The 72,089-nt window shown below is 47.1% G+C and overlaps 2 protein-coding genes and 3 pseudogenes across 2 annotated transcripts in view; 2 read left to right on the top strand and 3 right to left on the bottom strand.

Annotated features, from left to right (window-relative positions):
- The window catches only part of LOC142917078 (gap junction gamma-1 protein-like), a 7,054-nt gene extending 6,798 nt beyond the window's left edge, over window positions 1-256 (top strand). Inside the window, exon 3 of the mRNA XM_076061778.1 lies at window positions 1-256. This exon is cut by the window's left edge and continues 650 nt beyond it. The gene's annotated coding sequence lies outside the window, so the exon portion shown is untranslated.
- Window positions 257-18,031: 17,775 nt separating this feature from the next.
- LOC142917084 (uncharacterized) lies at window positions 18,032-26,806 on the bottom strand (annotated as a pseudogene).
- A 4,802-nt stretch (window positions 26,807-31,608) lies between these two features.
- On the bottom strand, window positions 31,609-34,992 carry LOC142917077 (uncharacterized). The gene is made up of 2 exons (XM_076061777.1): window positions 34,897-34,992; window positions 31,609-34,765 (listed from the first exon to the last, which is right to left on the bottom strand). The coding sequence occupies exon 2, from the start codon at window positions 34,749-34,751 to the stop codon at window positions 33,822-33,824; it is 930 nt and encodes a 309-aa protein (XP_075917892.1). The 5' UTR covers window positions 34,752-34,765; window positions 34,897-34,992; the 3' UTR covers window positions 31,609-33,821.
- Window positions 34,993-37,791: 2,799 nt separating this feature from the next.
- On the top strand, window positions 37,792-47,116 carry LOC142917083 (uncharacterized; annotated as a pseudogene).
- Window positions 47,117-66,706: 19,590 nt separating this feature from the next.
- LOC142917097 (uncharacterized) lies at window positions 66,707-69,292 on the bottom strand (annotated as a pseudogene).
- Between the last annotated feature and the right edge of the window lie 2,797 nt (window positions 69,293-72,089).

Genomic DNA, 72,089 nt, shown 5'->3' with positions numbered 1-72,089 from the left:
TGTGTGAGTTTCTGTTTTCGTTGTTTTGTTAAACTTCCTCGTTCATCGGTGGATAAGAGGGCCTGAGTTTAGCGGGCACGTCGTTATTATACCGTAACAGCCTGCTCCGATTTATATTTTGTCAAACCAAAAGGCGTTTAAGATGCTGGCTATGCGGTTTGTGAACAGCTGTGGCCAAATCTGAACGGCAGGTGACACAGTGTTGTATGTATTGTTTTTCAGAAAAATATTCAATAAAATTGGGAAATGTAAATTATTATTGTGTATTTCATGTTAATTGATGCTAATTGAGTACGTTTAATATGATAAATCGCACACACCCACTAAACACACGCACACCCCCACTAAACACAGACACGTAGGTAAAATAAAATAAATGAAAACGAAATTAAATCACGACATTTTGGAGGCAACACAAGCTTCCGTCTTCAGATGGAAACCGTCAGCAAAATTGCTTTGATAGCAGGCTACAGTCTACATTAGTGGTTTATTATTTTATGATAGACAACAACAACCGCCATTGGTCACTAAGTGGTGGTGACGTCACCACGACGCTTGTGCCAGGCTATGTGCACCTTGAGGCCAAGTGAAGTGTCGAACGCCTGCTGGCATGTCACGGGGCAGACCCAGGTGCCACTGGTCGACTGAGATGACTGAAATGACTGGCTGATGCACCACCTGTGCCCCCTACTGTGCCAACTTGCTGTGCTTTAGACAGACACACAGACAGACAGGACAGGCGGACAGACACAGACAAGAGGAACACAGAGACAGAGAAAGATAGACAGACAGAGAGACACAGGCAGAGAGAGACATAGAGGCAAACAGAGATACAGACGTACAGAGAGATGTTGAATCGAACACCCTTAACTCGCTCCATTGAAAGAGATTCCTCGATCTTTGCCCATCCCCGAAAGTCGTTCAAGTTTCTATTTATTTCATTGTGTGTGGTGTGTACGTGTAAGCAATGTGGGATATCGATGTACACGGATATGAACAATATCAGCAGACAAGACGTCTTTCATACTCTTTGGTTCTTTCAGTAAAGTCACGTAGGTAGAAAAAATAAAATAATAATAAAAGAAATCACGATGTTTCGATCACAACACGAGCAGTCATCCTCAGGCGAAACATCCAGACATTGTTGCGGCAGAAGTCACGTGAGTTACAGAACGTGACAAAGGTGCTCCCCGCCCCCCCCCCCCCCCCCCCCCGTGGCTCGCCCCGCTCAGCTGAGCATTGTTTTAATGCGGTGGGCTCACGTGAAATGTATTTCTGTAAAAGGAAGGTACTTTGAAAACCCACTGGCTTTACTCTTTTACAGTGAGGGAAAAAAGTATTTCATCCCCTGCTCATTTTGTACGTTTGCCCACTGACAAAGAAATGATCAGTATATGATTTTAATGGTAGGTTTATTTGAACAGTGAGAGACAGAATAACAACAACAAAATCTGGAAAAAGGCATGTCAAAAATGTTATAATTTGATTTGCATTTTAATGAGGGAAATAAGTATTTGACCCCTCTGCAAAACATGACTTAGTACTTGGTGGCAAAACCGTTGTTAGCAATTACAGAGGTCAGACGTTTATTGTAGTTGGTCACCAGGTTTACACACATCTCAGGAGGGATTTTGTCCCACTCCTCTTTGCAGATCTCCAAGTCCTTAAGGTTTCGAGGCTGACGTATGGCAACTCAATCTTCAGCTCCCTCCACAGATTTTCTATGGGATGAAGGTCTGGAGACTGGCTAGGCCACTCCAGAACCTTAATGTGCTTCTTCTTGAGCCACTCCTTTGTTGCCTTGGCCGTGTGTTTTGGGTCATTGTCATGCTGGAATACCCATCCACGACCCATTTTAAATGCCCTGGCTGAGGGAAGGAGGCTCTCACCCAAGATTTGACGGTACATGGCCCCGTCCATCGTCCCTTTGATGTGGTGAAGTTGTCCTGTCCCCTTAGCAGAAAAACACCCCCAAAGCATAATGTTTCCACCTCCATGTTTGACGGTGGGGATGGTGTTCTTCCTGGGGTCATAGCATTCCTCCTGCTCCAGACACGGCGAGTTGAGTTGATGCCAAAGAGCTCCATTTTGGTCTCATCTGACCACAACACTTTCACCCAGTTGTCCTCTGAATCATTGAGATGTTCATTGGCAAACTTCAGACGGGCATGTATATGTGCTTTCTTGAGCAGGGGGACCTTGTGGGCGCTGCAGGATTTCAGTCCTTCACGGCACTATACACTATATACACTACACGATATACTACACTATCCACTACACTATACACTACACTATACACTACACTACTATACACTATACACTGCTATGCACTACACTATACACTACACTACTATACACTATACACTACACTACTATACACTACACTACTATACACTACACTACTATACACTACACTATACTATACACTACACTACTATACACTACACTACTATACACTACACTATCCACTGCACCATACACTATACTATACACTACACTATACATGCAATATAACCCAAAAAAACCCCTCTATCATGGACAGTGTATATATATTTTTTTGTTAATGAAAATACTCTTCTTGAAATTTGACTCGTTTCTAGGGTGGCAGATGCCGTCGAGCCGGAATCGACGGCGGGTCCCAGAGCGATGTCACCGTCAGAATTGTGGCAGCTCCTTGACGAGGTGCAGAAACTTCAGACGGAGCTGGGGGTGACGCCGAGACCCCACCAGGAGCCCCCCGAGCAAGACGCTGGCGAAGCGTCCGGCAAGTCTTGGGTTTAGCGTGCTAGTATTACTCTCGGGCATCGTTATCGCTCAATCGCTTTTCGCCATCCCACGTTCCATTTACTCGGCCCCCCCAACGCGCCGCCGCCGTTTGGATCGTCTCGACTTTGAAGGTCTTCGTGACATTCTTCCGTCGAGATTCAATCGGAGGCGACCGTCTGCGCTTTTAAGATTCGAGCGGCAGAGCGCGGGCACCCCGCTAACCCGCTCGCGACGGCACGGGGGGTACGCCAGCACCCAGCCTCGTGGCTCGGGGGATTCGGCGCTGGGTTTGTAACCCAGAGCGTTGAGAGTTCAAATCTCCTTAGAACGCGTTTTGTGTGGCATTGTGGCTTTCGCATTCGGCCAACGTATAAATGCACGAGTCGGGGGGGGGGGGGAATGTTTGCGTGAGTGTTTAATCAATATGGAGGTGTGTTTTGATTAAAGCAACCCAAATATTTTTGTTACTTTAGCTTACTTCTTAATTTGTGTGAGTTTCTGTTTTCGTTGTTTTGTTAAACTTCCTCGTTCATCGGTGGATAAGAGGGCCTGAGTTTAGCGGGCACGTCGTTATTATACCGTAACAGCCTGCTCCGATTTATATTTTGTCAAACCAAAAGGCGTTTAAGATGCTGGCTATGCGGTTTGTGAACAGCTGTGGCCAAATCTGAACGGCAGGTGACACAGTGTTGTATGTATTGTTTTTCAGAAAAATATTCAATAAAATTGGGAAATGTAAATTATTATTGTGTATTTCATGTTAATTGATGCTAATTGAGTACGTTTAATATGATCAATCGCACACACCCACTAAACACACGCACACCCCCACTAAACACAGACACGTAGGTAAAATAAAATAAATGAAAACGAAATTAAATCACGACGTTTTGGAGGCAACACAAGCTTCCGTCTTCAGATGGAAACCGTCAGCAAAATTGCTTTGATAGCAGGCTACAGTCTACATTAGTGGTTTATTATTTTATGATAGACAACAACAACCGCCATTGGTCACTAAGTGGTGGTGACGTCACCACGACGCTTGTGCCAGGCTATGTGCACCTTGAGGCCAAGTGAAGTGTCGAACGCCCGCTGGCATGTCACGGGGCAAACCCAGGTGCCACTGGTCGACTGAGATGACTGAAATGACTGGCTGATGCACCACCTGTGCCCCCTACTGTGCCAACTTGCTGTGCTTTAGACAGACACACAGACAGACAGGACAGGCGGACAGACACAGACAAGAGGAACACAGAGACAGAGAAAGATAGACAGACAGAGAGACACAGGCAGAGAGAGACATAGAGGCAAACAGAGATACAGACGTACAGAGAGATGTTGAATCGAACACCCTTAACTCGCTCCATTGAAAGAGATTCCTCGATCTTTGCCCATCCCCGAAAGTCGTTCTAGTTTCTATTTATTTCATTGTGTGTGGTGTGTACGTGTAAGCAATGTGGGATATCGATGTACACGGATATGAACAATATCAGCAGACAAGACGTCTTTCATACTCTTTGGTTCTTTCAGTAAAGTCACGTAGGTAGAAAAAATAAAATAATAATAAAAGAAATCACGATGTTTCGATCACAACACGAGCAGTCATCCTCAGGCGAAACATCCAGACATTGTTGCGGCAGAAGTCACGTGAGTTACAGAACGTGACAAAGGTGCTCCCCGCCCCCCCCCCCCCCCCCCCCGTGGCTCGCCCCGCTCAGCTGAGCATTGTTTTAATGCGGTGGGCTCACGTGAAATGTATTTCTGTAAAAGGAAGGTACTTTGAAAACCCACTGGCTTTACTCTTTTACAGTGAGGGAAAAAAGTATTTCATCCCCTGCTCATTTTGTACGTTTGCCCACTGACAAAGAAATGATCAGTATATGATTTTAATGGTAGGTTTATTTGAACAGTGAGAGACAGAATAACAACAACAAAATCTGGAAAAAGGCATGTCAAAAATGTTATAATTTGATTTGCATTTTAATGAGGGAAATAAGTATTTGACCCCTCTGCAAAACATGACTTAGTACTTGGTGGCAAAACCGTTGTTAGCAATTACAGAGGTCAGACGTTTATTGTAGTTGGTCACCAGGTTTACACACATCTCAGGAGGGATTTTGTCCCACTCCTCTTTGCAGATCTCCAAGTCCTTAAGGTTTCGAGGCTGACGTATGGCAACTCAATCTTCAGCTCCCTCCACAGATTTTCTATGGGATGAAGGTCTGGAGACTGGCTAGGCCACTCCAGAACCTTAATGTGCTTCTTCTTGAGCCACTCCTTTGTTGCCTTGGCCGTGTGTTTTGGGTCATTGTCATGCTGGAATACCCATCCACGACCCATTTTAAATGCCCTGGCTGAGGGAAGGAGGCTCTCACCCAAGATTTGACGGTACATGGCCCCGTCCATCGTCCCTTTGATGTGGTGAAGTTGTCCTGTCCCCTTAGCAGAAAAACACCCCCAAAGCATAATGTTTCCACCTCCATGTTTGACGGTGGGGATGGTGTTCTTCTTGGGGTCATAGCATTCCTCCTGCTCCAGACACGGCGAGTTGAGTTGATGCCAAAGAGCTCCATTTTGGTCTCATCTGACCACAACACTTTCACCCAGTTGTCCTCTGAATCATTGAGATGTTCATTGGCAAACTTCAGACGGGCATGTATATGTGCTTTCTTGAGCAGGGGGACCTTGCGGGCGCTGCAGGATTTCAGTCCTTCACGGCATAGTGTGTTACCAATTGTTTTCTTGGTGAATATGGTCCCAGCTGCTTTGAGATCATTGACAAGATCCTCCCGTGTAGTTCTGGGCTGATTCCTCAGCGTTCTAATGATCATTGCAACTCCACGAGGTGAGATCTTGCATGGAGCCCCAGGCCGAGGGAGATTGACAGTTCTTTTGTGTTTCTTCCATTTGCGAATAATCGCACCAACTGTCGTCACCTTCTCACCAAGCTGCTTGGCAATGGTCTTCTAGCCCATTCCAGCCTTGTGTAGGTCTACAATCTTGTCCCTGACATCCTTGGAGAGCTCTTTGGTCTTGGCTATGGTGGAGAGTTTGGAATCTGATTGATTGATTTCTTCTGTGGAAAGATGTCTTTTATGTCTACAGGTAACAAGCTGAGATTAGGAGCACCCCCTTTAAGAGTGTGCTCCTAATCTCAGCTCGTTACCTGTATAAAAGACACCTGGGAGCCAGAAATCTTTCTGATTGAGAGGGGGTCAAATACTTATTTCCCTCATTAAAATGCAAATCAATTTATAACATTTTTGACATGTGTTTTTCTGGATTTTGTTGTTGTTATTCTGTCTCTCACTGTTCAAATAAACCTACCATTAAAATTATAGACTGATCATTTATTTGTCAGTGGGCAAACGTACAAAATCAGCAGGGGATCAAATTCTTTTTTCCCTCACTGTATATAAGTGTTGTGTCCTTAACTAACCACACGGAGACATCTGGTTGAGGCAACGCAATTATTATAACTCTTTCGAACTCGGCTCTACACACTACTGAAACACGAAGGGGTACGTCCCCTTCCACCCGATCGCCTACGGGAGTGACAGCCTCCCTTCTATCGCAGCCTGCACAATCCGGGCTCTGCTACCCACGGGTCCCTTAGCCCGGCGTTAAGGGAAGACTGGACGACCCGTCCTAGCCAGGGTACGGGAGCTCACCTCTGGTCTGCTACAACCCGGCTCTGGCTAGAGCCTGGGGAGGGTCCCAGGGTGTCCGAGCCACCTCTGGTCCGCTACAACCCGGCTCTAACAAGAGCCTCGGTTGAGGGTCCCCGGGTGCCGGTCCAGTCTTCAGGTCTTCGGATGTCTTCAGGCTTGAGTTAGTGAACACTGCCTCGGCCCGTCCAGAGGGCCGGCCTTTTATCCTCAGGTCGGGGTCACCCCTCCCCTCCTGACCCCCCCCCCCCTCCCAGAACCTTCTGAAAGGTTTTAAGGGGCCTTAGGGACAGGTGGGGGGTCAGGGGTATCAGTCTCCGATCACGGGGGGGTGGGGCGGGGGTTTAACCTTTGGTCGACCCCTACGCACCGCGCTCTCTCTCGGCTGCCCCGTTGACCTGTGAATGTGGTGGCAGGTCAGCTTACAGTGCCTTGTTATGGCGCTTATGCACAACTTCGTGACGAACACTGCACGTTCCGTCATTTTCATGCATGGGGTGCTGCAAACCTACGCGCCCCCTGCATGAACGACAGAGGTGCAGGGACAGACGTTCGATCGTGTTGAAATCGATCTGCAGACGACAGTCTTCTCGCACGGCAAGCTTTGTGTCGCCTCATCTCGATCCGGCGATCCCAACCAGGTGAAAGTCCGCATCGAACGGAACCCCTGGCAAAGCCATCTACTTAACGACGAGAGAAAATTCACATGAAATATCGTTTTCAATGAATAAGCTGTTAATGAAGAAATACAATTATTTAATTCAAAACATAATACAATTCAAAGTTGTTTCATTTTCAAACTTCAAAACGGAGCATTGGGAGCTTGCGTGGATGCGTCGTTCTTGTGCAATTTTTTTCGTGACTTTCCTGGCCCAAGGCCGCAAATGGTTGTGAGGGGCGCCGCAGGCGGTCAGCCTTGCTTCAACCCTTGGTTGTGAACATCCAGACGTTAATCAGCAAGGAGCATTTCTAGTCCTAGTTCGACAAAATCTACGTCAACACGTAATACAAAACTACAATTTGTGTTGTAGAGAATGAATCTCCTCTACGTGTAACCTTTGAGAGGTATGCCATGTAACTGATTAATGATCCGAGTGTGCTCCCTATTTCAAAGACAATGAGTTGCTCCAGAGGGAGAAGCTTCCTGAAAACACAAAATACCCTTTGACCTGTATGACAAGAACAATGAGTCTCACCTGAGTTATCTGTACAGGTTACTTCCAAAACACACACTTTGTCCTAACATCACTTATTCAATGTTTAACCCTTATAGACAAAATGGTACATGTATGCACACAATCAGACAAGTATTATTGACAGGCATATTAACAAAATTCAATTACTGCACTGAAACATACTGCATCAGGTTACATCGCATTAACAAGAAGCTATTTTAGTATGTACAACATACTATTGCGCCATTCAAAACGAGTAGGCCATTGCATACTGGCGTCTGGGTCAAAATTTATCAAATTCTAAACATTACCTACAAACTCCACAACTAAGATGCCACATCAACCATCGCCTCCTACTGACAGGCTCTTGTGCACATGCAGGCCGGAGCAGGGCCACCACCTTGTGCCACACAGGGGCAGCTGCTACTTGGGGATGCTCTTCGAGTGTTTGAGACGAGATACGACACAAAACTCCGAATTGCCGAGGCGATTAAGCAAGCACCATATAAATGGAATTATTAGAACCTAGTGAATGCTTGGGAGCTTATTCGACTCTCGCTCCTGGTTAGAGATCTACCCAACCCACAGGTCCACAAAGACTGGCCGCTCTTACCCTGCAGGTTGAACCTAGGAATTGAGTGTTCAACTTCATTCTTGTCATTAAAGGCCTGTGATGAAGGTGCATCTATTGGAGCGACATCGTTTCAAGCTTACACATCTACCGGGTCTCCATTTGAGTTGTATTGTCTCGGAGGAAGTCCACCCACACCTCCACTTCCACAAACTGCTGGGAGTTGCCTCGCTCTGCCTCACAGTCAGAATTCACCTCCTGCTTCACGTTGCCTCCATCGATGTGAAGGTCCCATTTTGGAGCTGAATCTTCATCTTCACATTTTACCCTCACTTCTTCGCTCTTCACTTCTTCACATTTCACCTTGACCTCTTCAGATTTCACCTCGATACCTTTAAAAGTGTCCAAGCTGGGATTTTCTTCCGGTTGTTTCATGAGGGATGGGCTCATTGCGTCACTTTGACTTTCACAAGCTGATTTCAGACTCCACTCCTTGTGGATCTTCTGATGCTTTTGTGTTCTCTGGTGTACTTTAAGATTTGATGAACGTGCAAACGCCTTCCCACACACACTGCACTTGAAGGGTTTCTCTCCCGTGTGTGTTCTCTGGTGTTCTACAAGAAGAGATGAACGTGCAAACGCCTTCCCACACACACTGCACTTGAAGGGTTTCTCTCCCGTGTGTGTTCTCTGGTGTGCTACAAGAGTAGATAACTGTGCAAACGCCTTCCCACACACACTGCACTTGAAGGGTTTCTCTCCCGTGTGTGTTCTCTGGTGTTCTACAAGAACAGATGAACGTGCATACGCCTTCCCACACACACTCCACTTGAAGGGTTTCTCTCCCGTGTGTGTTCTCTGGTGTATTACAAGAACAGATAACTGTGCAAACGCCTTCCCACACACACTGCACTTGAAGGGTTTCTCTCCCGTGTGTGTTCTCTGGTGTTCTACAAGAGTAGATGAACGTGCAAACGCCTTCCCACACACATTGCACTTGAAGGGTTTCTCTCCTGTGTGAGTTCTCTCGTGTCGTGTCAAATTTCCAGTACGATCCGTGCTGTATGCACACCAGTCACAATGTTGCCTTGTAGTAACGAGCTGCGCCGAGCGCCTTTGCTCCATCAGACCAATTCTGCAGAGGAAGCGTCAGCTGCAGACATAAAAATATAATATCTACACCATCTACACGTCAGTATCGATACACAGAGGAAAGCATATATACACAGTAAAACGTGACTTACACGTCTATACTTATTCATATATTCATGATATAGTGGAAAAGTGTCCCAAATTCAACACACGGGCTGTTATGGCACACAATGAGAGGGAAAATGGTTACAAACATGCCTGGAAGCCCTCGTATCTTCAAAATGAATGTTAACCAAAAACTCCGAGCACACAATTTCAGCTGTCTGGCTTCAAAAGGAATATTTATGAAAGCTAACTTCAGCTGACATAGCAAAGGGTGTTTAAAATAATACTATTTGTGTTATGCAGAAATGCATAAATTAATGTTCAATCGCAACTTAGAGGTGTGAAGCCAGGCTCAGATGTCCTTGAATGCTGGGATGAACAGATCCGACTTCAGCTGCACGTGTGTGCTGTGTTAACTTCCTGACTCCATTCTTACAAAGAGTTGCAGAGGAAAACAAAACTAAACTACTGTTTTGATATAACCTCCGTGCTCAATAGAGTTAATAGACTTTACTGAAAACACAAACTTGACACTGTCACACACTCAGAGGTGGAGCCAGGATTTTCAGGTAGGGGGGCAACCCCTCCAGCAATGAAATGACAGGAGTTGTTAGTAAGTAAGGAGTTGTTAGTAAGGAGTTGTTAGTAAGTGAGGAGTTGTTAGTAAGGAGTTGTTAGTAAGTGAGGAGTTGTTAGTAAGGAGTTGTTAGTAAGTAAAGAGTTGTTAGTAAGTAAGGAGTTGTTAGTATGTAATGACTTGTCCCTTACTTTTTATTCGACGCGTGTGATCGGCATTGCACTCGCTGAAGGTGTTTGCCTTCAGGGAAGTCGTGTACTCTGTATACGCAACTGCGCAAAATTCTGTGAGTCACTTACAACTGCTTTGCCGTTACTTATTGCCAATTATGGACTTGGACTGTTGTCCTCTCATAGAGTCCCTGGCACGTAATAATATGCCACACGGTGGCAGTGGGGGTCGCAAAATGCTGATTTATCTATATATATGAAAGGGAAATGTGTGGATACTTGTGTCTGTTCGAAATGTTTAGCATACTTCCCAACGTGCCACACACTTGAAATTTGGCATGTGGGTATGTTCCATACTGTACACAATGTAAAAAATATAAAAAAAAGTCTTTAGTATTTTTTTTGGGGGGGGGGGGGAATGACCATGAAGTGTCTGGCGTCAACCCGCAACACCTCTGAGTTAAGCGCTCTGCAATGCTTAGAGCTGTTAACAGACGTGCCGGGAGATTTTAGGTGGCGCTTCGCTCCTGGCCGATGAAGCCATTGGCTTCTCGGAGTTCAATACATATCCTCCGTGCGAAGAACGGGTAGAACTGCTATCTTAAATATGAAGCAGAACATTCCATCTGTTTGTTTGTGCGAAGCAGCAAAAACCTCTCCAGCGCCGAGCTCTGGCGTCGTGAAAATTTGCACAGCTGACGCTGTCTGGAATTTCTAAATGAACGTGACTATTTTCAGCTCGCCACGTCATTATTCCCTTCCCGGGTGGCCAAAATCGACCTTACGTATAAGTGGCGTAAGAGGTTGAATTTCCTTGAGTGAAAACATCCGATTTAGGTAAATTGATTTGTTTCGGCTTTTTTCTTTCTTGCAAGCATCAATTTTTTCCAGGGTTTTTCAGTGAAATGGAAGGGAATGTGAAGTTAATCCAAGACAATAATCCAAGTCCCGGGCGAAGCTGGGTAGTGAAGCTTATTACTAATAAACCCCAATGATCCTATCAAAATTAGGGATTTCGATCGGATCGTTGGGGGGGGCACGTGCCACCCCACCCCCCACTGGCTCCACCACTGTCACACACTGGCATGGTTCACAGGTGGTGGTGTGTCCAGACCCACGCCTTGCCACCTTCACCTGCTCAGTATTAATGCTTCCTCACTCCACCAAGTAGTTAATTGAGGATCAATCAACACAACCGAGGCTGCGTGTCTCTCTCCCCGTGGTCGTGTGGATTTCCTTCCCGAACCCCCGGTCTCACCTCTACATGTAGAGAATGAACACCGCCACGCATCTAGAGCAGTGGTTCTTAACCTTGTTGGAGGTACCGAACCCCACCAGTTTCATATGCGCATTCACCGAACCCCTCTTTAGTGAAAAATAAAATGTGATTTTTTTCAAATTCAAGACATAGATATGTTTTTTACTGGTACACAAAATGAGCCGTGCATGAACATTACCTTGTTCAAAGAATAAAACCAACACAATGCATAAACTCACAACAAATTACATACCTGGAAATCAAAGTGACTTCTGCTGTTGCCTTTGAGAGATCAGTTCAGATATGCGTGGCTTCACCTTGGCAAGTGCCACTCTCATGTCATTTTCACAGCAAAGTCTGTTCCTTTTCTTCGTTTTTATGTCCAGCATCCTCGAAAAGGATTGCTCACAAAGATATGTTGTAACAAATGGTATAAAAAAATCCAGGGCTTTCTTAGCAATAACTGGATACTTGTTCATTTGTCGACACCAAAACGTTGAGAGCATTGTTGTTCTGAAGAGTTGCTGTTGAACCTGGCTCTGCTGAATTTCAATGATTTCGTCGAGGAATTCATCATTGACATCTGCTGTTTCAACAGCAAACCTGAACGGCTGTCTAACCCATGCTGGATATGACTCTCTTGTAGGGAAATATCGGTCGAGAGACTTTGCAAGCTCATCTAAGTGCGTGGCAATTGTTTGCTTCAGTTCCGTGGATACAGAAATATCTCCGATTCCAGACACATCTTCGATCTTACTTGCACAGTCGTCCAGAAGCGGGAAGTTTGCGAAGTTATTGTTCTCTGTTCGTCGTTTCCATAACGGTAGCTTTTTTTGAAAAGCCTTCAGGTGTTCTTCCGCTTCCATGATATTGACTCCACCACCCTGCATCTGCTGATTGAGATGATTGAGAGCTGCGAATATATCAGCCATGTACGCTAAAATGAGAATGAACTCAGGATTTTTGAAGCAATTTGCATGGCAGTGTTGGTGCTCTTGCAAAAACAGGGCTAATTCCACACGCATGGCAAAAACACAATTCAGCACCTGTCCCCGGGATAACCACCGAATATTAGAATGGAGCAGAAGTACCTCAAATTCAGAGCCCATTTCTTTACACAGCTCACTGAAGATGCGGTGCCTCAGAGCACTTTTTCGCACATAGTTCACACATTCCACCACAGTTTTTAATACTTCTGCCATTTTTGGAGGTAAGGTTTTTGTTGCCAACGCATGCCTGTGCAGAATACAATGCGTCACAATGATGTGTGGTGCATCGGCCTTTACTAGCGCACCAAAACCAGACTTTCTTCCCAGCATGACTGGAGCTCCGTCCGTACAAACTGCAGAAACCATATCCCATGAAAGATTGTTGTCTCTGAAGAAGTCATCCACAAGCTTCTTCACATCGGCTGCCTTCGTTGTTGTTGTAAGAGGCTTACAAAATAAAAAACTCTTCTTTTATCATGTCGTCTTTCACATAGCGTACAAAAACAGCAAGCTGGCTTAGATCAGAAACGTCTGTGGTTTCGTCGAGTTGAAGGCTGAATTTTGCCGGGCTTGAAATCAGATCCGCGACTACTTGAGCCAAGATGTCTTTACTCATGTCTTCTATTCTGTCACTGACGGTGTCATTTGAAAGGGGAATTTGGGATAATTTACCTTCGGCCGCTGTTCCGAGTATCAGATTCGCCATCTTTAATGCAGCTGGTTTCACAAGTGTTTCACCAATGGTGTGTGGCTTGCCCTGCTTTGCGATCAGGTAAGCAACTTCGTACGATGCTGTCAGGATCGGTTTGTTAACAGGTACAAATCCAAGAGCAGGCAGAGTGGCCCTTTCATCGAATCTGGCTCTCTTCACCCTGAATTCAGCAAGTGTTGTGTTCTTGTATTCCCCGTCTCCATGCAACTTCAAGAAGTGTTCCTTTAGTTTTGCCGGTGCAAGACTAGAGTTGCTCAACTTGGCGTTGCAAATCATGCAGATAGGACGCTCACTCCCATCACGTTCCGTGATACATGAGAATCCATGTTGTACATATTCGTCCGACCACTTTCTTCTTTTGCCCGACATAGTTAGTATGGATAAAATATTAAAGAAATCACACGACGTACGACAACAACAGTCACACGTTGACTACTGAGTACGCACTAAATTCCCCGCAGCGCTGATTGGCCAAGCAGTGTAGCATGATCATCTGCAGCCAGTGATGGCCAAGCGGGCCGTGTGTGTCATCACAAATTTACACAATAATTCAAGTGTGTCCGGACCTCCGTGGCGGGGGCTCTGCCGAACCCCTGAGATCGACTCACCGAACCCCTGGGGTTCGATCGAACCCAGGTTAAGAACCACTGATCTAGAGTGAACACCACCCCGCGTCTAGAGTGAACACCACCACGCGTCTAGAGTGAACACCACCACGCGTCTAGAGTGAACACCACCACGTGTCTAGAGTGAACACCACCAAGCGTCGAGTGAACACCACCAAGCGTCTAGAGTGAACACCACCACGTGTCTAGAGTGAACACCGCCACACGTCTAGAGTGAACACCACCACGCGTCTAGAGTGAACACCACTACGTGTCTAGAGTGAACACCACTACGCGTCTAGAGGGAACACCGCCACGCGTCTAGAGTGAACACCACCACGTGTCTAGAGTGAACACCACCAAGCATCTAGAGTGAACACCGCCACGCGTCTAGGGTGAACACCGCCACGTGTCTAGAGTGAACACCGCCACGCATCTAGAGTGAACACCGCCACGTGCCTAGAGTGAACACCACCACGCGTCTAGAGTGAACACCGCCACGCATCTAGAGTGAACACCACTAAGCGTCTAGAGTGAACACCGCCACGCGTCTAGAGTGAACACCGCCACGCGTTTAGAGTGAACACCACCACGCGTCTAGAGTGAACACCACCACGTGTCTAGAGTGAACACCACCACGTGTCTAGAGTGAACACCACCACGCGTCTAGAGTGAACACCGCCAAGCGTCTAGAGTGAACACCAACATGCGTCTAGAGTGAACACCGCCACGTGTCTAGAGTGAACACCGCCACGCATCTAGAGTGAACACCACTAAGCGTCTAGAGTGAACACCGCCACGCGTCTAGAGTGAACACTGCCACGCGTTTAGAGTGAACACCACCACGCGTCTAGAGTGAACACCACCACACGTCTAGAGTGAACACCACCATGTGTCTAGAGTGAACACCACCACACGTCTAGAGTGAACACCAACACGCGTCTAGAGTGAACACCACCACGCGTCTAGAGTGAACACCGCCACGTGTCTAGAGTGAACACCACCACGCGTCTAGAGTGAACACCACTAAGCGTCTAGAGTGAACACCACTAAGCGTCTAGAGTGAACACCACTAAGCGTCTAGAGTGAACACCGCCACGTGTCTAGAGTGAACACCACCACGCTGTTGACAAGCCCCACCTTACACCATTGTAAACCTCATTTGCCAGTAACAAAATATGATAATTGTTATTTTTACCCTTTAATCTGGCAACAAAACTGACACCTTTTTTACAAGGAGTCATGTTCACATTCACCACAATACCTGCGGTCGGAACGCAAACACAAAACAACAACTCTGATAATGTATGTGGCACTGTCCTTGAAATTGATTGGTCCACACCCGAGACAGCTTTCTTTTTGGCGTCTTCTGGTCCAACACCAACGTGAGACGAGGCTCTAAAGAAAGCTGTCTTGGGTGTGGACCAATCAATTTCAAGCTTCCTGTTGCCTCGCGACAGCAGGAAGTAGTATGACGTCACTTCCCTCCCACGAGCGGCTCGCTAACTAAATAAATTATATTCTTAGTTTTTTCGGTAAAGTCACGTTGAAGAGAAACAACAAAATAACAAAATATTATACAACAAAATAACAAAATATTATATATATTTTGTTATTTTGTTGTTTCTCTTCAACGTGACTTTACCGAAAAAACTAAGAATATGAATTACTGCAGTCACGAAAGCTTTAAATCAAAATTTAAATAAATTATGTTAATGAGGCAGGCCCATATGTCGAGGGATGGGGGCGTGGGCGCTGAACCCGTCGCAATAAACTCGCGACGGCTTTAACGGATACATTATGTTAATGAGCCACCAGTCACTGGGCGTAGCTTTGCCCAAATAAGGATTGCCATTGGAACGATATCGGCAGTGACCCAAGCGGAGGTGACGTCACGCTCAAGAGCGCGGTGGACGGGCGAGGGGTGAATACCTTGGTAACATGACGTCACTAGCGAGGTACACCTCCCCCTGGCGTTTCACACCGATGAGGTAATGCAGAGTGGTGACGTCACAGAGTTGGAGTTTAAGTTGATTTAGATTCATTTTCCATTGCTCCCTCCCTTGGGTGTGTGAGCTCAGCAACAACGTGGACATTATTGTGTATACACTGTGTGTGTGTACACTGTGTGTGTCACTGTGTGTCACTGTGTGTCGCTGTGTGTCACTGTGTGTGTCACTGTGCCTGGCACAAGCGTTGTGGTGACGTCACCGCCACTTAGTGGCGAATGGCGGTTGTTGTTGTGTCACTTTGTGTCACTGTGTATACACTGTGTGTGTACATTGTGTGCGTGTACACTGTGTGTGTGCACACTGTGTGTACACTGTGTGTACGCTATGTGTGTATACACTGTGTGTCACTGTGTGTGTGTACACTGTGTGTGTGTACAGTGTGTGTGTACACTGTGTGTGTACACTGTGTGTGTGTACACTGTGAATGTACACTGTGTCTACACTGTGTGTGTACACTGTGTGTACACTCTGTGTGTACACTGTTTGTGTCCGCATTGAACCGAACCCCCGGCAAGGCCATCTACTTAATGACGAGAGAAAATTCACATGAAATGTCCTTTTCAATGGAGTCATCCAGATGTAAATTGATACACGCTTTTAATGAAGAAATAAAATCATCTCATTCAAAACACAACACAATTCAAATATGTTTCATTTTAAAACTTCAAAACGGAGCATGGGGTACTTGTGTGAATGCGTCCTTCGTGTGCAAATCTTGTGACTTTCCTGGCCTGAAGGCCGTCAATGTGTTGGACCCTTATTGGTGCACAGCGTCTCAACAACAGCAGTGGGGTTTGCTTCAACCGATAGGTACGAACATCCAGACGTGAATCAGCGAGGTGCATTTCTAGTCCTAGTTAGACAAAATCTACGTCAACACGTAAGACAAAACTACAATTCGTGTTGTAGAGAATGTACCTCCTCCTATACGTGTAACTTTTAAGTGGTATGCCTTGTAACTGATGAAAGATCCGAGTGTGCTCCCTATTTCAAAGACAATGAGTTGCTCCAGAGGCAGACGCTTCGTGAAACACAAAAGTACCCTTTGACCTGTATCACAAGAACAACGGGTCTCACCTGAGTTCTCTGTACAGGTTACTTCCAAACACACACACACACTTTGTGCTAACATCACTTATTCAATGTGTGACCCTCAGACAAAATGTTACATGCACGAGCACAATAAGACAAGTATTAATTCTAAATCATTGACGGGCATATTAACAAAATTGAATTACTGCAGCGTAATTGACTGCATGACGTTACATCGTATTAACAAGAAGTTATTTTACAAATACGCACCATCTGCTTAACAGTGTATGTACAACGTACTATTGTTGCATCATTCAAAACGAGTAGGCCGTTGCATGCTGGCATCTGGGTCAAAATGTAGCAAATTCTAAACATTACGCTACAAATAATAGAGGGCACTTCGATGGCAACACAAGCAATCGTCATCAGGTGGGACAAGCACAGCAGCAATAAGCAGAAACTACTGGAGTAGGCGCCTACTACTTCAGCAGTTTCTCTTGCTGTGGTTGTCCCACCTGATGACGATTGTTTGGGCTGTGATCTAAACGCCGCGATCTGTTATGTTTCTACCCACGTGGTGACTTTCCCGAAATAACTCAACAGTGTGGATTCCTGCAGTCACCAAAGCTTCGAATCAAGATTGCCTACAAACTACACAACTGAGATGATGCATCAATCATCGCCCCCTACTGACAGGCTCTTGTCCACATGCAGGCTGGTGCAGGGACACCACCTTGTGCCACATAGGGGCAGCTGCTACTTGGGGATGCTCTTCGAGTGTTTCAGACGAGGTACGACATAAAACTCCGAGTTGCCAAGGCGATAAGGCAAGCAGCGTGTAAATGCAATTATTATAACATCGTGAATGCTTGGGGGCTTATTGTATCTCGCTCCTGGTTAAAGATCTACCCAACCCACAGGTCTATAAAGACTGGCCGCTCTTACTCTGCAGGTTGAACCTAGCAACTGAGTGTCCAACTTCACGTTCTTGTCATTAAAGGCCTGTGACAAAGGTGCATCTATTGGAGCGACATCATCTCAAGCTTACACATCTATCGAGTCTCCACTTGACTTTGTATTGTCTCGGAGGAAGTCCACCCACACCTCCACTTCCACAAACTGCTGAGAGTTGCCTCGCTCTGCCTCACAGTGAGAATTCTCCTCCTGCTTTACGTTGCCTCCATCGATGTGAAGGTCCCATTTTGGAGTTGAATCTTCATCTTCACATTTTACCTTCACTTCTTCCCTCTTCACCACCACTTCTTCACATTTCACCTCGATACCTTTAAAAGTGTCCAAGTTGGGATTTTCTTCCGGTTCGTGTTTCATGAGGGATGGGCTCATTGCGGCACTTTGACTTTCACAAGCTGATTTCAGACTCCGCTCCTTGTGGATCTTCTGATGCTTCTGTGTTCTCTGGTGTGTTTTAAGAGCAGATGACTGTGAAAATGCCTTCCCACACACACTGCACTTGAAGGGTTTCTCTCCCGTGTGTGTACTCTGGTGTGTATTAAGAGCAGATGACTGTGAAAATGTCTTCCCACACACACTGCACCTGAAGGGTTTCTCTCCCGTGTGTGTTCTCTGGTGTATTTTAAGAGCAAATGACTGTACAAATGCCTTCCCACATACAGTGCACTTGAAGGGTTTCTCTCCCGTGTGTTCTCTGGTGTTTTAAGAGCAGATGAATCTGAAAATGTCTTCCCACACACAGTGCACTTGAAGGGGTTTCTCTCCCGTGTGTGTTCTCTGGTGTTTTTTAAGAGCAGATGACTGTGCAAATGCCTTCCCACACACAGTGCACTTGAAGGGTTTCTCTCCCGTGTGTTCTCTGGTGTTTAAGAGCAGATGACTGTGCAAATGCCTTCCCACACACAGTGCACTTGAAGGGTTTCTCTCCCGTGTGTGTTCTCTGGTGTGTTTTAAGAGCAGATGAATCTGAAAATGCCTTTCCACACACACTGCACTTGAAGGGTTTCTCTCCTGTGTGTGTTCTCTGGTGTGTTTTAAGAGCAAATGAATCTGAAAATGTATTCCCACACACACTGCACTTGAAGGGTTTCTCTCCCGTGCATGTTCTCTGGTGTCTTTGAAGATGAGATGAATCTGAAAATGCCTTTCTACACACACTGCACTTGAAGGGTTTCTCTCCTGTGTGTTCTCTGGTGTTTTAAGAGCAAATGAACCTGAAAATGTCTTCCGACACACACTGCACCTGAAGGGTTTCTCTCCCGTGTGTGTTCTCTGGTGCTTTTTAAGAGTAGATGAATGTGAAAATGTCTTCCCACACACTGCACCTGAAGGGTTTCTCTCCCGTGTGTGTTCTCTGGTGTGTTTTAAGAGCAGATTAATCTGAAAATGCCTTTCCACACACACTGCACTTGAAGGGTTTCTCTCCTGTGTGTGTTCTCTGGTGTCTTTGAAGATGAGATGAATCTGAAAATGCCTTTCCACACACACTGCACTTGAAGGGTTTCTCTCCTGTGTGTGTTCTCTGGTGTGTTTTAAGAGCAAATGAACCTGAAAATGTCTTCCGACACACACTGCACCTGAAGGGTTTCTCTCCCGTGTGTGTTCTCTGGTGCTTTTTAAGAGTAGATGAATGTGAAAATGTCTTCCCACACACTGCACCTGAAGGGTTTCTCTCCCGTGTGTGTTCTCTGGTGTGTTTTAAGAGTAGATGAATCTGAAAATGTCTTCCCACACACAGTGCAATTGAAGGGTTTCTCTCCTCTGTGTGTTCTCTGGTGTGTTACAAGAGTAGATGACTGTGCAAACGCCATCCCGCACATCGTGCACCTGAAGGGTTTTTCTCCTGTGTGTGTTCTCTGGTGTTACAAGATCAGATGACTGTGCAAATGCCTTCACGCACACACTGCACTTGAAGGGTTTCTCTCCTGTGTGTGTTCTCTGGTCTTTTTTTAAGATTAGATAAATCTGAAAATGTCTTCCCACACACACTGCACTCGAAGGGTTTCTCTCCTGTGTGTGTTCTCTGGTGTTTTTTAAGAGTAGATAAATGTGAAAATGCCTTCCCACACACTGCACTTGAAGGGTTTCTCTCCCGTGTGTGTTCTCTGGTGTGTTTTAAGAGCAAATAAATCTGCAAATGTCTTCCCACACACACTGCACTTGAAGGGTTTCTCTCCCGTGTGTGTTCTCTGGTGTCTTTGAAGATGAGATGAATATGAAAATGTCTTCCCACACACAGTGCAACTGAAGGGTTTCTCTCCTGTGTGTGTTCTCTGGTGTGTTACAAGATTACATGACTGTGCAAACGCCATCCCGCACATCGTGCACCTGAAGGGTTTCTCTCCTGTGTGTGTTCTCTGGTGTTTTACAAGATCAGATGACTGTGCAAATGCCTTCACGCACACACTGCACTTGAAGGGTTTCTCTCCTGTGTGTGTTCTCTGGTGTGTTTTAAGAGTAGATAAATCTGAAAATGTCTTCCCACACACACTGCACTTGAAGGGTTTCTCTCCTGTGTGTGTTCTCTGGTGTTTTTTAAGAGTAGATAAATGTGAAAATGCCTTCCCACACACACTGCACTTGAAGGGTTTCTCTCCCGTGTGTGTTCTCTGGTGTGTTTTAAGAGCAAATGAATCTGCAAATGTCTTCCCACACACACTGCACTTGAAGGGTTTCTCTCCCGTGTGTGTTCTCTGGTGTCTTTGAAGATGAGATGAATATGAAAATGTCTTCCCACACACAGTGCAATTGAAGGGTTTCTCTCCTGTGTGTGTTCTCTGGTGTGTTACAAGATTACATGACTGTGCAAACGCCATCCCGCACATCGTGCACCTGAACGGTTTCTCTCCCGTGTGTGTTCTCTGGTGTTTTACAAGATCAGATGACTGTGCAAATGCCTTCACGCACACACTGCACTTGAAGGGTTTCTCTCCTGTGTGTGTTCTCTGGTGTGTTTTAAGAGCAAATGAATCTGAAAATGTCTTCCCACACACACTGCACTTGAAGGGTTTCTCTCCCGTGCATGTTCTCTGGTGTCTTTGAAGATGAGATGAATCTGAAAATGCCTTTCCACACACACTGCACTTGAAGGGTTTCTCTCCTGTGTGTGTTCTCTGGTGTGTTTTAAGAGCAAATGAACCTGAAAATGTCTTCCGACACACACTGCACCTGAAGGGTTTCTCTCCCGTGTGTGTTCTCTGGTGCTTTTTAAGAGTAGATGAATGTGAAAATGTCTTCCCACACACTGCACCTGAAGGGTTTCTCTCCCGTGTGTGTTCTCTGGTGTGTTTTAAGAGTAGATGAATCTGAAAATGTCTTCCCACACACAGTGCAATTGAAGGGTTTCTCTCCTCTGTGTGTTCTCTGGTGTGTTACAAGAGTAGATGACTGTGCAAACGCCATCCCGCACATCGTGCACCTGAAGGGTTTTTCTCCTGTGTGTGTTCTCTGGTGTGTTACAAGATCAGATGACTGTGCAAATGCCTTCACGCACACACTGCACTTGAAGGGTTTCTCTCCTGTGTGTGTTCTCTGGTCTTTTTTAAGATTAGATAAATCTGAAAATGTCTTCCCACACACACTGCACTTGAAGGGTTTCTCTCCTGTGTGTGTTCTCTGGTGTTTTTTAAGAGTAGATAAATGTGAAAATGCCTTCCCACACACTGCACTTGAAGGGTTTCTCTCCCGTGTGTGTTCTCTGGTGTGTTTTAAGAGCAAATGAATCTGCAAATGTCTTCCCACACACACTGCACTTGAAGGGTTTCTCTCCCGTGTGTGTTCTCTGGTGTCTTTGAAGATGAGATGAATATGAAAATGTCTTCCCACACACAGTGCAACTGAAGGGTTTCTCTCCTGTGTGTGTTCTCTGGTGTGTTACAAGATTACATGACTGTGCAAACGCCATCCCGCACATCGTGCACCTGAAGGGTTTCTCTCCTGTGTGTGTTCTCTGGTGTTTTACAAGATCAGATGACTGTGCAAATGCCTTCACGCACACACTGCACTTGAAGGGTTTATCTCCTGTGTGTGTTCTCTGGTGTGTTTTAAGAGTAGATAAATCTGAAAATGTCTTCCCACACACACTGCACTTGAAGGGTTTCTCTCCTGTGTGTGTTCTCTGGTGTTTTTTAAGAGTAGATAAATGTGAAAATGCCTTCCCACACACACTGCACTTGAAGGGTTTCTCTCCCGTGTGTGTTCTCTGGTGTGTTTTAAGAGCAAATGAATCTGCAAATGTCTTCCCACACACACTGCACTTGAAGGGTTTCTCTCCCGTGTGTGTTCTCTGGTGTTTTTTAAGAGTAGATAAATGTGAAAATGCCTTCCCACACACTGCACTTGAAGGGTTTCTCTCCCGTGTGTGTTCTCTGGTGTGTTTTAAGAGCAAATGAATCTGCAAATGTCTTCCCACACACACTGCACTTGAAGGGTTTCTCTCCCGTGTGTGTTCTCTGGTGTCTTTGAAGATGAGATGAATATGAAAATGTCTTCCCACACACAGTGCAACTGAAGGGTTTCTCTCCTGTGTGTGTTCTCTGGTGTGTTACAAGATTACATGACTGTGCAAACGCCATCCCGCACATCGTGCACCTGAAAGGTTTCTCTCCCGTGTGTGTTCTCTGGTGTTTTACAAGATCAGATGACTGTGCAAATGCCTTCACGCACACACTGCACTTGAAGGGTTTCTCTCCTGTGTGTGTTCTCTGGTGTTTTTTAAGAGTAGATAAATGTGAAAATGCCTTCCCGCACACACTGCACTTGAAGGGTTTCTCTCCCGTGTGTGTTCTCTGGTGTTTTACAAGATTACATGACTGTGCAAACGCCATCCCGCACATCGTACACCTGAAGGGTTTCTCTCCCGTGTGTGTTCTCTGGTGGTTCTGAAAAACTGATGGCCATGCAAATGCCTTGTTACACACAGTACATTTGAAGGGTTTCTCTCCTGTGTGACTTCTCTGGTGCCGTGTCAGATTTCCAGTCCAGTCTGTGCTGTATGCACGCTGGTCGCATTGTTGACTTGTCGTACCGAGCTGCGCTGAGTGCCTTTGCTCCATCAGACGAATTCTGCAGAGGAAGCGTCAGCTGCAGACAGAAAAAAAGAATATCCAAACCATCTACACGTCAGGCACAGAGGAATGCACACGTGACTTACACGTCTATACTTATTAATATATTCATGATGTAGTGAAAAAGTTTCCCAAATTCATCAGATTTGATGAACGTGCAAATGCCTTCACGCACACACTGCAACTTGAAGGGTTTATCTCCCGTGTGTGTTCTCTGGTGTACTTTAAGATGTGGTGACTGTGCAAACGCCTTCACGTACAGAGTGCACCTGAAGGGTTTCTCTCCACGGGCTGCTATGGCACACAATGAGAGGGAAAATGTCATTAATATGCCTGGAAGCCTTCATATCATCAAGATGAATGTTAACTCAAAACTCTAAGCACACAATTTCGGCTGTCTGACTACAAAAGGAATATTTATGAAAGCTAAATTCAGCTGACATAGCAAAGGGTGTTGAAAACAATACTATTTGTGTTATGCAGAAATTAATGTTCAATCGCAACTTAGAGGTGTGAATCCAGGCTCAGATGTCCTTGAATGCTGGGATGAACAGTTCCGACTTCAGCTGAATGTGTGTGCTGTGTTCACATCCTGTTTCCATTCTTACAAAGAGTTCCAGAGGAAAACAAAAATAAACTATAGTTTTGATATAACCTCCGTGTGCAATAGAGTTAATAGACTTTACTGCAAACACAAACTTGACACTGTCACACACTGCAATGGGTAAACAGGTGGTGGTGTGACCAGAACCATGCCTGGCCACCTTCATCTGCTCAGCATTAATTCTTCCTCACTCCACCAAATAATGAATCGAGGATCAATCAACATAGGCGAGGCTATCCGTGTCTCTGTCTCTCTCCCCGTGGTGAAGGTGTTCCCTTCCACACATTCAGAGTCAACAGCGGCACGCGCTTAGCGTCTTTGACCGATAGACATTGACGCACGTATTGTTGGTTCTTTCAGTAAAGTCACGTAGATAGAAAATAAAAAATAACAGATTAAATTGAACAAGATAAAGACCACTTGTGTTGCGATCGAAACGTCGTGGGTTTTTTGCTTCATTTAAAAAATATATATTTTTCATTTAATTTAGTATCCGTTATTTTTATTTTATTTTCTATCTACATGACTTTACCGAATAAACGAAGAATATTAATTCCTGCAGTCACCAAAGTTTTAAGTCAAAACATTCACACACGTTGACAAAGCCTCACCTTGTGTTGTTGTGGGCAGGTCGCTTCTGATAACAAGAGTGGTATAGCAGCTCAAGCGGGCTTGGCCTGCTAACAAAAGAAAATAAAAACTGCGTGAATATTTACAATAAAACAAAGTTACAAAGTGGCGAGCCGGGTGAAGACAAATTAAACTTAAGCGAGATAATTAAAGTGAATGCAATCAGGCGAGGGCAGGAGGCAAGGCCCCGCGTGGCTAGGCCCCGCGTTGTAAAGCTCCAACCTGGACATCGATTCCCATGCTCGCTGCTACTCAACTGACATCCCTACGAGAGAGAGAGGCTCTACCTTGGTAAACAACAACAACCACCACAACCACCACCATGAGAATTTCTCACCTCGGATTTCAGTGCAAGCGCGGATCGGCAGCCTCCTGTTACCTCGCGACATCACGCGGGTAAGCAGGTAACATGACGTCACTTGTGGGGTAAGAGACACGCCCCTCCCACAAAGAGCGGCTCTGTAACTGATTAAATTATGTTAATGAGCCCGGCCCATGTCGAGGGATGGGGCGTGGCTGCTGAACCCGTCGCAATAAACTCGCGACGGCTTTAACGGATACATTATGTTAATGAACCGCCAGTCACTGGGCGTAGCTTTGCCCAAATAAGGATTGCCACTGGAACGATATCAGCAGTGACCCAAGCGGAGGTGACGTCACGCTCAAGAGCGCGGTGGACGGGGATGGGGGAGTGTGAATACCTTGGTGACATGACGTCACTAGCGAGGTACACCTCCCGCTGGCACTTCATGCCGATGAGGTCATGGGGATAGAGTTTAAGTTGATTTAGATTCATTTTCCATTTCCCCCTCGCTTGAGTGCGTGAACTCAGCAACAACGTGGACATTATTGTGTATACGTACACACACTGTGTACACTTTGAGGCCACGTGAAGCGTCAAAGGCTCCCTGGAAGGAGGAAGTCGCGTGACAGACTCAGCAGTTGCGATGGGTTAACTGACGGATGGCTATCGATTAGAAATCACATATCCCCGAGTCTCACCTGTGAGTGGCACCGCCTCACGCTGTTGTGGATCCCCACGTGGCTCGGAGCCTCAAAAGCTCCGTGACTCCTGGGTGGTGATACAAAGACAAAGATCCCCCGTGTTGCCTTTGACAGACTGTAGGGGCAAGTGCTGTTAGCAAGTAGCAGCGCCACCTATGAAGGCCGGAATGGTACACGAAGGGAGTGGGTGGCCAGCACCGCGCCCGACCGCCTTTGTCTCCCCAGTAATGATGTTTGCACACCACACTGGGTACTCACTTGAGGCTGAGTCGACCTAGGGGAGGCCCAGAACCGGTTCAAATAATCGTCACTGGGTGTTGGCTGTCGTTATGTTCGTAGAGCAGCGTACTAACCGCTGGACTACCGCCGAACACGTTACACACACACACGCACAGCACACACACACAGTACACACACACACAGTGCACACACACACGGTACACACACACGGTACACACACATGGTGCACACACACACACAGTACACACACACATGCACAGTACACACACGCACAGTACACACACACGCACAAACACACACACGGTACACACACAGTACACACACACACGCACGATACACACACACGGTACACACACACACAGTACACACACACACGCACGATACACACGCACGGTACACACACACACAGTACACACACACACAGTACACACACACAGTACACACACAGTACACACACACGCACGGCACACACACACACGCACGGTACACACACGCGGTACACACACACAGTACACACACACACAGTACACACACACAGTACACACACACACAGTACACACACACGGTGCACACACACGCACGATACACACGCACAGTACACACACACGCACAGTACACACACACAGTACACACACACACTACACACACGTACGCACGGCACGCCCACACTCCTTCAGTCACGTGACTAAGGTTGACGAGCCGCCCCGTCTCCCGAGGTGACCTCTTGGCTCTCTCGTCTCTCCTCGACACGTAGATTCATTTCTTACTCTTACCTAGAAACGTCATTGTCTGTCTGTGTCTGTGGACGCAACTTGCGAGGAATTGTACTCACACACTGTGGGGTTTACGTTTCAAATAAAGTGCCCAGATACCACGCAATAAGCCCCGTGGTGAGCCAGTGCTATTCGTAGTTCCAATCAATCAACATGAAAGTAGTTAAATTAACAATTTATTACTAATCTCCATATATATCAAAGGCAAAGTTGTGAACGTGTGTGTCTGTTCAAAATGTTTAGCGTACTTCCCGACACGCACCAAGCTTGAAATTTGCCATGTGGGTAATTTCCAGACTGTACACCGTGCAAACATAAAAATTTACTTTTGTATATTTTTTTGGGGGGGGCGCGCAATAATGGTTAAGCATGAAAACACCATGATACATAGGACTTACTTTGATTAGAATCTTGGAATTGATTGTGTACATGTTGAAATTGTTAAATGAGCATTTTGAGCACACTGCTGTTTCAATAAATGTTCATGATTCTGAGAATATAAGTGTAATTCTGAGCATCATAATGACCATATTGGAATTGTCATCATGAATGGGGGTTCAATGATTCTTATAATAGGAATGTGGTTTTGAGCATGACTATTGATATTTCGGACTCATTTATGACAATAGAATGATTTTGTTTTGCTCATCAATCAGGATACTGTTAATGATGCGCATGCCCATAAATTGTTGAAATGACTAGAAATGCAAGTTGTGTATACTCTCCAACCCCATTCCTCTACCTACCCATTCCCTTGACGGGCTCCATGCCCACTGAAACCCATGACGATGGCGATGATGATTCCACCTCTCGCTGTAACAATCAAAGCACCTCCAACTTCTGAATGCAAAGGTGCTGGTTGGTGTAACGCCAAAACACATCGTCAACGCCGCTCCCAAGCCCGCCCTACGTTAGTTACATCGTGAGAATCAACAAAATAAAAAGTTCCACAGAGAAAACTAAAATGACATTACGCAATCCCCAAAGTCGCACGCGGTAGGCTACACGACTCGGAGAACAGCGTCAGACTTCAAGACTTGCATCGCCATCATCAGCATTCTTCCTCTCCACAAGTCATCGCACGTCAATATTCAACAAGCTGCACACGCGTGCAAGTCACCTCTCGACCCCCACCACCTGCACGGTTAACGCGATCAGACCCGGGGGTCAAATTAAAATTGTGTCGTCTTTGGTGACGTATTGCAATCGGTATCATTTTAATGATGTACGTACAGCAACTGCTGTACGTACATCATTGCTGTACGTACATCGAATTATATCATTGACAACGGGGTCCACTTTTGCGGTATTTGCGTGCGGTATTTTAATTATATAGATACGTAGTCAGTTCATTAGTATGGGGTTCCTCTATAAGGAATTGTAATTGTAAAATGTATTACTTAATAATACGATTCCAGGCCACACTTAGTCAGAGCAGTTAAAATGACTGTACATGTGTAGGTATGAAATAAAATAAATTTAAATAAAATAAAATTTATTTACTAATAAATTTAATTTAACGTAGATATAAAATAAAATAAATTAAATTTAAATAAATGTAATTCATTAAAAATTTCAATTTAATTTAACGTATGTATGAAATAAAATTGTATTTATTACAAATTTGAATTAAATTTAACGTAAGTAAAAAATAAATTTTAAATTATAAAAAAAATATTCATTTATAAAAAATCACGTAGGTATAAAATACATTTAAATTAATAATAAAATTCAATTTAATGTAGGTATAAAATCAAATGTAATTAAATAATTAATAAAACATTTCTACCTCCGTGACTTTACCGAAAGACGCACAGAGTGTGGACCCACGTGACATCAAGGCTGTCCTAGTCTAGGCAAGGCCTCAGGGTGTACCGGGCCTTTCACAACAACAGCAGCAACAACGGTTCTCTTGAGAAAATGCTTTAAAAAAAAAGTCAACGTAGCTTACCTTGACACTCGCGAACTTTAATGATTAAAATAATTAAAACAAAACTAAACACTCACACGCACATGGGCGCGCGGCGTTCAGCGTGTAGGGCATTGAAAATGGTAGCGTCCTCCCGCGATCTGATTGGTCGCCGCGTGCCAAAGTGGGGAGGGGGGGAGGGCCAGCGATCCGATTGGTCGAGAGGCAAACCTGGGCGCGTCTCCGGCGATGGTGCGCAGTGATTGGTCAACGGTTGTCCTATGCTAATTTTGGTATGCTAATTAATTTTAATCTGTATGCTAATGCAGTATATTTATCCATACTCATTAAGTTTAATGTTTATCCTAAATTAGTTAAAAATATGCTCGTTTAGTTAACATTCTATGATAGTATCGTTATATTTTTTATGCTATAACAGCAGTGCATATTGCTGTGGTGGTACCTGCTATGATTACAGCAGTGCATACTGACTGTGGTGGTACCTGCTATGATTACAGCAGTACATACTGACTAGTGGTACCTGATACCTCTCCTTCTTTCCACAGAGCTACAAGACAATCAGAGTCTAGTCGTCCTACACATCGTCAGCAAGATGGATGAGGTGAGCTAGGTCTGGCTGTGTGTGGCGCCGAGCGTGAAGATTTTCTTCTCTTCTGCAGCGTGCGTCCACGTCAACTTTCACCATCAAGCGCGCCCAGACTCCTCCACGGCTCCGCTGTCTCTCCTGCCCTCGTCCTCCTGCTTCCGCTCCGTCCGATCGCCTCCCCTCTCCTCCCGCCCCTTGCCGTCTCTCTTCACACGCGCATTCCGACCTCCCTCGCCTTCCACGTCAGGAGGTACGCCCGAGATCATTCGTCCTGCCCGCACCAACGGCTCACCCATCGTCCGACCGCGTTTCCGTTCATGCAGGTAAGGGCACCATCACGGCGTAGCGGTTAGCGGCGCTGCGCCATTCTCGCTCACGGCCAATACCAGCGACAATTATTGGCCGTCCGTGAATGACGTCACGCACCTAGAGGGGGGGGGGGGCGGGGTCAGACGTTTGTGATGATGTGTGACGAGGGGGGGGGGTTGAGAAAAGTGACGTCACGTCAAATTGCGCAACTTTAAATAGACACGTTCTACTTAAATAGACTTTGTAATAAATGTTTTCTACCTACAGAGTGCAGCGCCACATTAACTACGCACTACAATGACAATAGTTTAAAGCGATTTGAAGCATGTTTTATATATTATTTTGGGGGGGTGGGCAGCTTTGTGACGTCATATTTGAGGGGGAGGGGTCTGACTTTTTGTGACGTCATGCGACGATGGGGGGGGGGATCAAAAATCCTCTAAAATTACGTGACGTCATTTCAGGTCGGCCCCTGACCTGAAGCAGTCCTGAGCGTCACTTAGGTGGACTCAGCCATAATGAAGGAGGTGGTGAGGTGGGTGGGGGTGCTAACATCAGAATTTGAGAGACGAGCGGCCAGCCGTGGTTCTGTCCACACCAGCCCCTGGTGTTGTTCCATCGCGACCCTCACCGGTGCTCGCTAACAGCGCACGCCCAGTGGGAGTCGATGAGTCCGTGGGTTTCTGTGCGAGTCCGTGGGTCCATGTGTGGGTCTGTGGATGCGTCAGTCTATATTGGGGAGCCTTTGTCTTTGCAGTTTGGGGACTAGTGCAGCACTAGTGTGTAGTAGTGTATAGTGTAGTGTATAGTAGTGTATAGTAGTGTAGTGTATAGTGTATAGTATTGTATAGTATAGTAGTGTATAGTAGTGTATAGTGTAGTGTATAGTAGTGTAGTGTTTAGTGTAGTGTATAGTAGTGTGTAGTGAATAGTGTAGTGTATAGTAGTGTATATTGTAGTGCATAAGTGTATAGTGTAGTGTATAAGTGTATTGCATAGTAGTGTAGTGTATAGTAGTGTATAGTGTAGTGTATAAGTGTATAGTGTAGTGTATAATAGTGTATATTGTAGTGTATAGTGTAGTGTATAGTAGTGTATATTGTAGTGTAGAAGTGTATAGTGTAGTGTATAATAGTGTATATTGTAGTGTATAGTGTAGTGTATAGTAGTGTGTATTGTAGTGTATAAGTGTATAGTGTAGTGTAGAAGTGTATAGTGTAGTGTATAATAGTGTATATTGTAGTGTATAGTGTAGTGTATAGTAGTGTATATTGTAGTATTTAAGTGTATAGAGTAGTGTATAATAGTGTAGTGTATAGTAGTGTATAGTGCAGTGTATAGTGTAGTGTAAAGTAGTGCATATTGTAGTATATAAGTGTAGTGTAGTGTATACTAGTGTATTGTATACTAGTGTATAGTGTAGTGTTTAGTGTAGTGTATAGTGTAATGTATAGTAGTGTAGTGTGTAGTAGTGTAGTGTATAGTAGTGTAGTGTATAGTGTAGTATACTAGTTATCACGTGACTAGTGTAGCTAGCCAGGTGGTGACCACACTCGTGTGTGCATCTCCACTCGTCCATGTTTGCAAGTAAGCGCTCGTGTGTGTATGTGCACCCGCATGTTTGTTCGTGTCTGTATGTACGCACACTGTTGCACATGGTTCGCTCGTGTGGGTGTGTAGTGGAACGCACTGCTCGTGAAAACGTTGCCTCGTTACGCGGTAAATGCTGCGGCACGACAGGCGGGCACTACAGGGATGAGGCTCTCCACTCTTGGTGCTGTGAATTAAAACAGCGCCAGGGTGGAGAGTCCCGTTCCTACAGCTCGTAGCTGTGACGGAGCGAGAGTGATCAGCGGACAGCCACCATGGTTGCCAGGTAAGGGAAGACTTCACCCGGAACTCTCCTCCACACGTGTTCCCCTTGAACATTGTCGCAATAAACGTACGATCAGGAATCTTTAAAATATCCGACCTTTGTTGTTCCGCAAGAATATTAACGCTCAAACTCGCATCGAACTCTTCATGAATTCACTTGGTCAAACAGTTCAGGTACTCGGCAAAGCATTTCACCACCCGGTATGCAACAGTTAAACAATCTACTCCAAATGAACACCGAAATGTCAAATTATCATCCACCATTGACTTCCACATCGATGGAAGCCATTTGCCACGACGTCCAAGCCATTAAACACCGGAACAACGAACGTGCCATTCAAGTACATCTTGAAACCCACTATCTGAAGAAGTTTGTATTAAACAATAACTAAATAATAGAAACACGTTTACAATACTGAGCAAAGTTATAGTCACGGACTTTTTCCAACTTTAGCTCAACAGGACCACAAAAGCTCAGATATGTGGTGCATAATAAATTAATCAATCTGATTGAAATCATCAACTGGCTAAACACTTTTCGATTTCAACATCACCTTATAAAAGAATAACATTTTAAATATAAGCGCACAACTTTTTCTATCTGTGATGAGCGCTGCACTTTCTGTTGTTTTCATGCAGGGGGCGCTGCAAACCCGACGCACCCCCTGCATGGACGACGGAGGCGCAGGGACAGACGTTCGATTACGTTGGAATCGATCTGTAGACGGCGGTCTTCTCGCACGGCCAGCTCCGTGTTGCCTTATCTCGATCCCGCAATCCCAAACAGGTGAAAGTCCGCATCGAACCGAACCCCCGGCAAGGCCGTCTACTTAACGTTGAGAGAAAATTCACACGAAATGTCCTTTTCAATGAAGTCTTCCAGATGTAAATTGAAACAAGCTTTTAATGAAGAAATAAAATCATCTAATTCAAAATACAACACAATTCAAAGATGTTTCATTTTAAAACTTCAAAATGGAGCATGGGGTACTTGCGTGAATGCGTCCTTCGTGTGCAAATGTTGTGACTTTCCTGGCCTGAAGGCCGTCAATGTGTTGGACCATAAAATGGTGCACAGCGTCTCAACAACAGCAGTGGGGTTTGCTTCAACCGATGGTCACGAACATCCAGACGTGAATCAGCAAGGAGCATTTCTAGTCCCAGTTAGACAAAATCGACGTCAACACTTAAGACAAAACTACAATTCGTGTTGTAGAGAATGTACCTCCTCCTATACGTGTAACTTTCAAGTGGTATGCCTTGTAACTGATGAATGATCCGAGCGTGCTCCCTATTTCAAAGACTATGAGTTGCTCCAGAGGCAGACGCTTCGTGAAACACAAAAGTACCCTTTGACTTGTATCACAAGAACAACGGGTCTCACCTGACTTCTCTGTACAGGTTACTTCCAAAACACACACACACACACTTTGTCCTAACATCACTTATTCAATGTTTGACCCTCAGACAAAATGTTACATGCACGCGCACAATCAGACAAGTATTCATTCTAAATCATTGACGGGCATATTAACAACATTGAATTACTGCAGCGAAATTGACTGCATCACGTTACATCGTATTAAGAAGTTATTTTACAAACACGCACCGTCTGCTTAACAGTGTATGTACAACGTACTATTGTTGCGTCATTCAAAACGAGTAGGCCGTTGCATGCTGGCGTCTGGGTCAAAATGTATCAAATTCTAAACATTGCGCTACAAATAATAGATCACGGCGTTTCGATAACAACACAAGCAATCGTCATCAGGTGGGACAAGCACAGCAGCAAGAAGAAGAAACTGCTGGAGTAGTAGGCGCCTACTACTTCAGCAGTTTCTCTTGCTGTGGTTGTCCCACCTGATGACGATTGCTTGTGTTGTGATCTAAACGCCGTGATCTGTTATGTTTCTACCCACGTGGTGACTTTACCGAAATAACTAAAGAGTGTGGAGTCCTGCAGTCACGAAAGCTTCGAATCAAGATTGCCTACAAACTACACAACTGAGATGACGCATCAATCATCGCCCCCTACTGACAGGCTCTTGTCCACATGCAGGCCGGTGCAGGGCCACCACCCTGTGCCACACAGGGGCAGCTGCTACTTGGGGATGCTCTTCGAGCGTTTCAGACGAGGTACGACACAAAACTCCGAGTTGCCGAGGCGATCAAGCAAGCACCGTGTAAATGCAATTATAACATAGTGAATGCTTGGGAGCTTATTGTCTCTCGCTCCTGGTGAGAGATTGACCCAACCCACAGGTCCACAAAGACTGGCCGCTCTTACTCTGCAGGTTGAACCTAGGAAATCAGTGTTCAACTTCATATTCTTGTCATTAAAGGCCTGTGACAAAGGTGCATCTATTGTAGCGACATCGTCTCTGGCTTACACATCTACCGGGTCACCACTTGACTTTGTATTGTCTCGGAAGTCCACCCACACCTCCACTTCCACAAACTGCTGGGAGTTGCCTCGCTCTGCCTCAGTCAGAATTCTCCTCCTGCTTCACGTTGCCTCCATCAATGTGAAGGTCCCATTTTGGAGTTGAATCTTCATCTTCACATTTTACCTTCACTTCTTCGCTCTTCACCATCACTTCTTCCCTCTTCACCATCACCTCTTCCCTCTTCACCATCACCTCTTCACATTTCACCATCACCTCTTCACATTTCACCATCACCTCTTCACATTTCACCTCGATACCTTTAAAAGTGTCCAAGCAGGGAGTTTCTTCTGGTTCGTGTTTCATGAGGGGTGGGCTAATTGCGGCACTTTGACTTTCACAAGCTGATTTCAGACTGCACTCCTTGTGGATCTTCTGATGCTTCTGTGTTCTCTGGTGTACTTGAAGATTTGATGAATGTGCAAATGCCTTCCCGCACACACTGCACTTGAAGGGTTTCTCTCCCGTGTGTGTACTCTGGTGTGTTTTAAGAGCAGATGGATCTGAAAATGTCTTCCTACACACACTGCACGTGAAGGGTTTCTCTCCCGTGTGTGTTCTCTGGTGTGTTTTAAGAGCAGATGACTGTGAAAATGCCTTCCCACACACACTGCACCTGAAGGGTTTCTCTCCTGTGTGTGTTCTCTGGTGTTTTTTAAGAGTAGATGAATCTGAAAATGCCTTCCCACACACAGTGCACTTGAAGGGTTTCTCTCCCGTGTGTGTTCTCTGGTGTTTTTTTAAGAGTAGATGAATCTGAAAATGCCTTTCCACACACAGTGCACTTGAAGGGTTTCTCTCCTGTGTGTGTTCTCTGGTGTGTTTTAAGAGCAAATGACTCTGAACATGTCTTCGAACAAACACTGCACTTGAAGGGTTTCTCTCCCGTGCGTGTTCCCTGGTGTCTTTGAAGATGAGATGAATCTAAAAATGCCTTTCCACACACACTGCACTTGAAGGGTTTCTCTCCTGTGTGTGTTCTCTGGTGTTTTTTAAGAGTAGATGAATCTGAAAATGCCTTCCCACACACACTGCACTTGAAGGGTTTCTCTCCCGTGTGTGTTCTCTGGTGAGTTTTAAGAGCAAATGAATCTGAAAATGTCTTCCCACACACAGTGCATTTGAAGGGTTTCTCTCCTGTGTGTGTTCTCTGGTGTCTTTGAAGATGAGATGAATCTGAAAATGCCTTTCCACACACACTGCACTTGAAGGGTTTCTCTCCTGTGTGTGTTCTCTGGTGTGTTTTAAGAGTAGATGAATCTGAAAATGTCTTCCCACACACAGTGCATTTGAAGGGTTTCTCTCCCGTGTGTGTTCTCTGATGTACTTTAAGAGCAGATGACTGTGAAAATGCCTTCCCACACACAGTGCACTTGAAGGGTTTCTCTCCTGTGTGTGTTCTCTGGTGGGTCTCAAGAACTGATGGCCATGCAAATGCCTTGTCACACACAGTGCACTTGAAGGGTTTCTCTCCTGTGCGAGTTCTCTGGTGCTGTGTCAAATTTACAGTCCGATCCGTGCTGTATGCACGCTGGTCACATTGTTGACTTGTCGTACCGAGCTGTGCTGAGTGCATTTGCTCCATCAGACCAGCGTCAGCTGCAGACAGAAAATAAGAATATCCACACCATCTACACGTCAGTATCGAGCCATGGAGGAATGAATATATACAGTCACACGTGACTTACACGTCTATATTCATTCATATATTCATGACTAGCTGTACTAACCGGCTTTGCCCGGGACTTGGATCCATCACGTCCGGCCGCCTTTGTCTCCCCAGTGGCGATGTTCACACCGCAACAGTTACTCGTTTGAGGCTGAGTCGACCTAGGGGAGGCCCAGAAGCGGTTCAAATAATCGTCACCGGTGGTGGCCGTGAGCGGGAATCGAACTCAGGTCGCCGGGTTCGTAGCGCGGTGTAGCGCTAACCGATACACAGACACACACACAGACACACACAGACAGACACACACACAGACAGACACACACACAGATACACACACACAGAGACACAGACACACACACAGACAACACTAACCGCTACACTACAATGCGTGACGCTTCCACACACAGAGACGCACACACACAGACACACACACACAGACACACACAGACACACACACAGACAACGCTAACCGCTACACTACAATGCGTGACGCTTCCACATGCGAGGGTCACGTGACAGATTTGACGTGACAGGTCACTTGCCGTGCAAAAAATCTATACATTATTGAGCTCCCCCCCCCAACAAAAACACAAAAGTGTATTTGTATAATGTTTGCACGGTGTACAGTCTGGAAAGTACCCACATGGCAAATTTCCAGTTTGTTGCATGTCGGGAAGTACGCTAAACATTTTGAACAGACAACACACACAATCACAACTTTGCCTTTCATATATATTTGGAGATGCAGTGAAAAACTTTCCCAAATTCATCACGCGGTTTCAGTTTTTTTTATTTTCAGTTTTATTTATTTTGGTTATAGTCCCGTGAGCCATTCGGCTCTTGAATCGGGTGCAACCACAACAAGCAAAAATACAAAAACACGACCAAGAAAATCATCTTACAGTGACTATGTGTGACTGTGCAAACAGCAGTCATGGCACGCAATGAGAGGGCAAATGTCATAAATATTCCTGTAAGCCCTCGCATCTTCAACATTAATGTTGCCATAGAAACGTTGTGGGGTTTTTTGCTTCATTGTAAAAAAGAAAAATTATTATCTGTTATTTTGTTTTCTATCTACGTGACTTTACCGAAAGAACCAAGAATATTAATTCCTGCAGTCACCAAAGTTTAAAGTCAAAACATTCACACGTTGACAAAGCCTCACCTTGTGTTGTTGTGGGCAGGTCGCTTCTGATAACAAGAGCGGTATAGCAGCTCAAGCGGGCTTGGCCTGCTAACAAAAGAACGAAAATAAAAACTGCGTGAATATTTACAATAAATCAAAGTTACAAAGTGGCGAGCCGGGTGAAGACAAATTAAACTTAAGCGAGATAATTAAAGTGAACGCAATCAGGCGAGGGCAGGAGGCAAGGCCCCGCGTGGCTAGGCCCCGCGTTGTAAAGTTCCAACCTGGACATCGATTCCCATGCTCGCTGCTACTCAACTGACATCCCTACGAGAGAGAGCGAGGCTCTACCTTGGTAAACAACAACAACCACCACCACCACCACAACAACCACAATCGCAATGAGAAGTTCTCACCTCGGATTTCACTGCAGTGTTACCTCGTGACGTCACGCGGCAGCAGGTGACAACACGTCACATCCGGGGAACGATACACGCTCCTCCCACAATGAGCGGCTCCGTAACTAAAATAGTGAATAAATTATGTTAATGTACCTTGTCCCATGTGTCGTGGGCAATGAACTCGTCGGCTTTAACGAATAAATTATGTTAATGAGTTGCCGTCACTGGGCGTAGCTTTGCCCAAATAAGGATTGGCACTGGAACGCAATCGGCAGTGACACAAGCGGAGGTGACGTCACGCTCAAGAGCGAGGTGTAATACCTTGGTGACATGACGTCACTAGCGAGGTACACCTCCCCCTGGCGTTTCACGCCGATGAAGTAATGCTGAGTGGTGACGTCACAGAGCGGGATTGGAGTTTAAGTTGATTTAGATTCATTTTCATTGCTCCCTCCCTTGGGTGCGTGGGCTCAGCTACAACAACAACGTGGACATTATTGTGTGTACACTGTGTGTGTGTACACTGTGTGTATATACTGTGTGTGTACACTGTGTGTGTGTACACTGTGTGTGTACACTGTGTGTACACTGTATGTGTGTGTACACTGTGTGTGTGTGTGTGTACACAGTGTGTGTACACTGTGTGTGTGTACACTGTGTGTGTGTACACTGTGTCTGTGTACACTGTGTGTATACTCTGTGTGTGTGTACACTGTGTGTGTACACTGTGTGTGCACAGTGTGTACACTGTGTGTGTGTACACTGTGTGTGTACACTGTGTGTGTGTGTACACAATGCGTGTGTGTGTACACTGTGTGTGTTTACACTGTGTTTACTCTGTGTATGTTTACACTGTGTGTACACTCTGTGTGTTTACACTGTGTGTGTGTACACTCTGTGTGTGTTTATACAGTGTTTACATACACACTGTGTGTGTGTACACGTACACACTGTGTGTGTACATACACACACAGAGTGTGTGTGTACGTACACACACACAGAGTGTGTGTGTACGTCCACGTTGTTGTTGCTGAGTTCACGCACCCAAGGGAGGGGGCAATGGAAAATGAATCTAAATCAACTTAAATTGCATCCCCGCTCTGTGACGTCACCACTCAGCATGACTTCATAGGCATGAAGTGCCAGCGGGAGGTGTACCTCGCTAGTGACGTCATGTCACCAAGGTATTCACACTCCCCCAACCCGTCCACCGCGCTCTTGAGCGTGACGGCACCTCCGCTTGGGTCACTGCCGATATCAATCCAGTGGCAATCCTTATTTGGGCAAAGCTACGCCCAGTAACTGGCGGTTCATTAACAATGTATCCGTATTGCGACGGGTTCAGCAGCCACGCCCCATCCCTCGACATATGGCCAGTTCACATTAACATAATTTATTCAGTTACGGAGCCGCTCATGGGAGGGACATGTCTCTTACCCCCGAAGTGACGTCATGTTACCTGCTTACCCGCGTGACGTCGCGAGGTAACAGGAGGCTGCCGATCCACGCTTGCACTGAAATCCGAGGTGAGAAATTCTCATGGTGGTGGTGGTTGTTGTTGTTTACCAAGGTAGAGCCTCTCTCTCTCGTAGGGATGTCAGTTGAGTAGCAGCGAGCATGGGAATCGATGTCCAGGTTGGAACTTTACAACGCGGGGCCTAGCCACGCGGGGCCTTGCCTCCTGCCCTCGCCTGATTGCGTTTACTTTAATTATCTCGCTTAAGTTTAATTTGTCTTCACCCGGCTCGCCACTTTGTAACTTTGTTTTATTGTAAATATTCACGCAGTTTTTATTTTCTTTTGTTAGCAGGCCAAGCCCGCTTGAGCTGCTATACCGCTCTTGTTATCAGAAGCGACCTGCCCACAACAACACAAGGTGAGGCTTTGTCAACGTTTGTGAATGTTTTGACTTAAAACTTTGGTGACTGTAGGAATTAATATTCTTGGTTCTTTCGGTAAAGTCACGTAGATAGAAAATAAAATTAAAATAACATAATAAATTAAATGAAAAATAAAAAAATTGAAAATAAAGCAAAAAACCCACGAGGTTTCGATCGCAACACAAGTGGTCTTTATCTTGTTGAATTTAATCTGTTATTTTTATTTTCTATCTACGTGACTTTACTGAAAGAACCAACAATACGTGTGTCAATGTATCTATCGGTCAAAGACGCTAAGCGCGTGCCGCTGTTGACTCTGAATGTGTGGAGGGGAACACCTTCACCACGGGGAGAGAGAGACAGAGACACGGATAGCCTCGGCTATGTTGATTGATCCTCGATTCATTACTTGGTGGAGTGAGGAAGAATTAATGCTGAGCAGATGAAGGTGGCCAGGCATGGTTCTGGTCACACCGCCACCTGTTTACCCATGGCAGTGTGTGACAGTGTCAAGTTTGTGTTTGCAGTAAAGTCTATTAACTCTGTTGAACACGGAGGTTATATCAAAACAATAGTTTATTTTTGTTTTCCTCTGGAACTCTTTATAAGAATGGAAACAGGAGGTGAACACAGCACACACATTCAGCTGAAGTCGGAACTGTTCATCCCCAGCATTCAAGGACATCTGAGCCTGGATTCACACCTCTAAGTTGCGATTGAACGTTAATTTATGCATTTCTGCATAACACAAATAGCATTGTTTTCAACACCATTTGCTATGTCAGCTGAATTTAGCTTTTATAAATATTCATTTTGTAGTCAGACAGCCGAAATTGTGTGCTTAGAGTTTTGGGTTAACATTCATCTTGAAGATATGAAGGCTTCCAGGCATATTCATGACATTTTCCCTCTCACTGTGTCCCATAACAGCCCGTGGAGAGAAACCCTTCAGGTGCACTCTGTGCGGGAAGGCGTTTGCACGTTCATCAAATCTGATGAATTTGGGAAACTTTTTCACTACATCATGAATATATTAATAAGTATAAACGTGTAAGTCACGTGTGCATTCCTCTGTGCCTGACGTGTAGATGGTGTGGATATTCTTTTTTTCTGTCTGCAGCTGACGCTTCCTCTGCAGATTTGGTCTGATGGAGCAAAGGCAGTCAGCGCAGCTCGGTACAACAAGTCAACAATGCGACCAGTGTGCATACAGCACAGACCGGACTGGAAATTTGACACGGCACCAGAGAACTCATACAGGAGAGAAACCCTTCAAATGTACTGTGTGTAACAAGGCATTTGCATTGCCATCAGTTTTTCAGAACCACCAGAGAACACACACAGGAGAGAAACCCTTCAGGTGCACGATGTGCGGGATGGCGTTTACACAGTCATGTAATCTTGTAACACACCAGAGAACACACACGGGAGAGAAACCCTTCAAGTGCAGTGTGTGCGTGAAGGCATTTGCACAGTCATCTGATCTTGTAAAACACCAGAGAACACACACGGGAGAGAAACCCTTCAAGTGCAGTGTGTGTGGGAAGGCATTTTCAGATTTATCTACTCTTAAAAAACACCAGAGAACACACACAGGAGAGAAACCCTTCAAGTGCAGTGTGTGCGTGAAGGCATTTGCACAGTCATCTGATCTTGTAAAACACCAGAGAACACACACGGGAGAGAAACCCTTCAAGTACAGTGTTTGTGGGAAGACATTTTCACGGTCATCTGCTCTTAAAAAACACCAGAGAACACACACGGGAGAGAAACCCTTCTTGTGCAGTGTGTGTGGGAAGACATTTTCTGATTCATCTGCTCTTAAAAAACACCAGAGAACACACACGGGAGAGAAACCCTTCAAGTGCAGTGTTTGTGGGAAGGCATTTTCACGGTCATCTGCTCTTAAAAAACACCAGAGAACACACACGGGAGAGAAACCTTTCACGTGCACTCTGTGCGGGAAGGCGTTTGCACGTTCATCAAATCTTGAAGTACACCAGAGAACACACACGGGAGAGAAACCCTTCAAGTGCAGTGTGTGTGGGAAGGCGTTTGCAGATTCATCAAATCTTCAAGTACACCAGAGAACACACACAGGAGAGAAACCCTTCAGGTGCACTCCGTGCGGGAAGGCGTTTGCACAGCAACAACAACTTAAAGTACACCAGAGAACACAGAAGCATCAGAAGATCCACAAGGAGCGGAGTCTGAAATCAGCTTGTGAAAGTCAATGTGCCGCAATGAGCCCATCCCTCATGAAACACGAACCGGAAGAAAATCCCAGCTTGGACACTTTTAAAGGTATCGAGGTGAAATATGAAGAAGTGATGGTGAAGAGGGAAGATGTGAAGATGAAGAGGGAAGAAGTGACGGTGAAGAGTGAAGAAGTGAAGGTGAAATATGAAGAGGTGATGGTGAAATGTGAAGAAGTGAAGGTGAAATGTGAAGAAGTGAAGGTGAAATGTGAAGAAGTGATGGTGAAGAGGGAAGAAGTGAAGGTGAAATGTGAAGATGAATATTCAACTCCAAAATGGGACCTTCACATCGATGGAGGCAACGTGAAGCAGGAGGAGAATTCTGACTGTGAGGCAGAGCGAGGCAACTCCCAGCAGTTTGTGGAAGTGGAGGTGTGGGTGGACTTCCTCCGAGACAATACAAAGTCAAGTGGAGACCCGGTAGATGTGTAAGCTTGAGATGATGTCGCTACAATGGATGCACCTTTGTCACAGGCCTTTAATGACAAGAACGTGAAGTTGGACACTCAGTTGCTAGGTTCAACCTGCAGAATAAGGGCGGCCAGTCTTTGTGGACCTGTGGGTTGGGTAGATCTTTAACCAGGAGCGAGAGACAATAAGCCCCCAAGCATTCACTATGTTATAATAATTGCATTTACACGGTACTTGCTTAACCGCCTCAGCAACTCGGAGTTTAGTGTCTCGTCTGAAACACTCGAAGAGCAACCCCAAGTAGCAGCTGCCCCTGTGTGGCACAAGGTGGTGGCCCTGCACCAGCTTGCATGTGGACAAGAGCCTGTCAGTAGGGGGCGATGATTGATGCGTTATCTCAGTTGTGTAGTTTGTAGGTAATGTTTAGAATTTGCTACATTTTCACTCAGATGCCAGCATGCAATGGCCTACTCGTTTTGAATGACACAATAATGGTTTACATACACTGAAGCAGACTGTGCAACTTTTTTTTAAAAGCTTCTTGTTAATACGATGTAACGTGATGCAGTATATTTAACTGCAGTAATCAAATTTTGTTAATATGCCTGTCAATAATTTAGAATGAATACTTATTTGATTTTGTGCATACTTGTAACATTTGATCTGTAAGGGTCAAACATTGAATAAGTGATGTTAGGACAAAGTGTGCGTGTGTTTGAAAGTAACCTGTACAGAGAACTCAGGTGAGACCCGTTGTTCTTGTGATACAGGTCAAACGGTGTTTTTGTGTTCCACGAAGCATCTGGAGCAACGCATTGTCTTTGAAATAGGGAGCACGCTCGGATCATTCATCAATTACAAGGCATACCACTTGAAAGTTACACGTATAGGAGGAGGTACATTCTCTACAACACGAATTATAGTTTTGTCTTACGTGTTGAGGCCACGTGATATGTCGAAGGCTCTCTGCCAGCTCACAGGACAGACCCAAGTTGCCATGTGCTCAATAAGATGACTGACAGGCACCACTGCACCGACTTGGTGTGGTAGACGCTCCGCTCGTCGTGAGCGTCGCTCATCCGCCCTCCGTTGTTACTGGAGGGCGACTGCCTCCAACTGCCCAGCAGCGTGCTTCACGAGCCTCCTCCACAGAGGCCTATCTTAACACCGCTGGTACCGGTCATCGGCAAGTCCACTCAGCTCCACATCTTTATGTACAGCATAAGTCCATACATCTTTAAGAGGGTTATCGAAATGCCATGCAACAGACAGATGGGCAGATATGAACGAACAGAGCTAATGCATGAACATCTCAACCTTGGTTGGAAAGCGTTAAAAAGGAATGTCTTATTTGACCTGAACTGCATATTGTTTGATTTGAGTTAAGGACAATAAAAAAACTAATACAGAGATCGTGCACTCACATCAGTCTGGGTTAGCGCGTGAGAGGACCTGTAATACTATGATCTTACCAGATACGGAGACAAATTGGCATTAATGCAGATTTGAGGCTATGCGGATGGTTTTGAACCCAATGCACCCTTCAATGGTAATGCACATAATAGAGACATGCTTTGTTCTCTTTCCTAAACCCATGCTTTTAAAACATTCTCAAGCAATTTTCTCTGCCAGTCATGTTGCCTGATCTTTTTGCACTCACACAAAGACAAAGATCCCCCATATAGCCTTAACAGACAGTAGGAGCAAGTGCTGTTAGCGAGCACCTATGAAGGCCAGAACGGTACACGAGGTGGTGGGTGGCCAGCACCACGCCCGACCGCCTTTTCTCCCTAGTGGCAATGTTTACACTGTACCAGGTACTCACACACACACACAAAGAGCCCCCGTACAGCCTTCAACAGACTGCTGGGGCAAGTGCTGTTGGTGAGCTCCTATAAACGCCGGCACGCACGGCACTCGAGGGGGAGGGTGGCCAACACCGCACCGGGCCGCCTTTGTCTCCCCTGATATTTACACAGCACACTAGGAAGTCATTCAAGACTACATCGATGTAGGGAAAACCCAGGACTGGTTTAAATATCTGCCACTGTTGTGTGTCATGAGCAGGAATCCAATTTGGGTCACCGAGTTTCGGAGTGCAGTGCGATAGCCACTAAATTACCGCTCCCCACTCGTACACAACGACAAGAACAAAGATCCCCGGTAGAGCATTAGCAGACTCTAGGGGCAAGTGCTGTTAGCGAGCACCTATGAAGGATGGCACGGCACACGTGGGGGGTGGGTAGCCAGCACCGCGCCCGGCCGCCTTTGTATCCCGAGTGGCGATGCTCACATCACACGAAGTACTCATTTTTAGGCTGAGACGACCTAGGGAAGGCCCAGGACCGGTTCAGATAATCGTCACTGGCGGTGTTGGCCGTGAGCGGGAAACGAACCCGGGTCTCCGGGTTCGTAGCGCAGCGTAGCGCTAACCGCTGCCCTACTGCTCGTACAAAGATACGTTTAAACACGCGCACGCAAATACACATTCTGTTTGACTAACACTTCTTTCAAACCTTACGTAGCCAAACATTTCCGTTGTAGAGTTTCTGGATAATGTCTGGAATTAACCACAATTTTGACTGTGACACCAGCATGCAATGACCTGTGCGTTGTGAGTGACACAATACTCTGTTTTACATCCGCCGTGAAGCAGAACAGCGCATATTGTGGTGAATGTTACAGGGGTAGCCAGGTGTGCCTGTCGGATTTGAACTTTGAACCTCTGCAACAAATAGAGAATGCGCTACCATATTCCTGGTTCTTTCGGTAGAGCCACGTAAAGAGAATACAAAAAATAAACAATAAAAGATTAAAAAGATGCAAATAAATAAAAATAATACATTTTTAAAAATAAATTGATGAGAAGATGCCATGGGTCGACTGACTGAGATGACTGGCCAATGCTCCGCCTTTGCCCTCCACTACACACACACACAGTGTGTACGTACACACACTGTGTGTGTGTGTACATACACTGTGTGTGTGTGTACACAATGTGAGTGTGTACGTATACACAATAATGTCCAGGTTGCTGAGATCACACACCCAAGGGAGGGGGCAATGGAAAATGAATCTAAATCAACTTAAACTCCATCCCCGCTCTGTGACGTCACCACTCAGCATGACCTCATCGCCATGAAGTGTTAGCGGGAGGTGTACCTCGCTAGTGACGTCATGTCACCAAGGTATTCACACTACCCCCAACCTCGTCCACAGCGCTCTTGAGCGTGACGTCACCTCCGCTTGGGTCACTGCCGATATCAATCCAGTGGCAATCCTTATTTGGCCAAAGGTACGCCCAGTGACTGGCGGTCATTAACATAATGTATTCGTTGAAACCGTCGAGTGTTCATTGCGACGGGTTCAGCAGCCACGCCCCATCCCATGGACATATGGCCCGGACTCATTAACATAATTTATTCTGTTACAGAGCCGCTCCTTATGGGAGGGGCGTGTCTCTTAACCCGGAAGTGACGTCATGTTACCTGATTTACGCGCGTGACGTCGCGAGGTAACAGGAGGCTGCCGATCCGCGCTTGCACTGAAATCCGAGGTGAGAAATTCTCATGGTGGTGGTGGTAGTGGTGGTTGTTGTTTACCAAGGTAGAGCCTCTCTCTCTCTCGTAGGGATGTCAGTTGAGTAGCAGCGAGCATGGGAATCGATGTCCAGGTTGGAACTTTACAACGCGGGGCCTAGCCACATGGGGCCTTGCCTCTTGCCCTCGCCTGATTGCATTTACTTTAATTATCTCGCTTAAGTTTAATTTGTCTTCACCCGGCTCGCCACTTTGTAACTTTGTTTTATTGTCAATATTCACGCAGTTTTTATTTCTTTCACCAGGCCAAGCCCGCTTGAGCTGCTATACCGCTCTTGTTATCAGAAGCGACCTGCCCACAACAACACAAGGTGAGGCTGTGTGTGTGAATGTTTTGACTTAAAATTTTGGTGACTGCAGGAATTAATATTCTTGGTTCTTTCGGTAAAGTCACGTAGATAGAAAATTAAATGAAAATAACAATAAAATAAATGAATAATTCCAAATAAAGCAAAAAAACGTCGTTTTGATCGCAACACAAATGGTCTTTATTTAATGTAATTGTATTATCAGTTATTGTTATTTTCTATCTACGTAACTTTACCGAAAGAAACAAGAATACGTGTGTCAATGTCTATCGGTCAAAGACGCTAAACGGAGAAACGCGCAAACTCCAAATATACAGCAGGCGTCAGGGTCGGGATCGAACCCACAACTTCCTGTATACCAGGTGAGGTAGTTAACATCTCACCACGGAGAGAGATACGCAAACTCCAGTTAGCCTCGGCTATGTTCGTTGATCCTCAATTAATTACTTTGTGTAGTGAGGAAGCATTCATGCCAAGCAGATGAAGGTGGCCAGGCATGATTCTAGACACGCCACCGCCAGTGTGTGACAGTGACAAAGTTTGTATTTGCAGTAAAGTCTATCAACTCTATTGAACACGGAGGTTATATCAAAACAATAGTTTATTTTAGTTTTCCTATGGAACTCTTTATATGAATGGAAACAGGAGGTGAACACAGCACACACATTCAGCTGAAGTCGGAACAGTTCATCCCCAGCATTCAAGGACATCTGAGCCTGGATTCACACCTCTAAGTTGCGATTGAACATTAATTTATGCATTTCTGCATAACACAAATAGTTTTGTTTTCAACACCCTTTGCTATGTCAGCTGAATTTAGCTCTCATAAATATTCCTTTTGTAGCCAGACAGCCGAAATTGTGTGCTTAGAGTTTTGGGTGAACATTCATTTTGAGGATACGAGGACTTCCAGGCATATTTATGACATTTGCCCTCTCATTGTGTGCCATAACAACCCTGTGATGAATTTATGAATATATGAATAAGTATAGACGTGTAAGTCACATGTGACTGTATATATGCATTCCTCTGTGCCTCGATACTGACGTGTAGATGATGTGGATATTATTTTTTTCTGTCTGCAGCTGACGCTTCCTCTGACGCTTCCTCTGCAGAATTGGTCTGATGGAGCAAATGCACTCAGCGCAGCTCGGTACGACAAGTCAACATTGCGACCAGCGTGCATACAGCACGGATCGGACTGGAAATTTGACACAGCACCAGAGAACACACACAGGAGAGAAACCCTTCAAGTGCAGTGTGTGTAACAAGGCATTTGCACGGTCATTTGCTCTTAAAATACACCATAGAACACACACGGGAGAGAAACCCTTCAAGTGCACTGTGTGTGGGAAGGTGTTTGCACGTTCATCTACTCTTGTAATACACCAGAGAACACACACGGGAGAGAAACCCTTCAAGTGCAGTGTGTGTGGGAAGGCGTTTCCACATTAATCTACTCTTGTAGAACACCAGAGAACACACACGGGAGAGAAACCCTTCAAGTGCAGTGTGTGCGTGAAGGCGTTTGCACTTTCATCACATCTTCAAGTATACCAGAGAACACACACGGGAGAGAAACCCTTCAAGTGCAGTGTGTGTGGGAAGGCGTTTGCACAGTCATCTGCTCTTAAAATATACCAGAGAACTCACACAGGAGAGAAACCCTTCAAGTGCAGTGTGTGTGGGAAGGCGTTTGCACAGTCATCTCCTCTTGTAACACACCGGAGAACACACACGGGAGAGAAACCCTTCAGGTGCACTCCGTGCGGGATAGCATTTGCACAGCAACAACAACTTCAAGTACACCAGAGAACACAAAAGCATCAGAAGATCCACAAGGAGTGGAGTCTGAAATCAGCTTGTGAAAGTCAAAGTGCCACCATGAGCCCATCCCTCATGAAACAAGAATCGGAAGAAAATCCCAGCTTGGACACTTTTAAAGGTATCGGGGTGAAATATGAAGAGGTGATGGTGAAGAGGGAAGAAGTGATGGTGAAGAGCGAAGAAGTGAAGGTGAAATGTGAAGAAGTGATGGTGAATAGCGAAGAAGTGAAGGTGAAATGTGAAGATGAAGATTCAACTCCAAAATCGGACCTTCACATCGATGGAGGCAACGTGAAGCAGGAGGAGAATTCTGACTGTGAGGCAGAGCGAGACAACTCCCAGCAGTTTGTGGAAGTGGGGGTGTGGGTGGACTTCCTAGACAATACAAAGTGAAGTGGAGAACCGGTAGATGTGTAAGCCAGAGACGATGTCGCTACAATAGATGCACCTTTGTCACAGGCCTTTAATGACAAGAATGTGAAGTTGAACACTCAGTTCTTAGGTTCAACCTGCAGAGTAAGAGCGGCCAGTCTTTGTGGACCTGTGGGTTGGGTCAATCTCTCACCAGGAGCGAGAGCCAATAAGCTCCCAAGCATTCACGATGTTCTCATGATAATTGCTTTTACGCTTTGCTCGCTTAATCGCCTCGGCAACTCGGAGTTTTGTGTCGTATCTCGTCTGAGACACTCGAAGAGCATCCCAAAGTAGCAGCTGCTCCTGTGTGACACAAGGTGGTGGCCCTGCACCAGCTTGCATGTGGACAAGAGCCTGTCAGTAGGGGGCGATGATTGATGCGTCATCTCGGTTGTGTAGTTTGTAGGCAATCTTGATTCGAAGCTTTTGTGACTGCAGGAATCCACACTGTCTAGTTATTTCGGTAAACTCATCACGTGGGTAGAAACATAACAGACCACGGCGTTTAGATCACAACACAAGCAATCGTCATCAGGTGGGACAACCACAGCAAGAAGAAGATGCTGAAGTAGGCGCCTACTCCAGCAGTTTTGTCTTCTTGCTGCTGTGGTTGTCCCACCTGATGTCGATTGCTTGTGTTGCGATCTAAACTCCGTGATCTATTATTTGTAGCTAATGTTTAGAATTTGCTACATTTTGACCAGGACGCCAGCATGCAATGGCCTACTCCTTTTGAATGACACTACAATAGTACGTTGTACATACACTGTTAAGCAGGCGGTGCGTATTTTAAAAATAGCTTCTTGTTAATACGATGTAACCTGATGCAGTATATTTCACTGCAGTAATTTTTGTTAATATGCCTGTCAATAATTCCGAATGAATACTTGTCTGTGCGTATTTTAAATGTTATTCTTTTATAAGGTGATGTTGATATGGAAAACTGACACATAACCGGCATGCCATAAATAGGAAATTAACTCTGCTTATTCGAATCAATGTATTCATATATGTTGATAAACTGTTTTCAAGCAGATTTTGTCTCTAATGGCGACTACAGGGACCACGTGATTGTTTAAAAATGTATTTGATTATAACTATAATTGCCTACAATTCGTCATGTGTAGCTTATTTAGACTAATTTATTCACTACCCAAACTGTATTGACTTGAAAACATAGAGCTGATATTTGTAAGCAATGTCTTTTTTATTTTTACGTTTGGAAAAAAATATTTGCACAAATTTAACTTGTTCAGATACAAGGTGAATTCACAAGGCTTTGTAAAAAATCCAATATTTTAGAATTTTGCCTTAACGGAGAATATTTTTTTTAATGTTGGTAAAAATAAAGATTCAGAAATATATATTGTGCCGTGTCTACAATTTTATTGTAAAGTGGAATTGGTAAAAAAAAATTATGGTTCAATGAGCCACTCTGTCTACGGGAAAGCTACCCATATGGATGCTTAGCTGAAACCGGATTCCCACCACCATCCATCCCAGAATTCCCTCATCAAGACTCTAAACCATAGAGCCCAATACATATCCGACCAGGAACACATAGCCAGTGAACTCAAGCACGTACACCAAGCTCTTAAGGCTAATGGTTACTCCGACTACAATCCGCAAAGCTATCACTCCAACCATGAAGGACCCTCTTGAGGAGCCTTTCAAAACCATCACTTTGCCCTACATTGCGGGGATCACAAAAAAGATCTCCAAAATCTTGAATAAACACAAGATCCAGGTCCGATTCAACACATTACATAAACTCCGTGATCTGGTTCCGTCTGTAAAAGATGTGATTCCGGACATACAGTACCCTGGTGTCTACAAACTAAGTTGCCTCTGTGGTAGTAGTTACATTGGAGAAACCAAACGCCATGTCTCGGACCGCATTCGTGAACACAAAGCAGACCTGAAACACGGTAGGACCAACACCCCGGCCGTGGCAGATCATTGTTATAATTCAGTAGGCTTACATGACATTGACTTCTCCAAGACAGAGGTTGTTTGTAAGCCATCTGGCTACCATGAGAGATTCGTTCATGAGGCTATCCACATATACAGAGACAATTTCAGCTGGGAAGATGGATTCTGGCTTAGCAATCATTGGAAAGATTTGATAAACCATTTCAGGTCTTAATTGATTGTTCACGCTTATGGTGGCTTTCAGACACCATCCATTATTTTCGTCTCCCCCCTCCTCTATTCCGAACTTAGATGGACTCGTCCATCTGAACAAACTGTCAAATCGCTCTCCGTGGTGCTAACGTTAAAAAAACCCGCCAATTTTTTCAAAATTTCTTGCTGTGGTTTTCACACCTGATGACGATTGCTCGTGTTGCAGTCGAAACGTCGTGAGAATTTTATTGTTTTATATTTTTATTATTTTATTGTTTCCCTTCTACGTGGTGGTGACTTTACCGAAAGAACCAAGAACATTAATTCCTCGCAGTCACGAAAGCTTTAAATCAAAATTGATTATTACTTCGTTAACACCTTTCACTTTCGCACGCCGCTAATTTTTTGCGACAAGAGGTTTCATTACCATAGGTGACACGTGCAGTGGGTCCAAGACGAGGCGAGACGGTTCGCTAGAGGAAACACGTTTATTCAACAAGGGAACCACAGCACAGAGGGGTGACGACCCCTCACAGCCGATAACCTCAGGAGGCAGTCCCTCCACACTACGGTGCCCTTACTCTGGTTCGAGCGCTAACCCTACACTGGTTATGTCTGAACTCGACCCTAGCCAGGGTCACTGGGCTCTTCGCTTCAGGGTCTTCAGGGTCTTCAGGGTAGCGCTCAGAGTCTTCTTCAGAGCTTCAGGTGGACGAGGACCACCAAACCCGTTCAGGGGTCCGGCTTTTATCCCTGTTCCAGGGTCTCTCTGCCCCTGGCCAAGCCTTCTGGAACTCTCTAGGGGGCCCAGGAACATCCCCCAGCCCCGCCCCCCCCCCCCCCCCCCCACGGTCTTGGGGTCTGGGGGCCCTGTTAGTCCCACCTGGTCTGTATACCACCCCGTTGACGCATGTCCGCTATTACAGGTCAGCTCCCGTGGTAATACGCATACAGCCCAACAATGGCACTACATCATCCCCCCCCCCCCTTGTAGCATCCAGGCGTCTGCTACGTTCACAGGAAGCCCTAGACGCATGCACGAATATGCTCAAGGTGCCATGTCATACGTTCGAGCGTAGGGATGTCCCCGACTTATTTATTACATTTACATGTAATCCAACTTGGCCTCAGATAAAACAAAAAAGTAATAACTTTCATTCGGCCAGACACCCAGCCGTCGATACGACTTCACAGCCAGGGTGTTCAGACGAAAGCAAGTCAAATTCATCGAGAGCATTCACTGAGAGTCGTGTTTTTTGGAGAAACAAGATGCTGGATGTACTCAACTGAGTGGCAGAAACGAGGACTTACACATCATAGGGGTTTCCCCATTTTTTCTGGCCACAAAACTGAAACCTTTTGGCGTCCTCTGCTCGAGCACCAATTGGGTCGAGGCTCTCAAGAAAGCCGTCCCTTGGTGTGGACCAATCGGTTTCAAGGACAATGCCACATATTATCATAGTGCGTGTGTTTTGTTTGCATTTTGACTGCAGGTATTGTGGTTAATGCAGTAACATGAATCCTTGTAAAAAGGTTTCAGTTTTGTTGCCAGAAAAAAGGGGAAAAACCCCTATTATTATATTTTGGTACCGCCAAAGGTGGTCTAATGATGTAGATGACTTCCCCACGCTCATATTTTAATCTGGCTGAAAGAATAAAATCCAATCCAAATCGATGTTATATCTGCCGAGTTTCCAAATCCAGAGGAAGACCCAAAATCTGTTTGCAGTAGTGACCGCAAATATGATTCATGGACCATGCGGAAACCTTAATGTCAATGCAGCAGCATGTATGAAGGACATAGAGAGCAGCAAGAAATATCCGAGACAATTTATTAAAGACACACAAACTGGAGATGATGGATATCCTCGCTATAGAAGGTGAGCTCCAGCAGACGGTGGATACACAGCAAGACTGAAGATTAGAGGCAACACGGAAATCGAAATGGACAACAGGTGGGTTGTTCCGTATTCTCCGCTTCTTACTAAAATGTTTCAGGCGTAGATGTGTTGACCACGCTCCACCTCCTCCAGTCAGTGTGTGTATCATGGTGTGTGTGTCAGTGTGTGTGTCAGTGTGTGTAGGTGCTCGCTAACAGCACTTGCCCCTACAGTCTGTTAAGGCTATACGGGGGATCTTTGTTTTTTGCTTTGTCAGTGTGTGTCAGTGTGTGTGTCAGTGTGTGTGTGTCAGTGTGTCAGTGTGTGTCTGAGTGACTGATTGTCTGAGTGAGTGACTGAGTGACTGTCTGAGTGAGTGACTGAGTGTCTGAGTACGTGTCTGAGTGACTGAGTGTCTGAGTGAGTGACTGAGTGACTGAGTGAGTGACTGAGTGTCTGAGTACGTGTCTGAGTGACTGAGTGTCTGAGTGAGTGTCTGAGTGAGTGACTGAGTGAGTGACTGTCTGAGTGTCTGAGTAAGTGTCTGAGTGAGTGACTGAGTGAGTGACTGAGTGTCTGAGTGAGTGACTGAGTGAGTGACTGAGTGAGTGTCTAAGTAAGTGTCTGAGTGAGTGAGTGTCTGAGTGAGTGTCTGAGTGAGTGACTGAGTGAGTGACTGAGTGAGTGACTGAGTGTCTGAGTGAGTGACTGAATGTCTGAGTGAGTGACTGAGTGTCAGAGTACGTGTCTGAGTGACTGAGTATCTGAGTGAGTGTCTGAGTGACTGAGTGAGTGACTGTCTGAGTAAGTGTCTGAGTGAGTGACTGAGTGAGTGACTGAGTGTCTGAGTGAGTGTCTGAGTGAGTGACTAAGTGAGTGACTGAGTGTCTGAGTGAGTGACTGAGTGTCTGAGTGAGTGACTGAGTGAGTGACTGAGTGTCTGAGTGAGTGACTGAGTGAGTGACTGTCTGAGTGAGTGTCTAAGTAAGTGTCTGAGTGAGTGACTGAGTGAGTGACTGAGTAAGTGTATGAGTGAGTGACTGAGTGAGTGACTGAGTGAGTGACTGAGTGTTCGAGTGAGCGAGTGAGTGACTGAGTGAGTGTCTAAGTGAGTGACTGAGTGAGCGAGTGAGTGTCTGAGTGAGTGACTGAGTGAGTGACTGAGTGAGTGACTGAGTGAGCGACTGAGTGTCTGAGTGAGTGTCTGAGTGAGTGACTGAGTGAGTGACTGAGTGAGTGTCTGAGTGAGTGACTGAGTGAGTGAGTGACTGAGTGAGCCACTCCCAACGCCCTCACCCGCTGCCCGGTAGTCTCCTCACCCTCCTCCTCTCCACCCTACACCTCACCACCCAGCCCCTCCTCACCACCCTACACCTCACCACCCAGCCCCTCCTCACCACCCTACACCTCTCCACTCAGCCCCTCCTCACCACCCTACATCTCACCACCCAGCCCCTCCTCACCACCCTACACCTCACCACCCAGCCCCTCCTCACCACCCTACACCTCATCTCCTCCTCCTCACCCTGCATCTCCCCTCCAGCTGGGGTATCTCAGCCATGATGTCGTCTATCTGCTTGAGAATCCGGCACTCCTCCACCCTCTTGAGACTCGCCACCCTCTCCTCCTCCTCCTCCTTCTCCTCCACCTCGTCGCCCGACTTGTAGTCGCCATCATCGACTGCACTGCGTGATCTCCGTAGTCCCCTCCTCCTCCTCCTCCTCCTCGTCCTCTTCTTCTTCTTCTTCCTCCTCCTCGTCTTCCTCTCCTCCTCCTCGTTCTCCTCCTCCTCGTTGTCCGCCACCTCTGCATTGTCTCGTGCTCTGTCGACGCTCGGCTGCAGGCGGCTGGCGCGAAACTTCAGCAGCAGCCTGCGGATGCCCCCCGTAGACTCCACCACCTCCTCCTCCTCGTCCCTCCGCTCCTTCACCTCGTTACCCTCCACCACCTCCTCCTCGCCCCTCCGCTCCTTCGCCTCGTCACCCTCCACCACCTCCTCCGGCGATGAAGACGACAACGACGATGCGTCCGAGAACGACCAACAGCTGGGCGACGATGACGATGCTCTCTGCTGCCGGTATTGTTGCTGAATTTGTCTCCGTCGCTGCCGCTGCTTCTCCAGGGCGCGACCCCGGTGCCTCCCGGTGGGCGGTGGTGGCGGCTCAGCCAACGGCCGCGGCATCAGCGAGACGAAGTGGAACATCGCCCCACGCGGGGCCGAGCGCCGCTTGCCCGCGACCGCCGCCGCCGGCAGCGGCGGCGGAGGAGGAGGCGGAGGAGGCGGAGGAGCGCGGCAGGTAGAGGAGCCCGGGCAGGGATCGGGATTCGGTCCCGCCGGGCAATCCGCCGCCACCGCCGCTTGCTTAGCGGCGACCGCCCGGCCAAAACCTCCTCCTCCTCTTCCTCCGCCGCCTTCATTGCCGCCTCGGCCTCCTCTTCCCCTCCTCCTCCTCCTCTCGCTCCGCGTCCTCCTCCTCCGCCCCTCCTGCTGCTCCCCCTCCTGCCCATGCCCTGCCACCAAAAGTCGAAGTGTCTCTTCCGCGCCGCACGTGGTCCAACCGCGGCCTCCCTGCGTCTCTCCGCCTCCTCCTCCTCCGCCTCCTCCTTGCCCGCCGCCTCGTCAGCACCGAGCGCCGGCCCCGACTCTCCGCCGCCGTCTCCGCGCTCCGGGGCGACCCTCGGGCCGATTCCCGGCGTCGGCCGGGCGCCGCCGCTGCCGCCGCCGCGAGAACTCTCCTGGGGGGGCGCCGCCGCCGCCGGAGTCTCCCGGCGGCGGCGCCCCCCCTCGAGAGCCCGGAACGTCACGGGGCGACGAAGACGACGGCCGCGGCGGGGAGGCCCCGGCGCGGGCCCCGGCCCCCCGGCGTCGTCGCCGAGCGGGCGAGCGACCTTGGAGGGCGCCGCGTGGGACTTGGCTCCTCCTCCGGCGTCGTCCGTGGAGTGCTTGGGCACCCGGATGGGCCGGGAGGAGCGAGCCCTCACGGAGGGGGCGGCCGTGGCCATGGCCGCGGTCGGGGCCGGGGCCCGGGCCGGGGGAGGCCGTCTGGGAGGCCGCTGGTGAGGGCGGGAGGAGAGGGAGGAGACGTGGGATCAGATTCCAGCATTCAGCACGCAAACGTCCCGGTAGTGGTGGTGGTATTGGCGGTAGCGGTGGTGGTCAGTGATGGTAGTAATGTTGGTAATGGTGGTGGTGGTGGTAGTAATGGTAGTGTATGGTAGTGGTGGTGGTGGAAGTGGTGGTAGTAGTGGTGGTGTAATGATGGTGGTAGTGTTGGTGGTAGTAGTGGTGGTGTAATGGTGGTGGTAATGTTGGTGGTAGTAGTGGTGGTAATGGTGGTGGTGTAATGGTGGTGCTAGTGGTGGTGGTAGTAGTGGTGGTGTAATGGTGGTGGTAGTGTTGGTGGTAGTAGTGGTGGTAATGGTGGTGGTGTCCGGCAAAACAACCCCCTACCTCCTTGTGGTGCCGGACGGGCAACGCTGCCGTGGGCAGTGCCGGGGGGGGGAGGGCCAATTCGGATTGGCCTTTCCCCTCATGGCTTTTGTAACCATCACAGCGGCTAAGTGGGGGCTCTGGACAGGTGTGAGGGGCTGGTAACCCCTCCACCTCCAATTAATTACCACTAAACCACGACCACAACATTTTATAAATAAACTTGTGCCGGAGGCCCCGGGGGGACAGGCGTCTATGACATCTCACGAACCAAACCCCATTTGGCAGAGCCAGAAGACTGAATCCTTCCCCTCGGGGCTCCTCCAAAAACAACAAAAAACCACTACGTGTGGCCACGTGGAATGTTCGAACGCTCACTGCGGAGGAGAGGCTGCCACTCCTCTGTCAAGAGCTAGACCGGTACCGCCTGGATTTCTGTGGTAATAAGGAGGTCCTGTGGACCGGCTCTGGCTCCTGCCACCATGAGGGGTGGACAGTCCTCTACTCGGGGCAGGAGACTGCCAAACAACAGGCTGTGGCTCTTCTTCTGAATAAAAGAATGAAGGGGGCGTGGGAGCGTGGTGATGAGGTGTGGGAAGCTGTAAGCTCCAGGCTACTTTGGGCGCGCCTTCCCATCAACCACAGGCGAGGAGTGGTGGTCATGGTAACTTATGCCCCCACCAAAGACGAACATCCGTGGAGGGATGCAAGCAAGGCCAATGAGTCAAATGCCTTCTATGACCTCCTGTCACAGGTGCTGGCTAAAGTGGCCCCACGGGATAGAGTCATCTTGTTGGGTGACTTCAATGCCCGAGTTGGTCATGATGCTGGCACCTGGTCTGGAGTAATTGGAATACATCGGGCAGATCAGCTCAATAACAACGAAAGGAGGCTGCTAAATTTTTGTGCAGCCCATGGGCTTGTAATTACCAACACGCTGTTCCGGCATCGGCGCATCCACACCACATCATGGATGCATGCCGGGTCCAAGCAAGAACATCTGCTGGACTACATAGTGACGGAACAGCGAATGCGAGCCCATGTCCTTGACACCAGGACCGACCGTGGAGCTGATCTGCCCACTGACCATCGACTTGTCATCTGTAAGATGCACCTGCAATTCTTCCACTCCGGTGGTGGGTGTACACCCAGGACCCCATTCAAACCCTTAGTGGCATGGTCTCAGCTAGCTGATGAAAGTTACAAACGAGAATTTCATCATCGCTTGCGGCTGGGATTGGCATCGTCTCCCACTCCTCTTGATGTCGAGGGGAAATGAGCGAGGTTTAGGACTGTAGCTCATGTAGTTGCAATGGCTGCTTTGGGTACACGGTCCAGACCTCCCCAGAGACCCTGGCTGACAAGAGGAGGTGTTCAAGCTGGCTGAGAAAAATCGACAGGCCCACTCTCATCGGCTACAGCGTCCCACGTCGGAGAATGAGGAGGCTTACCGCAGCCTTCGCTCGGAGGTTCGGAGAGCCGTGAGGCGCTGCAAGGATGGGTGGTGGTCGCGGGTTGCTGAGGAGATGGAGTCTGCCTCAGTGGCCCGCGATCACAAATCTCTATTTAACTCCATCAAAAAAGTAACCTGCAGCACCACACCTATTACCGTCATTAGGGGAAAGAACGGTGATCCAATATCCGACCCCCAGGAACAGGTTTGCAGATTTTCTGAGCATTCCTGAGGTCCTGGGAAAGGGGAAATCCCTCAGCCAGGAAAACGTGGGACAAAGTGGGGATGACCCTGCTGAGGTTGCGGTGCCTCAAATATTGGAGGAAGTCACCCACTGTGATTGGCTGGCTGAGGTGCCATCCGTTGAGGACAGCAAGTTGGCACAGTAGGGGGCACAGGTGGTGCATCAGCCAGTCGTCTCAGTCAGTCGACCCGTGGCACCTGGGTCTGCCCCGTGACCTCCTGCCAGCGGGCGTTCGACATTTCACGTGGCCTCAAGGTGCACATGGCCTGGCACAAGCGTCGTGGTGACGTCACCGCCACTTGGTGGCGAACTGCGGTTGTTGTTGTTGTTGACAGTGGAGCTGCTGGTAGTATATTTGGAGTGTGAGTGTCTCTCGCCTCGTGGTCACGTGGATTTGTTTCTGGTTCCTCCGGTTTCCCCCCCTCCAGATTTAGAATTAACATCACGCATTTAAAATATTTAACTGCAATACATTTCCACACGATGAAGTCACTTTGTCTTGAGCTTTCATTTGTGATGGGCAGGTCGCTTGTGAAAAAACGCTACATAGCTCAGTGGGCCTTACCTTGTACAATAAAATAGAAAAACTAGTTTATAGTTTAAGAAGAGAGATGAGTTGGATCTGTCACGTGGGTTATTTACATAAAAAAGGTTATTCGTTTCATCAGGTCATGTGCACAGATTACAATAACATTTGGAGGGGAAAAAAAACCATGCTGGCCGTTACGTGACTTCACCGAAAAAGCCAAAGAGTACGTTATGGTCAAGTTTTATAAAAAAAAATGTTTTTAGGATATTTGCTTACTTTCCCCTAGCACATTCACTGCATTGTCTTGGTGAATGCGAGGCATCGCGTGGTCATAACCCACCGGGCATTTTCCCCTTAAGCGTCAAGAGATTGACATTCTCAATGGAAATCATTTAAGGTATTCACTGAAAGTGTCAGAGCTGAATGTTCAGGATAAAACTGAACATTCATGCTAAAGATTGGTGCCATATTGTACGATTATAATTGTGCAAAATGCAACCAAAACACAATTAGCACGGTTAGCTACGTACTGCTACAGTCTACATTATAGACTGCCAGTACACTTACTCAGCTTAATAACCATTACTACAGTCTACATTATAGACTGTCAGTACACTCACCATACTTAATAACCAGGCTACAGTCTACATTATAGACTGTCAGTACTCACTCAGCTTAATAACCATTACTACAGTCTACATTATAGACTGTCAGTACACTCACCATACTTAATAACCAGGCTACAGTCTACATTATAGACTGTCAGTACACTCACTTCGATTAAGAGCCAGGCCACACTCTACATTCGTGTTTTTTCAAAGCGTTTCATTTAATTATTTTAAAATTAACTTTATTTTTCTATCTGCGTGGTGACTTTACCCGAAAGAACAAAAGAATATTAAATTCCTGCAGTCACGAAAGTTTCAAGTCAAAATCACACGATCGCTTTTTATCCCAGCCGCTAACTCATCTTCACCCTCATCAGAGGGCCTCCCCATCGTCTTCCACTTTCTGCCCGCAACTCCTCTCTTGTTGCCGGGTCTCAGAGAGGTAATTTGCAGCGTGTCCCATGGAGTTCACCCCTACGCGAGGTCACAGAAGCAATCGCGTAGAGACACAACACATTCTCCTGCAGAGGGAGGGAGCTGGTAGTAGGGACGTTGGGTTGCCCCGTCAATGGCCAGGGTCAACAACGGTGGCACCACCACGTGGTGCATTCAGCACAATATGCCCGACTGTGAGGGCGGGCACAAGCCGGCGTGAGTAGGTGAAATGTTGAGTTTTATAAGGGTACCACGGGGTGACCAGCCCCTCCCCACCCAGTCCCACCCCTCCCACCCCCCACCCAGCCCCTCCCCACCCCTCCCACCCCCCACCCAGCCCCTCCCCACCCCTCCCACCCAGCCCCACCCTCCCCACCCCCCACCCCACCCACCCCCCACCCCCCACCCATGTTTCCCTCCACGATGTCTCTCTTAAGCAATAAATTATTCGGTGGGTGAAAAGAAAACAGTCATCTCAACGAATACTGGCACATCTTATGCCCCTCACGAGGTAAACTATTCACAAATTAAATCGTTTTATTTTGTCAATGACCATAGCCTCAACACTGTCCCATAGACTCAGCACTGTCCCATAGACTCAACACTGCCACCTATAGACTCAACACTGCACCACAGACTCAGCACTGCCCCATAGACTCAGCACTGTCCCATAGACTCAACACTGCCCCATAGACTCAGCACTGTCCCATAGACTCAACACTGCCCCATAGACTCAGCACTGTCCCATAGACTCAGCACTGTCCCATAGACTCAGCACTGCCCCATAGACTCAGCACTGCCACCTATAGACTCAACACTGCACCATAGACTCAGCACTGCCCCATAGACTCAGCACTGTCCCATAGACTCAACACTGCCCCATAGACTCAGCACTGTCCCATAGACTCAACACTGCCCCATAGACTCAGCACTGTCCCATAGACTCAGCACTGCCCCATAGACTCAACACTGCCCCATAGACTCAGCACTGTCCCATAGACTCAGCACTGTCCCATAGACTCAGCACTGCCCCATAGACTCAGCACTGCCCCATAGACTCAGCACCGTCCCATAGACGCAGCACTGTCCCATAGACTCATCACTGTGCCATAGACTCAGCACTGTCCCATAGACTCAGCACTGTACCATAGACTCAGCACTGCTGCCCATAGACTCAACACTGTCCCATAGACTCAGCACTGCCCCATAGACTCAGCACTGCCCCATAGACTCAGCACTGCCCCATAGACTCAGCACTGCTACCCATAGACTCAACACTGCACCATAGACTCAACACTGTCCCATAGACTCAACACTGCACCATAGACTCAACACTGTCCCATAGACTCAGCACTGTCCCATAGACTTAACACTGCCCCATAGACTCAGCACTGTCCCATAGACTCAGCACTGTCCCATAGACTCAGCACTGCCCCATAGACTCAGCACTGTCCCATAGACTCAGCACTGCCCCATAGACTCAGCACTGCCACCTATAGACTCAACACTGCACCATAGACTCAGCACTGCCCCATAGACTCAGCACTGTCCCATAGACTCAACACTGCCCCATAGACTCAGCACTGTCCCATAGACTCAACACTGCCCCATAGACTCAGCACTGTCCCATAGACTCAGCACTGCCCCATAGACTCAACACTGCCCCATAGACTCAGCACTGTCCCATAGACTCAGCACTGTCCCATAGACTCAGCACTGCCCCATAGACTCAGCACTGCCCCATAGACTCAGCACCGTCCCATAGACTCAGCACTGTCCCATAGACTCATCACTGTGCCATAGACTCAGCACTGTCCCATAGACTCAGCACTGTACCATAGACTCAGCACTGCTGCCCATAGACTCAACACTGTCCCATAGACTCAGCACTGCCCCATAGACTCAGCACTGCCCCATAGACTCAGCACTGCCCCATAGACTCAGCACTGCCCCATAGACTCAACACTGCACCATAGACTCAACACTGTCCCATAGACTCAACACTGCACCATAGACTCAACACTGTCCCATAGACTCAACACTGCACCATAGACTCAACACTGTCCCATAGACTCAGCACTGTCCCATAGACTTAACACTGCCCCATAGACTCAGCACTGTCCCATAGACTCAGCACTGTCCCATAGACTCAGCACTGCCCCATAGACTCAGCACTGCCACCTATAGACTCAACACTGCACCATAGACTCAGCACTGCCCCATAGACTCAGCACTGTCCCATAGACTCAACACTGCCCCATAGACTCAGCACTGTCCCATAGACTCAACACTGCCCCATAGACTCAGCACTGTCCCATAGACTCAGCACTGCCCCATAGACTCAACACTGCCCCATAGACTCAGCACTGTCCCATAGACTCAGCACTGTCCCATAGACTCAGCACTGCCCCATAGACTCAGCACTGCCCCATAGACTCAGCACCGTCCCATAGACTCAGCACTGTCCCATAGACTCATCACTGTGCCATAGACTCAGCACTGTCCCATAGACTCAGCACTGTCCCATAGACTCAGCACTGTCCCATAGACTCAGCACTGCCCCATAGACTCAGCACTGCCCCATAGACTCAGCACCGTCCCATAGACGCAGCACTGTCCCATAGACTCATCACTGTGCCATAGACTCAGCACTGTCCCATAGACTCAGCACTGTACCATAGACTCAGCACTGCTGCCCATAGACTCAACACTGTCCCATAGACTCAGCACTGCCCCATAGACTCAGCACTGCCCCATAGACTCAGCACTGCCCCATAGACTCAGCACTGCTACCCATAGACTCAACACTGCACCATAGACTCAACACTGTCCCATAGACTCAACACTGCACCATAGACTCAACACTGTCCCATAGACTCAGCACTGTCCCATAGACTTAACACTGCCCCATAGACTCAGCACTGTCCCATAGACTCAGCACTGTCCCATAGACTCAGCACTGCCCCCTAGACTCAGCACTGTCCCATAGACTCAGCACTGCCCCATAGACTCAGCACTGCCACCTATAGACTCAACACTGCACCATAGACTCAGCACTGCCCCATAGACTCAGCACTGTCCCATAGACTCAACACTGCCCCATAGACTCAGCACTGTCCCATAGACTCAACACTGCCCCATAGACTCAGCACTGTCCCATAGACTCAGCACTGCCCCATAGACTCAACACTGCCCCATAGACTCAGCACTGTCCCATAGACTCAGCACTGTCCCATAGACTCAGCACTGCCCCATAGACTCAGCACTGCCCCATAGACTCAGCACCGTCCCATAGACTCAGCACTGTCCCATAGACTCATCACTGTGCCATAGACTCAGCACTGTCCCATAGACTCAGCACTGTACCATAGACTCAGCACTGCTGCCCATAGACTCAACACTGTCCCATAGACTCAGCACTGCCCCATAGACTCAGCACTGCCCCATAGACTCAGCACTGCCCCATAGACTCAGCACTGCCCCATAGACTCAACACTGCACCATAGACTCAACACTGTCCCATAGACTCAACACTGCACCATAGACTCAACACTGTCCCATAGACTCAACACTGCACCATAGACTCAACACTGTCCCATAGACTCAGCACTGTCCCATAGACTTAACACTGCCCCATAGACTCAGCACTGTCCCATAGACTCAGCACTGTCCCATAGACTCAGCACTGCCCCATAGACTCAGCACTGCCACCTATAGACTCAACACTGCACCATAGACTCAGCACTGCCCCATAGACTCAGCACTGTCCCATAGACTCAACACTGCCCCATAGACTCAGCACTGTCCCATAGACTCAACACTGCCCCATAGACTCAGCACTGTCCCATAGACTCAGCACTGCCCCATAGACTCAACACTGCCCCATAGACTCAGCACTGTCCCATAGACTCAGCACTGTCCCATAGACTCAGCACTGCCCCATAGACTCAGCACTGCCCCATAGACTCAGCACCGTCCCATAGACTCAGCACTGTCCCATAGACTCATCACTGTGCCATAGACTCAGCACTGTCCCATAGACTCAGCACTGTACCATAGACTCAGCACTGCTGCCCATAGACTCAACACTGTCCCATAGACTCAGCACTGCCCCATAGACTCAGCACTGCCCCATAGACTCAGCACTGCCCCATAGACTCAGCACTGCACCATAGACTCAACACTGTCCCATAGACTCAACACTGCACCATAGACTCAACACTGTCCCATAGACTCAGCACTGTCCCATAGACTTAACACTGCCCCATAGACTCAGCACTGTCCCATAGACTCAGCACTGTCCCATAGACTCAGCACTGCCCCATAGACTCAACACTGTCCCATAGACTCAGCACTGCCCCATAGACCCAACACTGCCCATAAATTCAACAGTGCATATTTAAACTATCTGCGAATCATGGGCTGGACATTTGAGGCCACTTTTTACCTCACGTTTTCCCTCATGGGGGGTCGTCATCGTCGTTAATTTCTGCTCCGAAATAAAAAAAAATTCAAATCCGCACCTCACGACTCTCAAAATGGCGCCTGGCCGAGGAGTCTCAAAAATTTGGCGGGAAAATAAATCCCGCATCACGTGGCTAGGAGGAACCAAATCTGATTGGCTCCAAGTCGCCGCTCGGACCAATCAGAGAGCTCCAAGCGCCTCGCCTCACAGCAGCTCCGCTCCTACACTGATAGATCACTGCAGGTCTCTCGTCTATAGTTGAATAGTGTGTGTGTGTATCTGTGTGTATGTAGCTGTGTGTATGTGTATGTGTGTATCTGTGTGTATGTGTCTCCGTGTGTATGTGTGTATGTGTATCTGTGTGTGTGTATGTGTGTATCTGTGTGTATCTGTGTGTGTGTGTGTGTCTGGCAAGGATTATTCAGCATCGCCTTGCCAAGCCCCAATGCGGTTTCAGGAAAGGGCGGTCCTGCACAGATGCCATATTTTCTGTCCGTCTGCTACAGCAGAGGTGTAGGGAATTCCAACAAGACCTACATCTCTCCTTTATTGACCTGGTCAAGGCCTATGATACCATCAGTAGGCCTGGGCTCTGGGTCGTTCTTCGTGCTTTTGGAGTACCTGACCCTCTGCTCACGATCATTAAGGACCTTCATGATGGTGAGCAGGCCCGGGTAAAACTATGTGGCCGGGAGTCAGAGCCATTCCCTGTACACCTTGGGGTGCGACAGGGATGTCCTCTGGCTCCCACATTATTTAACATCTATTTTGACCACGTAGTTCGTGAAGCCTTCAATACCTGTACCGGGGGAATCTCCATATGGTACAGATATAATGGGAGGCTAATCGATGCCCGGGTGCGGTCAAGGGATGGCTCCCTATTGCTCAACCACGTTATGTATGCTGATGATTTGGTAATAGCTGCTCAGTCAGAGGAGGAGTTGGAGACGCTGCTGCTGAGACTGGAGCATGCCACTGAGAGGTGGGGCCTTACCATCAGCCCCACCAAAACTAAGCACCTGCCTGGGTATGTTGTACCATCGGACACTCCACCCCCACAACTCCCAATCGGTGATGGGGCAGTTGTGGAGAGAGTGGAGAGTTTCCCATACCTGGGCAGTGTGCTTATGACCGGCTCCAGTTTAACAGCAGAGGTCTCACTCCGAATCAGTCGAGCGGCAATATCTTTTCATCGGTTGCGTAACGCTGTGTGGAAGCTACCTGGTCTGTCGCTCCGCACTAAGCTTCAGGTCTTCTCGGCCACGGTCATTCCCTCCCTTCTCTACGCCTGCGAAACGTGGACCCCCCTAATGGAACATCTTCGCCGGTTAGAAACATTTAGGCTGGCCTGCCTACGATCCATCCTGGGTTTAACCAGACTGGATTGTGTGAGCTCACAAATCCTTGAAAGATCTGGGCAGGGTCCCATCGGTGAGCTCCTCCGGCAGGCAAGGCTGCGATGGCTGGGTCATGTAGCCCGCATGCCCAGCCACCGCATGCCGAAACAGCTTTTGTTTGGCCGGATTGAGGGGGCTAAGCGGGCACGGGCTAGAGAAGAGATGGAGTGATGTGGTACAGGAGGACGTGGAGCTGAGTGGACTTGCCAATGACTGGTACCAGCGGTGTCAGATCGGCCTCTGTGGAGGAGGTTCGTGAAGGATGCTACTGGGCAGTTGGAGGCAGTCGCCCTCCAACAACAACGTAGGGCGGAGGAGCGACGCTCAGAACAACGAGCGGAGCGCCGGGTGGCTAAAGCACAGCAGGTTGGCACAGTAGGGGGCACAGGTGGTGCATCAGCCAGTCATCTCAGTCAGTCGACCCGTGGCACCTGGGTCTGCCCCGTGACCTCCTGCCAGCGGGCGTTCGACACTTCATGTGGCCTCAGGGTGCACACAGCCTGGCACAAGTGTCGTGGTGACGTCACCGCCACTTAGTGGCGAATGGCGGTTGTTGTTGTGTATGTATCTGTGTGTATCTGTATGTACGTGTGTGTATGTGTGTGTATGTATGTGTATCTGTGTGTATGTGTATATGTGTATCTGTGTGTATGTATCTGTGTGTACGTCTCTGTGTGTGTATCCGTGTGTGATGTGTGTCTCTTTGATCTTTGTGTCTGTGTGGGTGCACATAGCCTGGCACAAGCGTCGTGGTGACGTCACCACCACTTAGTGGCGAATGGCGGTTGTTGTTGTGTGTCTCTGTGTGTGTGTCTCTGTGTGTCTCCGTGTGTGTACGTGTGTGTGGTGTGTGTCTCTGTGTGTGGTGTGTGTCTCTGTGTGTGTGTCTCTGTGTGTGTATCTCTGTTTGATGTGTGTGATGTGTGTGTCTCTGTGTGTCTCGTGTGTGTGTCTCTGTGTGTGTCTGTATGTGTCTCTGTGTGTAATGTGTCTTTGTGTGTCTCTGTGTGTCTCTGTGTGTGTCTGTGTGTGTCTCTGTGTGTCTCTGTGTGTGTCTCTGTGTGTGTTGTATTGCCTCGTTACGCGGTAAATGCTGCGGCACAACAGGAGGGAACTGCAGGGATGAGGCTCTCCACTCTTGGTGCCGTGAATTAAAACAGCGCCAGCGTGGAGAGTCCCGTCCCTACAGCTCGTAGCTGTGACGGAGCGAGAGTGATCAGCGGACAGCCACCATGGTTGCCAGGTAAGGGGAGACTTCACCCGGAACTCTCCTCCACACGTGTTCCCCGTGAACATTGTCGCAATAAACGTACAATCAGACCTTTGTTGTTCCGCAAGAATATTAACGCTCAAACTCGCATCGAACTCTTCATGAATTCACTTGGTCAAACAGTTCAGGTACTCGGCAAAGCATTTCACCACCCGGTATGCAACAGTTAAACAATCTACTCCAAATCAACACCGAAATGTCAAATTATCATCCACCATTGACTTCCACATCGATGGAAGCCATTTGCCACGATGTCCAAGCCATTAAACACCGGAACAACGAACGTGCCATTCAAGTACATCTTGAAACCCATTATCTGAAGTAGTTTGAATTAAACAATAACTAAATAACATAAACACGTTTACAATATGGAGCGAAGTTATAGTAACGGACTTTTTCCAACTTTAGCTCAACAGGACCACAAAAGCTCAGATGTGGTTCATAATAAATGAATCAATCTGATTGAAATCATCAACTGGCCAAACACTTTTCGATTCAACATCACCTTATAAAAGAATAACATTTTAAATATAAGCGCACAACTTTATCTGTGATGAGCGCTGCATTTTCTGTTGTTTTCCTGCAGGGGGCGCTGCAAACCTACGCACCCCCTGCATGGACGACGGAGGCGCAGGGACAGACGTTCGATTACGTTGGAATCGATCTGCAGACGGCGGTCTTCTCGCACGGCCAGCAGCTCCGTGTCGCCTTATCTCGATCCCGCAATCCCAAACAGGTGAAAGTCCGCATCGAACCGAACCCCCGGCAAGGCCGTCTACTTAACGTTGAGAGAAAATTCACACGAAATGTCCTTTTCAATGAAGTCTTCCAGATGTAAATTGAGACAAGCTTTTAATGAAGAAATAAAATCATCTAATTCAAAACACAACACAATTCAAAGATGTTTCATTTTAAAACTTCAAAACGGAGCATGGGGTACTTGCGTGAATGCGTCCTTCGTGTGCAAATGTTGTGACTTTCCTGGCCTGAAGGCCGTCAATGTGTTGGACCATTAAATGGGTCACAGCGTCTCAACAACAGCAGTGGGGTTTGCTTCAACCGATGGATATGAACATCCAGACGTCAATCAGCAAGGAGCACTTCTAGTCCTAGTTAGACAAAATCTACGTCAACACGTAAGACAAAACTACAATTCGTGTTGTAGAGAATGTACCTCCTCCTATACGTGTAACTTTTAAGTGGTATGCCTTGTAACTGATGAATGATCCGAGCGTGCTCCCTATTTCAAAGACGATGAGTTGCTCCAGAGGCAGACGCTTCGTGAAACACAAAAGTACCCTTTGACCTGTATCACAAGAACAACGGGTCTCACCTGAGTTATCTGTACAGGTTACTTCCAAACACACACACACACTTTGTCCTAACATCACTTATTCAATGTTTGACCCTCAGGCAAAATATTAAATGTACGCGCACAATCAGACAAGTATTAATTCTAAATTATTGACGGGCATATTAACAACATTGAATTACTGCAGCGAAATTGACTGCATCACGTTACATCGTATTAACAAGAAGTTATTTTACAAATACGCACCGTCTGCTTAACAGTGTATGTACAACGTACTATTGTTGCATCATTCAAAACGAGTAGGCCGTTGCATGCTGGCGTCTGGGTCAAAATGTAGCAAATTCTAAACATTACGCTACAAATAATAGATCACGGCACTTCGATGGCAACACAAGCAATCGTCATCAGGTGGGACAAGCACAGCAGCAAGAAGAAGAAACTGCTGGAGTAGGCGCCTACTACTTCAGCAGTTTCTCTTGCTGTGGTTGTCCCACCTGATGACGATTGCTTGTGTTGTGATCTAAACGCCGTGATCTGTTATGTTTCTACCCACGTGGTGACTTTACCGAAATAACTCAACAGTGTGGATTCCTGCAGTCACGAAAGCTTCGAATCAAGATTGCCTACAAACTACACAACTGAGATGACGCATCAATCATCGCCCCCTACTGACAGGCTCTTGTCCACATGCAAGCCGGTGCAGGGCCACCACCTTGTGCCACACAGGGGCAGCTGCTACTTGGGGATGCTCTTCGAGTGTTACAGACGAGGTACGACATAAAACTCCGAGTTGCCGAGGCGATAAGGCAAGCACCGTGTAAATGCAATTATGATAACATAGTGAATGCTTGGGGGCTTATTGTCTCTCGCTCCTGGTAAAAGATCTACCCAACCCACAGGTCTACAAAGACTGGCCGCTCTTACTCTGCAGGTTGAACCTAGCCATTGAGTGTCCAACTTCACGTTCTTGTCATTAAAGGCCTGTGACAAAGGTGCATCTATTGGAGCGACATCATCTCAAGCTTACACATCTATCGGGTCTCCACTTGACTTTGTATTGTCTCGGAGGAAGTCCACCCACACCTCCACTTCCACAAACTGCTGGGAGTTGCCTCTCTCTGCCTCACAGTCAGAATTCTCCTCCTGCTTTACGTTGCCTCCATCGATGTGAAGGTCCCATTTTGGAGTTGAATCTTCATCTTCACATTTTACCTTCACTTCTTCCCTCTTCACCATCACTTCTTCACATTTCACCTCGATACCTTTAAAAGTGTCCAAGCTGGGATTTTCTTCCGGTTCGTGTTTCATGAGGGATGGGCTCATTGCGGCACTTTGACTTTCACAAGCTATTTCAGACTGCACTCCATGTGGATCTTCTGATGCTTCTGTGTTCTCTGGTGTACTTGAAGATTTGATGAATCTGCAAATGCCTTCCCAGATACACTGCACTTGAAGGGTTTCTCTCCCGTGTGTGTTCTCTGGTGTTTTTTTAAGAGTAGATGAATTTGAAAATGTCCTCCCACACACACTGCACCTGAAGGGTTTCTCTCCCGTGTGTGTTCTCTGGTGTGTTTTAAGAGATGAATCTGAAAAAGTCTTCCCACACACAGTGCATTTGAAGGGTTTCTCTCCCGTGTGTATTCTCTGGTGTTTTTTAAGAGCAAATGACTGTGAAAATGCCTTCCCACACACTGCACTTGAAGGGTTTCTCTCCCGTGTGTGTTCTCTGGTGTGTTTTAAGAGCAAATGAATCTGAAAATGTCTTCCCACACACACTGCACTTGAAGGGTTTCTCTCCCGTGTGTGTTCTCTGGTGTTTTTTAAGAGTAGATGAATCTGAAAATGTCTTCCCACACACAGTTCACTTGAAGGGTTTCTCTCCCGTGTGTGTTCTCTGGTGTGTTATAAGAGCAGATGAATCTGAAAATGTCTTCCCACACATACTGCACCTGAAGTGTTTCTCTCCCGTGTGTGTTCTCTGGTGTGTTTTAAGAGCAAATGAATCTGAAAATGTCTTCCCACACACACTGCACTTGAAGGGTTTCTCGCCCGTGTGTGTTCTCTGGTGTCTTTGAAGATGAGATGAATCTGAAAATGCCTTCCCACACACACTGCACTTGAAGGGTTTCTCTCCCGTGTGTGTTCTCTGGTGTCTTTGAAGATGAGATGAATCTGAAAATGCCTTCCTACACACACTGCACTTGAAGGGTTTCTCTCCCGTGTGTGTTCTCTGGTGTTTTTTAAGAGTAGATGAATCTGAAAATGTCTTCCCACACACAGTTCACTTGAAGGGTTTCTCTCCCGTGTGTGTTCTCTGGTGTGTTTTAAGAGCAGATGAATCTGAAAATGTCTTCCCACACATACTGCACCTGAAGTGTTTCTCTCCCGTGTGTGTTCTCTGGTGTGTTTTAAGAGCAAATGAATCTGAAAATGTCTTCCCACACACACTGCACTTGAAGGGTTTCTTGCCCGTGTGTGTTCTCTGGTGTCTTTGAAGATGAGATGAATCTGAAAATGCCTTCCCACACACACTGCACTTGAAGTGTTTCTCTCCCGTGTGTGTTCTCTGGTGTCTTTTAAGAGCAAATGAATCTGAAAATGTCTTCCCACACAAACTGCACTTGAAGGGTTTCTCGCCCGTGTGTGTTCTCTGGTGTCTTTGAAGATGAGATGAATCTGAAAATGCCTTCCCACACACACTGCACTTGAAGGGTTTCTCTCCCGTATGTGTTCTCTGGTGTGTTTTAAGAGCAGATGACTGTGAAAATGCCTTCCCACACACAGTACACCTGAAGGGTTTCTCTCCCGTGTGTGTTCTCTGATGTGTTTTAAGAGCAGATAACTGTGAAAATGCCTTCCCACACACAGTGCACTTGAAGGGTTTCTCTCCTGTGTGTTCTCTGGTGGGTCTCAAGAACTGATGGCCATGCAAATGCCTTGTCACACACAGTGCACTTGAAGGGTTTCTCTCCTGTGCGAGTTCTCTGGTGCTGTGTCAAATTTCCAGTCCAATCCGTGCTGTATGCACGCTGGTCGCATTGTTGACTTGTCGTCCCGGCTTGCTGTGCTGAGTGCATTTGCTCCATCAGACCAGCGTCAGCTGCAGACAGAAAATAAGAATATCCACACAATCTACACGTCAGTATCGAGCCATGGAGGAATGAATATATACAGTCACACGTGACTTACACGTCTATATTCATTTATGTATTCACGACTAGCTGTACTACCCGGCTTCGCCCGGGACTTGGATCCACCACGTCCGGCCGCCTTTGTCTCCCCAGTGGCGATGTTCACACCACAACAGTTACTCGTTTGAGGCTGAGTCGACCTAGGGGAGGCCCAGAAGCGGTTCAAATAATCGTCACCGGTGGTGGCCGTGAGCGGGAATCGAACTCGGGTCGCCGGGTTCAGTAGCGCGGCTTAGCGCTAACCGCTACACTACAATGCGTTACGCTTACACACACACACAGACACACATAGACACAGACACACACAGACACACACACACAGACACACACAGACACACACACAGACACACAGACACACACAGACAACGCTAACCACTACACTACAATGAGTTACGCTTCCACGTGCGAGGGTCACGTGACAGATTTGACGTCACAGCTCACTTGCCGTGCAAAAAATCTATACATTATTGAGCTCCCCTCCCCCCAATAAAACACAAAAGTGTATTTGTATAATGTTTGCACGGTGTACAGTCTGGAAAGTACCTACATGGCAAATTTCCAGTTTGTTGCATGTCAGGAAGTACGCTAAACATTTTGAACATACAACACACGCAATCACAACTTTGCCTTTTATATATATTTGGAGATGCAGTGAAAAACTTTCCCAAATTCATCACGCGGTTTCAGTTTTTTGATTTTCAGTTTGATTTATTTTGGTTATAGTCCCGTGAGTCATTCGGCTCTTGAATCGGGTGCAACCACAACAAGCAACACAACAAAAACACGACCAAAAAAAACATCTTACAGTGACTATGTGTGACTGTGCAAACAGCACTGTCATGGCACGCAATGAGAGGGCAAATGTCATAAATATTCCTGTAAGCCCTCGCATCTTCAACATTAATGTTGCCATAGAAACGTGGGGTTTTTTGCTTCATTAAAAAAATTATTATCTGTTATTTTTATTTTATTTTCTATCTACGTGACTTTACCGAAAGAACCAAGAATATTAATTCCTGCAGTCACCAAAGTTTAAAGTCAAAACATTCACACACGTTGACAAAGCCTCACCTTGTGTTGTTGTGGGCAGGTGGCTTCTGATAACAAGAGCGGTATAGCAGCTCAAGCGGGCTTGGCCTGGTAACAAAAGAAAATAAAAACTGCGTGAATATTGACAATAAAACAAAGTTACAAAGTGACGAGCCGGGTGAAGACAAATTAAACTTAAGCGAGATAATTAAAGTGAACGCAATCAGGCGAGGGCAGGAGGCAAGGCCACGCGTGGCTAGGCCCCGCGTTGTAAAGTTCCAACCTGGACATCGATTCCCATGCTCGCTGCTACTCAACTGACATCCCTACGAGAGAGAGGCTCTACCTTGGTAAACAACAACAACAACCACCACCATGAGAATTTCTCACCTCGGATTTCAGTGCAAGCGCGGATCGGCAGCCTCCTGTTACCTCGCGACGTCACGCGGGTAAGCAGGTAACATGACGTCACTTCTGGGGTAAGAGACACGCCCCTCCCATAATAAACGGCTGGGCAACTGAATAGATTATGTTAATGTGAACTGGCCATATCTCGAGGGATGGGGCGTGGCTGCTGAACTCGACGGCTTCAACGGACACATTATGTTAATGAACCGCCAGTCACTGGGCGTAGCTTTGCCCAAATAAGGATTGGCACTGGATTGACATCGGCAGTGACCCAAGCGGTGACATCACGCTCAAGAGCGCTGTGGACGAGGTTGGCAGAGTGTGAATACCTTGGTGACATGACGTCACTAGCGAAGTACACCTCCCGATGGCACTTCATGCCGATGAGGTCATGCTGAGTGGTGACGTCGCAGAGCGGGGATGGAGTTTAAGTTGATTTAGCTTCATTTTCCATTGCCCCCTCCCTTGGGTGCGTGACCGCAGCAACAACGTGGACATTGTGTGTGTACATACACACACTGTGTGTGTGTATGTACACACTGTATGTGTGTACGTACACACATACAGTGTGTGTACGTACACACTGTGTGTGTGGGGGTAGTGGGGGGCAAAGGTGGTGCATTAGCCAGTCATCTGAGTCAGTCGACCCATGGCATCTTATCATCAATTTATTTTAAAAATTGTATTATTTTTATTTATTCGTATTTTTTTATTTTATTTTGTTTATTTTTTTGTATTCTATCTACGTGACTTTACCGAAAGAACCAGGAATATGGTAGCGCATTCTCTATTTGTTGCAGAGGTTCAAAGTTCAAATCCGACAGGCACACCTGGCCACCCCAGTAACATTCACCACAATATGCGCTGTTCTGCTTCACGGCGGATGTAAAACAGAGTATTGTGTCACTCACAACGCACAGGTCATTGCATGCTGGTGTCACGGTCAAAATTGTGGTAATTCCAAACATTATCCAGAAACTCTACAACGGAAATGTTTGGCTACGTTTGGTTTGAAAGAAGTGTTAGTCAAACAGAATGTGTATTTGCGTGCGCGTTTAAACGTATCTTTGTACGAGCGGTAGGGCAGCGGTTAGCGCTACGCTGCGCTACGAACCCGGAGACCCAGGTTCGTTTCCCGCTCACGGCCAACACCGCCAGTGACGATTATCTGAACCGGTCCTGGGCCGTCCCTAGGTCGACTCAGCCTAAAAATGAGTACCCAGTGTGATGTGAGCATCGCCGCTCGGGATAC

This window comes from Petromyzon marinus, unplaced genomic scaffold, assembly GCF_048934315.1.
Source record: "Petromyzon marinus isolate PM22_M1 ecotype Great Lakes invasive population unplaced genomic scaffold, UKy_Petmar_22M1.pri1.0 PM_G_Scaffold_41, whole genome shotgun sequence".
Classification (NCBI taxonomy): Eukaryota; Metazoa; Chordata; class Hyperoartia; order Petromyzontiformes; family Petromyzontidae; genus Petromyzon; species Petromyzon marinus.
The sequence above is the reverse complement of the archived record's forward strand: the minus strand, read 5'-3'. Positions and strand labels throughout refer to the sequence as shown.

Coding starts and splice junctions, on each gene's coding strand:
- LOC142917077 (XM_076061777.1), bottom strand. CDS start 34,751: ATGGAGCAAATGCACTCAGCACAGCTCGGTACGACAAGTCAACAATGT.